This window comes from Rhinoderma darwinii, chromosome 9 (assembly GCF_050947455.1).
Source record: "Rhinoderma darwinii isolate aRhiDar2 chromosome 9, aRhiDar2.hap1, whole genome shotgun sequence".
Taxonomy (NCBI): domain Eukaryota; kingdom Metazoa; phylum Chordata; class Amphibia; order Anura; family Rhinodermatidae; genus Rhinoderma; species Rhinoderma darwinii.
In genome coordinates, this window is record NC_134695.1 from 28,841,499 (window position 1) to 28,913,587 (window position 72,089).

General features: G+C 43.0%; 1 protein-coding gene across 1 annotated transcript; it reads left to right on the forward strand.

Moving 5' to 3' along the window:
- Positions 1–33,533: 33,533 nt before the first annotated feature.
- On the forward strand, positions 33,534–42,783 carry LOC142660303 (chymotrypsinogen A-like). The gene is made up of 7 exons (XM_075836900.1): positions 33,534–33,585; positions 34,489–34,592; positions 38,469–38,548; positions 39,086–39,164; positions 39,274–39,454; positions 41,200–41,333; positions 42,622–42,783. The coding sequence occupies exons 1-7, from the start codon at positions 33,534–33,536 to the stop codon at positions 42,781–42,783; spliced, it is 792 nt and encodes a 263-aa protein (XP_075693015.1).
- The last annotated feature ends 29,306 nt before the right edge of the window (positions 42,784–72,089 follow it).

Genomic DNA, 72,089 nt, shown 5'->3' on the forward strand with positions numbered 1-72,089 from the left:
GAGGAAGAGCACCGTCCGTTCCCAACACGAACGGTGAAAATCACTCACATAGACCTTATCACCACAGCCACATAGATTATAATACAAGAGTAATAGTATACATAAACCAATAACGTACATGTGAATACATAGCCAGGCAATCCCCGCAAGAGAGAATGCAACAAAAGGTGGATGGGCAGTGGAGGAGGGCCACTGAGAATTAAAGTAGCCAACACAAGGATTAAAAAATGGCTAACATCCATGGGCATCATGCTGAGTGTAGAATGTGAAAATATAGTGACCAAGTGATGCTAGTTATGTTTATGAGTGAGTGGACAATAGGGCCCCCTAAAAACCAGGGGAACAAATAAGATCCACATAAAAGTGCCTATATATATATATATATATATATAGAGAGAGAGAGATATATATAAGTGCACAATAGTAAGTGAAAAATCAATAACCCGTAGTATTTACAAAAAATTTAGATCAGAACAGGTACAGTGAGAATGCAGAAAAACGTCAAAATGAAGCAGTCATATGTCCCTGTCCCCCAATCTACAAATTACATCATAAACTAATATATACATACAGTGGATATAAAAAGTCTACACATCCCTGTTAAAATTCCAGGTTTTTGACATGTTACAAAATCAGTCCAAGATGAATCATTTCAGAACTTTTTCCACCTTTAGTGGGAGTTCATACTGAGTTTTTTGACGCGGAAACCGTGCCGCAAAACGTGCCAAAAAACGTCCGAAAATGCCTCCCATTGATTTCAATGGGAGGCGGAGGTGTTTTTTTTCCACGAGCGGAAAAACTGGATCGCAGGAACAAGAAGGGACATGCCCTATCTTCGGACGTTTACGCCTCTGACCTCCCATTGACATCAATGGGAGGCAGAGAAAGCGTATTTCGTTGCGTTTTTGGCCGCGGGTGAAAAACGCCACGAAAATCAACGTGCAGGCAGAGCAAAATCTGCCTCAAAATTCCAAACGGGATTTTGAGGCAGATTTTCCTCCTGCAAAAAACTCAGTGTGAACCCAGCCTTTGACACTTTTTTGTATTATTTGTGTAAGTATTTATGTCTTGGCTTTTGAAGCTATGCTCAGGTTATATATATATATATATATATATATATATATATATATATATATATATATAGGTGTAAGATTTCTGGAGTGAGCCGCATGAAGGCATTAGGTCATTGACCCCAATACCGACATTGCCTACCTTTATAGAGACTTGCTTTTGACCCCTGTCAAGTTGGTAATTCTTACTCACAGGGACAATTTTTTGTCTTGTGGCAGAAAGGATATTTGTTTGTGTGAGTCTAACATAATTCCCAAAAATACTTTCTGTCGCTCTGGAATAATATTAGACTTTTCCCTGATGATGATCCAGCCTAAATCCTGGAGTGTTTGACAGATGAGATGTATGTGACCTATAAGTGTCTGCGAAGAAGTTGCTACTAGTAGAGGGTCATCCACATATGGGATGATGTTTATCCCTAAACTTCTAAAATAGGCCACCGCCATTACTTTGGTAAAAATTATTGGTGTAGAGGCGATTCCGAATAGGAGTACATTAAATTGGTAATGGTAAATTTTTTGACCATGTTGAAGTGCAAACCTCAGGAACTTTCTGTATACTGGATGTATTGGAATGTGGTAATATGCATCCTGAAGACCTATGGTTGCCATCATGAAGTCTTTCCCCACTAGAAGATTTATCGACTTTATTGACTCTATTTTGAACTTGTGGTATACCACAAATTCCTACAACGGTATGAGATTTTTATTTATCCTGTATTCTCCATTGGGTTTCTGGACCAAGAAAAGGCGTGAGTAGTGGCCGAGACCTCTCTTTCCCCGATGGGTACTGGAGATATTACCTTCATAGACAGCAATGTTTGTAGACCTTCTGACAGAGATGTCTAAAGAGTAAGAGATGTGTAGCGTCTATGGCCGCGGACCATCTGGATTACTCACCCGCCTGGCGGCCGCAGCCATGGTTCTGTGAACGCTGGCCCGCATCTCCTCCCCAGGAGACACCAGCGCTCACTTCCGCTGTGTCCCGTAGGGTATACGCGCACGCTTGTGCCCGACCTTAAAGGGCCAGCGCGCACACATGGGAATTATCATTAATTAGCCTGTGATCACCCTGGACTATAAGAAGGGCCCTGCCCCTTTTGCTCATTGCCTGAGCGTTGTTGTGTTTTCCTATGTTAGTCTTGCAAATGGTCGATTAGTGTTATCCTATTCCCGTTGTTCCTGTGCCCTGATACCTGTACCCTGAATCCCGTGCTATTTGGTTCTGTGCCTTAAAACTGTTGGAGTCGTGTTGTGCCACCGGTTCCACCTGCTGTGTTACACCACGTCTGGTGTCTGCTGTCAAGGTTCCATCTGTGCCTTTTCGTTGCTACTGTCTGAACCACTACAGGTACCCTTGTGCTTGGACTATTTATATATTGACTTGGTATCGTGTTGGCCAGCTGCAACAGAATACCCACAGATCGTGACGGTATGCTCAGGCCATGGATAACGCTGGTCAACCCAAGACTATGACGGCGTCACAAGCCATGCAGGCAGACCTGCGAGACATTCGGTCAAGACAAGACCAACTTCTCCTGGCAGTGGACTACATTGCACAGCGACTAGATGCGCAAGCTGAAGACATCAAGGCATCTGTTCCTGTTCCTCCGGCTGTTCCTCTTCTACTCCTCCTGGCAGAACCAGTATTGACTCTCGATTCTTGCTGCCACTACCTTCTCGCTTCAACGGAGATGCGAGTACCTGGAGGGGTTTTCTGAACCAGTTCCAGATCCACTTCAGCCTTCATGCCGAAGCATTTCCGTCTGGTGGCGCAAGAATCGCTTTCATCATCTCGCTCCTTACTGGCAAGGCCCTAGCATGGGCGAATCCTATCTGGGAACGTCAGGGACCAGAGACCCGTGACTTCCAGTGTTTCCTACGGACCTTCCGCTCGGTATTTGAGGAACTTGGGCGAGTCTCATCTGCTGCTGCATCTCTGCTGACCCTTCGCCAGGAAGACACCTCCATGGGCGAGTATGCCATTCAGTTTCGCACTCTGGCGGCAGAGCTGTCCTGGAACAACGAGGCCATGGTGGCTACATTCTAGCAAGAACTGTCTTCCGAGATTAAAGACGAGGTTGCTGCTCGTGATCTGCCACCCTTATCCTGGATGACCTCATTCTTCTCGCCACCTGGATTGACATGGGGATCCGGGAGCGATCCCAAGAGGTTCGTCGAGAGAGAAGACTTCCCAGGCTGGCACCTACTTTCCAGTAATCCCTGTTGCCCTCACCAGTTGTTCCACTAGAGGAGCCTACGCAGGTGGACCGGCTCAAATTATCACATTATGCCATGACTAAGGATTGATGATCTGTCAGAAACACGTAGGCTTATTGCTGATTCAACCACCCTTCCATCGAATTTTACCATTTGTACGTATAAAGTTGGAACATCGTTTCCTATTAAATCAACCAGCGCTGGATCAAATTTCTTCTGTTCTGGAAAAACCACGCTTTGATGTGAACAGACCTAAAAAATTATTGAGATCTATATCCAATTGAAGCCAATCTACATTCACAATCTGGCAAAATGACAAAAGTTTGCTCAAAATTTAAATCTCTACAGGTGATAAACTTTGTGTGGAAATATTTACCACTAGTTCATGTTCGGAGGCATCGTGTTCCCCATTGTTGACCCTGTCCTTGTTAGTTTCATGCTTCTCGTTTTTAAACCTCCTTTTATAATGTCTCCCTCCTCTCCTTGTGCGTCGCTGTTTACTCCTCGGTTTCCTCTGTTCCCCTAAAAAATCGTGACTTGAAGAATGACTGGTCTTATGATTTGGTTTCTTATGTGGAATGTCCTTTCGTGCAGGTCTCTTGTTATTGCTGATCCTGTTTCCGATTATATATCCTTCCATTCGCATATTTATCTCTATCACAAAACCATTTGTTGTGTTTTATTTCTTCTTGTTCACATTGCATTTTTTGAAGAATTGAGACAAATTTCTCATGATTTTTTGAAAATTCCTCATTGTCCATGAGTGTACGTAATTTCTCTTCTAGGTAAATTTTCTCTTTCCTACAACTTGCAATTTCTAATTGTAAAAATTCAATGTTGAGCAGGATGACATCCAATGCATATTTGTTGGATAATCCATCCAGTCTAGTGCAAAAATCGACATTGGTGGGAAATAAATTTGGTTTAAGAGGTGACCTCAAACCACGAGGTATAATCTGATGTCTGTAGTATTGACCCAGTAACGATAAGTGTAAATTTAAACTGATGATTCTTCTAGAGTCGTATTCGAAATTGCGTTTGATGTCCACCTTGGCTGGGACACCCAGAAAAGCCCCATCTCCCAAGACACAACTCAAAATTCTACTCACATCATCAAGAGGTAAAGGAGAAGGTGTTTGGTGAAATGTTTAATGTCTCTATGGACTCCATCATATCCACGTGCTAAGTCTCCAGGTCAGATACATATAATAACAACAGATGGTGGAGCAGCACAGTGAAAAATGCCAGAATCAGCCGGTGCTAAGCTTCTGAAAAGGAGTGACCTCTCCTCATACGATACAGAATCACAAAAATAGCAGCGAAGCAGAACTCAAAAATAAAGAGATTTATTCACCAGACATGGTCTGCAACGTTTCACATTCTCAATGAAGGCATTTTCATGCAGTTAGTGATAAGTACGGGTGAGTATATTTTTTAGGGGCATAGTTCAATCAATTAGTGTTACAATAAAATCACAATTATAAGAAAAATACAAATTGTACAGAATATAAATTATAAAATGACATAAAAAAACATTTAGTGTACTTATAAGTCCTTTTAATATAGAATTCAGGATCCACTTAAAAATGTGAAATTCTGCCTCCTACTTCCCTGGTGTCATTGTCTATGCTGATTGGGTTTGTTTTGGTTGAATAAAATGTTCCTTCCTCTTCCCTTTTCAGGTAGCTCCACCTGCCTGATTTACACTTGCCTCTATAAGTTTGTTGTTGTTTGCGAAAGGGACGAAAAAGACGTCTCTTTTTTGGAACCTTAAGTTCCGGAAGGGTTTTCTTTTTAGTCAGATGCCTTTTCTAAAATAATATCGAGTTCCGGACCGAAGACAAATTCTCCCTGAAAAGGTATGACACACAGTTTATTTTTTTATAATAGATCCCCATACCACATTTTTAGCCACAAGGCTCTTATTGTGGTGTTGGAGAGTACAATTTCTCTAGAAGCAATTTTTATGGATTCTACTGAGGCATCTGCCTAAAAACCTGTGGCTCTGGGGAGAAGGGGAATTGACACAATAATGTCTTCCCTTGAAGTGCCCTCTCTAAGGTGAACCTCAAGTTGGTCCAGCCATCTAAACATGGATGTGGCTACACAGGTGGCACCAATATTCATTTGCACTAGGACTGAGGTAGCCTCACAGAATTTTTTAAGGAGACTGTCAGCCTTCCTGTCTAGCGGTTCTTTTAACTGGGAAGAGACCTCAAATGGGAGAATGGTCTTTTTTTTCCCACCTTAGCTACCCGGATATCCATTTTTGTTTTTTCAGACCAGGATTTAATTTCTTCCTCGTCCAGGGGAAATCTTTCTCTAATTTCATGAGGTGTAGAGACCTTTTTTTTTGGAAAATTCCATTAAAGAGGCTCTGTCACCAGATTTTGCAACCCCTATCTGCTATTGCAGCAGATAGGCGCTGCAATGTAGATTACAGTAACGTTTTTATTTTAAAAAAACGGGCATTTTTGGCCAAGTTATGACCATTTTTTATTTATGTAAATGAGGCTTGCTAAAGTCCAACTGGGCGTGTTTAAAGTAAAAGTCCAACTGGGCGTGTATTATGTGTGTTACATCTGGGCGTTTTTACTTCTTTTACTAGCTGGGCGTTCTGACGAGAAGTATCATCCACTTCTCTTCAGAACGCCCAGCTTCTGGTAGTGCAGACACACAGCGTGTTCTCGAGAGATCACGCTGTGTCGTCACTCACTTCCTGCCCTAGGTCCTGCATCGTGTTGGACGAGCGAGGACATATCGGCACCAGAGGCTACAGTTGATTCTGCAGCAGCATCGGCGTTTGCAGGTAAGTCGATGTAGCTACTTACCTGCAAACGCTGATGCTGCTGCAGAATCAACTGTAGCCTCTGGTGCCGATGTGGCCGACACGATGCAGGACCTGGGGCAGGAAGTGAGTGACGTCACAGCGTGATCTCTCGAGAACACGCTGTGTGTCTGCACTGCCAGAAGCTGGGTGTTAACAAACAGAAGTGGATGATGCTGATTCGTCAGCATCATACACTCCCATTCCTAACGCCCAGCTAGTAAAAGAAGTAAAAACGCCCCGATGTACGGACATAATACACGCCCAGTTGTACTTTTACTGTAAACACGCCCAGTTGTACTTTAGCAAGCCTCATTTTCATAAATACAAAAATGGTCATAACTTGGCCAAAAATGCTCATTTTTTAAAAATAAAAACGTTACTGTAATCTACATTGCAGCGCCTATCTGCTGCAATAGCAGATAGGGGTTGCAAAATCTGGTGACAGAACCTCTTTAAGCCCTCAATAAGCCCTTTTGAGGTTCTTATGTATAGGAAATACTTTTTCTTTATCGTTTCTTAGACCCGCAAACATTTCATCCTCGACAGAACGTGATTCCTGAACTTCTTCAACCCCCGTTGTACTTCTCACTGCCCCTAGCATTTCGACCATAAATTCAGATGAGAAATAATATTTCTCTTCTTTTTGTGTAGGGAAGACAGATGCAATTTGTCCTTCCTCTAGTACACATGATACCGGGGGAATATAACTGCCACCTTCTGAACCTGAATCTTCTTCCACCATGATTTTGCATTTTTTAAGTAGGAGGGGGGTCAGCTGGGAAGTACACTTGACAAAAAGGATGTCAGAGAGGATTGTATCTACTGATTGACTTTCCCCTTAATTTCGTCCAGTAAAGATGGCTGCTCTTCCCTGATAACCTTTTCTATACATATTTGACATAAAACCTTCTTATTTGAAGATAACTTTTTAGTGCAAATAGAACATCTATAAACCTAGGCTTCTTTTTTAGTCTTTGAAGGAGGCTCCTTTTCCAATTACCCATAAAGATAGACAATGATAACAATAATAAGCCCACATAGTGTAAGAAGGATTACACCCGGCCCACTTGGAACAAACTTACAGGTCCACAGGCCACGCTAGACTCAGAAGAACCGGATTTAAGGGTCGGATTATCCATCCAAAGGGAAAACTCTTGACAATACCACAGAAGTTGTCAATAGCAGAGATCCCACCTGAGACTGAACCCTCTGTCCAGGAGACCTTAAACCAGGTGACCGGGATTAGCATGGAGAAATCTGCCAATCTCGAAAGAGGGAGATTTGATTGACCCTTTCACTATCCTGGGAAAAGAGATTCGATGTGGAACTACTGTTGACGCTAGCGGTGGGCACCGCCATGTATTTTGGAGCGTCGCCGCGAAACCGGAAGTGCGCCATGATGCCGACCGGAAGTGACGTTGCCGGCGTGCGTGACAGCGGAATGCACGCTAGCCCTGGAGGAGTGATTGCTACTTCCTACAATGGAAGTAGCATGGCTAGAAAACTCCATAAGAGGACCGCAGCCACTACCAACCTCCGCTTTAATGAGCAGCGCAGTAGAGGTCCCAGACCCAGAAGAGAATGGGAACAGCACAAGGGAGTAGGTAGGATCAACCCCCTACCTGGTGTTATTTCTAGCCATCCCTGCCACCAGCCCAGAAATGGTAGTATTCTCTTGTTGCCCAATAGGGACAGGAAAAACCACTCAGAGGGAATGGTGGGGAGGGGTTATTTAATCTCTTGTGCTTTTTCCTGTTCATATTAGAGGCGGGGTCCTACCTCCTGTGGTGCTGTCATGGAGGGTGCCTTGAGAAAAGCAGATTTGTCTAGCAATGCACACTTTTCCTTTCTGTATAAAATTCAGCATATATCTATTTCTTTTTACTTAAAACGTATCTCAAGTTAAAAATAAGTCACAGTTCTCTCAGCTCCTCCTGTGCAGTACATCTGTTTGTTTTACTAACAGGAAGTTGTCATCATTATCTGCCATGTCGCATATACAGTGGAGTGGAAGCCCAATCACTTCTCCAGGGCTCCTTCACACGTTGCGTAAATGTAACAGAATTGTTGTGCGGAAAGTCTGTAGTATATATGGACAGTGACGTAAGAAGCTCTCCCAGGGGTCAGAGAATCTACAGTGCTCTGCCCAGTGATTCCGGTGCTGTGGAAGCTCCTGACATGACTGTCCATATATGGACAGTGGCAACCGGAGTTTCCTATCACTTAGGTTCCCGAGCAGAGCATCTGCATCTAAAAATAGAAAAAACTTTGTCATTAAATCAGTCCTCAAATCCGAAATAGTCCAACAACCGAACCTGTAAAAAAAACATTAGTAACACATAAAAAAAAGCAATGCAAGTATAAGACTTACCTTTACTGGGTCCGGAGCCGCAATGTCAGCGAGCTACGATGGTTCTGTAACTTCGGAAGTTATAGGTGGCGGCAGCACTAAAAGTGCCTAGGGCAGCATCAACTCTAAGGGTATGTTCACACGGCCTATTTACGGACGTAAATCGGGCGTTTTTGCCCCGAATTACGCCCGAAAATAGCGCCTCAATAGCGCTGACAAACATCTGCCCATTGAAAGCAATGGGCAGACGTTTGTCTGTTCACACGAGGCGTATATTTACGCGCCGCTGTCAAATGACGGCGCGTAAATAGACGCCCGCGTAGAAGAAGTGACCTGTCACTTCTTTGGCCGTAATTGGAGCCGCTATTCATTGACTCCAATGAATAGCAGCGCTAATTACGGCCGTAAGTGACGCGGCGTTCAAGCGCCTGCACATGCCGGTACGGCTGAAATTACGGGGATGTTTTCAGGCTGAAACATCCCCGTAATTTCAGCCGTTACGGACCCCCGCCGTGTGAACATACCCTAAATATGGCCCGGGCAATACCCCATAAGTGGTCATAAACTGCTGTTTAGGTACATGGCGGGGCTCAGAAAGGAAGTAGCGCCGTTTAGCTTATGGAGGGCAGATTTTGCTTGAATGGTTTTTTGATGCCATGTCGCATTTGCAAAGCCCCTGAGGTACAAGTATACCAGCATAGTGGACACCCCCCAGGAGGTAACCCAATTTAGGAAACTACAACCCTGAAGTAATTCATCTAGGAGTGTAGCGAGCATGTACACATGTAGCCCACATGTACTGTAGAAGAAAAAGCACCTCGTTATTTGCTATGCAATTTCTCTTGAGTATGGCAATACCCCATATGTTGCTATAAACTTTTTAGGCCTCTTTCAGTCAAGCGTATTTTACATCAATATTCCATCCATTTTTTGCAGACCGTACTACATAGCTAATGTTAATCAATGAGGATATTTACATGGCTTATAAAATATTCGCGTATTTAAAAAAACTCAGCATGCACTACTTTTATCCGTATTGCAGATGGAAAATGCCTATTGAAGTCTATGAAAAAGACGGGAATGTATTTATTATTTTGGGTGTGCACAATTTTGTGCATGTGCCTTTTCCTCTCTCCCAGTATTGAAGTCTATGGGCAGTGATTAGAATACGGACGCATCCGTATTTGGTCTGTATGTGATCTGTATGTCGTCCGTATTGCATCTGTATTTCATCAAAGGGGATGTCTTATGTCATTAATTTTTCTCCCTAGAAGACAGACCATCAGTAATACGGATCTTTAATACTGATGCAATACTGATGAAATACTAACCAATTACTGATGCAATATCATCCATAATACATCCGTATTGCGGATCCATTTACGGATGTTTACAAATACTCTGGTCTGAAAGAGGTCTTATAAACATGGCAGGAATCAGAAGGGAAGGATCACCAATCGGCTTTTGGAGCGCAGATTTTGCTGGATCGTATTCTGGGCGTCATGTCACATTTGCAAAGCCCCTGAGGAACCAAGACAGTCGAATCCCCCCAAAAGTGACTACAATTGGGAAACTATACCCTTCAAGGAATTAATCTAGGGTTGTAGTGACCATTTGCACCCCACAGGATTTTGCTGAATTTATTAGACTTGGGCCGTGAAAAGGAAAAATTTTATTTTTTCCAATAAGCTGCCGTTTTAGCTCATAATTTCTTTTTTTTATAAGGAATACAGGAGAAAAGGCACACTTAAATTTGTTACACAATTTCTCACGAGTAATGCATTACCCTATATGTCGCCGTAAACTGCTGTTTGGACACACGGCAAGGCTCTAAAGGGAAGGAGTGCAATTTGGTTTTTGGAGCGCAGACTTTACAGAATTGATTTTTGGACGCTATGTTGCATTGCGCTGAGGTCAGGGCTGCACCATCCATGAGACAAGATGAGCTTCTCACCTTAGGTGGCGCCATGCTGCCTTTCTGAGGGGGCGGTGGCGCAACTGAAACCAGCAGCACCCTCCTACACTAATTGTACCTGTGTCTATAGGACGCAGATACATTTACATGCATAAGCGCTGAATGTCCGGGCACGTTTCGTGCCCGACCATTCAGCTCCTTACAATAACGCTGATTAGCAGGGCAGAATGACCTGCCCTGCCAATCAGCGCCTTTCAACAACGCTAGCGGCCTGATAACATAATCACACTGCTTCTGTTGTTGAAAGGCGCGTCTCTGCTTTGGGACTCCTACTTTGGGGAAGCCCCTGACATCACTGTTCATATATGGACAGTGAAGTCAGGGGCTCCGTCTATAAGCGGAATCCGAGGCAGAGCAACAGCAATGCTCTGGCCAGTGATTTCGCTGCAGGAGGTGCCTTGCCCTGACGTCACTGCCCCTATATGGACAGTGAAGTCAGGGTCTCCGAATTAGAGCGGACTCATCGGCCAGGGCAATGGCAATGCTCCAGGAGGAGTGAATGGCGAAGCAGGAAGCGGTCCTGAGGACGCAGATACAATTGAATGTAGCAGTTGCTGGGACAAGTCCCGATACAGTAATTTGCTGGGACTGTCTCTGTCAATTCGGGACAGTCCCGGCAAACTTGGGACTGTTGGCAAGTATGCATCATCCCTGTGTATTACCTCATCATCCCTGTGTATTACCTCATCAGCCCTGTCTATTACATCATCATCCCTGTATAAAACCCACATAATCCCTGTATATAGCCACATCATCCCTGTGTATTACCTCATCAGCCCTTTTGTATAACCCCCATCATCCCTGTGTATTACCTCCATCAAATCTGTATATAACTCCATCATACCTGAATATAACCCCATCATCCCTGTGTATAACCCTCATTATCCCTGTGTATTACCTCATCATCCCTGTATATAACCCCTATCATCCCTGTGTATAGCACCCATCATCCCGGTGTATTACCTCATCATCCCTGTATATAACCCCCATCATCCCTGTGTATTACCTCTATCATCCCTGTATATAACCCCCATCATCCCTGTATATAACCCCCATCATCCCTGTGTATTACCTCATCATCCCTGTATATAACCCCCATCATCCCTGTGTATTACCTCATCATCCCTGTGTATAACGCCCATCATCCCTGTGTATTACCCCATCATCCCTGTATATAACTGCCATCATCCCTGTGTATTGCCCCATTATATAACCCCCATCATCCCTGTGTATTACCTCATCATCCCTGTGTATAACCCCATCATCCCTGTGTATTACCTCATCATCCCTGTGTATAACACCGATCATCCCTGTGTATAACCCTGATCATCCCTGTGTATTACCTCATCATCCCTGTATATAACCCCCATCATCCCTATATATAACCCCCATCATCCCTGTGTATTACCTCCATCAAATCTGTATATAACTCCACCATCCCTGAATATAACCCCATCATCCCTGTGTATAAGCCCATCATTCCCATGCATAACCCAATCATCCCTGTGTTTTACCTCACCATCCCTGTATGTAACCCTCATCATCCCTGCGTATTACCTCATCATCCCCGTGTATAACCCCCATCATCCCTGTGTATTACCTCATCATCCCTTTTGTATAACCCCCCATCATCCCTGTATATAACCCCCATCATCCCTGTGCATTATCTCACTATCCCTGTATATAACCCCATCATCCCTGTATATAACTCCATCACCCCTGTGTATTACCTCATCATCCCTGTGTATAACCCCATCATACATGTGTATAACCCCATCATCCATGTGTATAACCCCCATCATCCCTGTGTATTTATACAGCGTTGATGGGCTAATACACAGGGATGATGGGGGTTATACACAGGGATGATGGGGGTTCTATACAGGGATGATGACCTATATTTATATAACCCCCATCATCCTTGTATTTATATAACCCCTGTAATAACTATATACCATCAGGGGGGGGTGCTGGTGAGGGTTCGTGGGCGATGAGAGGAGATGGGCAGGCGGTGTGGGAACTCCGAGAGAGAGAAGAGGAGGGGGCGTGTACTAGCAGAGACGACATGCCCTGTCTTTGCTCAGCCAGCACTTCCGGGAGACCTGAGACACAGCGTGTCATCAACTAGGTTTACAGGCCGTGGGCCGGGCGGATGTTTTATGTTTCATGAGCTCTTCAGAGCTCCGCCTCTGGTCCCACTGCCTGTAAACCTAGTTGAAGACGTGGCGTGCTTCAGCTCTGCCGAAAGTGCTGGCTGAGCAATGACACGGAACGTCAGAGCAAGTGAAAAATTTACTCTGGGTGCGGTCACGTGACCGCACATTAGAAGTAAGTAACGCCACAAGATATAAACATACATTATATTAGGAAGTTAATTGCACATGTCCCATTAAGTTGAAATAGAAATAAAATGTATTCCTGGACAACCCCTTTAAGCAGTTCAGGGTTTCAAACTTGGGGCTTTTCAGTTTAGAAAAAAGAGACGGCTTAGGGGTGATCTAGTTGCAGTACAGAGATCTTTCTAATGATTTTTTTACACTTTGGCCTATAACAAGGACAAGGGGGCATTCTCTACGTCTAGAGGAGAAAAAGTTTCACCATCATCACAGATGGGGATTCTTTACTGTGGGAGCAGTGAGACTATGGAACTCTGCCACAGGATGGTGTGATGGTTGATTCTTTTAACAAGTTCAAGAAGGGCCTTGATGCCTTTATTGAAAAATATAATATTACAGGTTATGAGTACTAGATTCTGGAGATGGGACATTGATTCAGGGATTTATTCTGATTGCCATATTTTGAATCAGGGAGGAATTTTTCCCCCAAAGAGGCAAATACCATCAACCTTATGGGTTTTTGCCTTCCTCTGGATTAACACGTTAGGATTATAGGTTGGACTTGATGGATATGTATCCTTTTTAAACCTTATCAACTATGTAACTCTGTAATAGGAATGAAGCTGAGTCAGGTGTGTGGTACAGAAGCAGTAGTCAGGAGGGTAGTCAGGCAATCCGTGGTTCCGTAAGGGTATATTCATACGGCTTATTTTCAGCCATTTTTTGGGCCGTAAACGCCCGTGAAAAATGGCTAAAAGTAGTTACAAAGGAAGGGTTGGGATCAGGTCACAACAATAAAGTTCAAGTTTAGGATAAAGCAAAACCAGGTTAGGTAACAAACACTTATAACTGGCACTGAGGCCAGCATGCAAAGTATTTCAATAGAGCGGGAAGCACTCTGACTGGTTGTGCGGCCACGCGCTCTGCACACACTGACCACATGACATCCCTGCCTGCCCCGCCAAGAGATTCCTTATTAACACATAATATCAATTAAAATATACACACACATTACAACTACTACATTTAAACATATATTAATAGACTACTATAATAATACTACTATGAGTGATAGAACTATACTCATCTATCCTTACTATCAACTTATCCTTTCTATCTTTATCGTGAACATACTCAGTCTGAATTTTTCTATACCTAACCGGCCATAGACGTATGAATTTTCATTAGATACAATCCAAAATGAGCCATAAAGGACTATGAGCCAAAAAATATACTATTTACGGGCCGGGTTTTAGCTTGCTGCCCGAGCAATCAGGCAGCTGAATGTCAGGTCTCCGGCAGTCCGTGGCTGCCGGGGACCCTGAGGAGAAGGGTATCTTAAAAGAAGGAAAGGTAGGATCCAGCAAGGTGTAGTGGTAAAAGGAAACTCAGTTTCCACTTTATTAAACGTGAGCGATAAAATAACGAACAATTATATTATTTATCTTCATGGGCTAGCCATGAATAAGAACACAGACCGTGTTCGAAACGCGTAGGCTCCCTCATTTTGCCATCTAGACCACCTTGTATTGCGTTCCTTCTCCAGTGTTCGTTATTTTATCGCTCACGTTTAATAAAGTGGAAACTGAGTTTCCTTTTACCACTACACCTTGCTGGATCCTACCTTTCCTTCTTTTATGCTGCTTGTCGTGTGCCGTCGCGGAGATCCGGGCGAGACCTGAACACAGAACGCAGAGCTGGTGAGCTGGAGGTTTCCTCCTACCCCTTCATTTCCTTAAAAGTATTTTCTGTACATGAGAAGGGTATCTTCTCTGATCTCTTCTACACAGTGCTCAATGAGCTCTGTGTGAGGCAGCGGCAGGTCACATGAATGCCAGGTGCCGTTAGTGACAGGCTGCTGTTGGGTATTACTAGACCCAGCAAAGCCCTATTAGTGACAATAGTGCAGCCCCAGTTACAGTGGAGAAACATGGTGTAAAAGAAGAAAGAAAAAAAATAAAGTCCCCCAAAGGTCTTTTCTGAACTTTGAGGGACAGACCATAATAATAAAAAAATAAAAGTAAAATAAAGTGCAAAAAAATTAATAATAAATACACATAAAACACCCACCCCCAAAAAAAACGTTCCCACGCCAATCATTGTCGTAACGCTAGCCCTGACCAACTACCCTAATATAGACATGTAATATAGTAAAATTTACGGTAGACAAGGACGGTCACAGATAAAAGGTCTATTTTAGGGTAAAACAATGTTATCAGAAAAAAATTGCTAAAATGTAAGAAAGCTTATTTTTTTTACTATTATTTTCAAACTTTAACCCGTTAGTGACCGGCCCATAGTCTTTTTACGTCGGTCACTAATGGGCCTTATTCCGATGCCATAGACTTTTTACGTCGCGGCATCGGAATAAGTGAACAGAGCAGGGAGCTGTCAAATCTCCCTGCTCTCAGCTGGCAGACATAGCTGAGGGCTGGGAGCGTCCCTGCTCTGCCGTGTGAGATCGATATTAGTATCGATCTCACTCGTTTAACCCCTCAGATGCGGTGCTCAATAGCGAGCACCGCATCTGAGTGGTTTTGGAGAGAGGGAGGGAGCTCCCTCTCCCACCAACACCCGGCGATACGATCGCCGAGTGTCTGTGTCTCTAATGGCAGCCGTGGGCCTAATAAAGGCCCCCAGGTCTGCCAGTAATGAATGCCTGCTAGATCATGCCGCAGGCATGACCTAGCAGATGCCTGTCCGTTTTAAACGGACAGGCAGTAATACACTGCAATACAAAAGTATTGCAGTGTATTATAAATTCGATCGCAGAATCGCATATTATAGTCCCCTAGTGGGACTAGTAAAAAAGTAAAAAAAATGTTTAATAAAGTTAATTAAAAAAAATTTTTGAAAAAAAATGAAAAACCCAGCTTTTCCCCTTACAAAATGCTTTACTATTAAAAAAACAAAATAAAGTTAAAAAGTTACACATATTTGGTATCGCCTCGTCCGTAACAACCCCAACTATAAATCTATTACATTACTTAACCCGCACGGTGAATGGCGTAAAAAATTTAATAAAAAACTATGGAAAAATTGCTGTTTTCTGTGAATCCTGACTTTAAAAAAATTTGATAAAAAGTGATCAAAAAGTCGCATCTACTCCAAAATAGTACCAATAAAAACTACAATTCTTCCCGCAAAAAAAAAGCCCTCATACAACCGCATCGGCGAAAAAATTAAAACGTTACGGCTCTTCAAATATGGAGACACAAAAACAAATAATTTTGAAAAAAAGCGTTTTTACTGTGTAAAAGTAGTAAAATATACAAAAACTATACAAATTTGGTATCGTTGCAATCGTAACAACCCGCTGAATAAAGTTATTGTGTTATTTATATCACACGGTAAACGGCGTCGATTTAAGACGCGAAAAAGAGTGGCGAAATTTCAGGTTTTTTTCTACTTCTCCCCCAAATAAAAGTTAATAAAAGTTAATCAATAAATAATAAGTCCCCCAAAATGGTGCTATTAAAAAACACAACTTCTCCCGCAAAAAACAAGACCTTATACAGCTATGTAGACGCAAAAATAAAAAGGTTATAGCTCTTGGAATGCGACGATGGAAAAACTTAAAAAATGGCTTGGTCATTAAAGGGGTATTCCGGAACTAAAAAATTACATTTATTTAAATAAAACAATGAAAAAGATATAACTTTCCAATGTACTTACGTTTCATCAGATGGCTGTAGCGTCGTATATCCTCCTCCGTCGCCGTCCCCTTAGCAATGCAAAATCTGCACTTCCTGTGCAGACCCGTCCATTTGGTCTTCTGCCTTGCTTCCGGTTTCCGGCTTACACACTGTACGGTTACGTCAAAAATGACGTAACCGTACCACGTGCTTCTTTATTGAATTAGAGCATGCGTGGTGAACACACTCCACCGCGCATGCTCTGTGAAATTATGTGGCTGCGTCTTCAGCGGCCGTGTATATTACACTGCGCATGCGCAAGGTTGAAGGTGTGTAGCGGTGTGTATACGAAGTTGCAGGAATAACGGCCGTTTCGGCCGTCTTCCCGACAGGTGCAGGAGCTGTGACAGCTGCTGTCTCGTACAGCAGCTGCCGCAGCTCCTACAGCGGGGACCGATCGCTGTGTCCCCGCTGTCTAACCCCTTAAAAGCCGCGTTCTATAGAGATCGCGGGTTTTTAGGGGTTAAGTTACCATCGCCGGCCTGCTACACGATAGCGGCCGGCGATGGTTACTATGGCAACCGGACACCAAACAAAGGCGTCCGGCTATGCCATCGACGGAAGCCTAGTGGGTCCTGACAAAGTCAGGACCCACTATGCTTGCTGTCAGTGAATAGCTGACAGTTCTAATACACTGCACTACGGATGTAGTGCAGTGTATTAGAATAGCGATCAGGGCCTCCTGCCCTCAAGTCCCCTAGTGGGACAAAGTAATAAAGTAAAAAAAAAGTTAAAAAAGATGTGTAAAAATAAGAAATTAAAAGTTAAAAAAATCCCCCTTTTTTTCCCTTATCAGTCCTTTTTTATTAATAAAAATATATAAATAAACGATACATAATTGGTATCGCCGCGTCCGTAACGGCCTGAACTACAAAATTATTTCGTTATTTATCCCGCGCGGTGAACGCCGTAAAAGAAAATAATAATAAACCGTACCACAATCACAATTGTTTGGTCACTTCACCTCCCAAAAAATGTATTAAAAATAGATCAAAAAGTTGCATTTACCGAAAAATGGTACTGATGGAAACTACAGTTCGTTACGCAAAAAATAAGTCCTCGCACGGCTTTATTGATGGAAAAATTATAAAGTTCTGGCTCTTAGAATAAGGTAACAAAAAGTGAATGATTTTTTACAAAACGTATTTTATTGTGCAAACGCCATAAGACAAAAGAACTATAAACATCTGGTGTCACCGTAAGGCCGAGTTTACACGAGCGTGTGCGTTTTGTGCAAGCAAAAAGCGCGGCGTTTTGCGTGCGCAAAAAGCACTTAACAGCTCCGTGTGTCAGCCCTTTATGATGCGCGGCTGCGTGCTTTTCGCGCAGCCGCCATCATTATGACACTCCGTTTGGATGTTTGTAAACAGAAAAGAACGTGGTGCTTTTCTGTTTTCATTCATCCTTTACAGTGCTGTTGCGTGAATCACGCGCGTCCCACGGAATTGCTTCCGTGCGACATGCGTGGTTTTCACACACCCATTGACTTCAATGGGTGCGTGATGCGCGAACAGCGCACAAATATAGGACGTCGTGCGTTTCACGCAGCGGACATACGCTGCGTGAAAATCACGTACCTGTCTGCACGGCCCCATAGAGTAACATAGGTCCCTGCGACGCGCGTTGCAAAAACGTATAATACGCTCGTGTAAATGAGCCCTAATCGTATCGCCCCATAGAATAAAGTGAATATGTCATTTATAGCGCACGGTGAACGCTGTAACAAAAATAGAATTAAAAAACAATAGAATTGCTGTTTATTAGTCACCGCGCCACTTAAAAATAGAATAAAAACTGATCAAAAAGCTGCATGCACCCCAAGAAAACTACAATGTATTCCTCAAGTGGTCTAGTTTCCAAAATGGGATCACCTTTTGGGGGTTTCCACTATTTTGGTACCACAAGACCTCTTCAAACCGGACATGGTGCCTAATAAAAAGGCGGCCTCAAAATCCACTAGGTGCTCCTTTGCTTCTGAGGCCGGTGCTTCAGTCCATTACCGCCCGAGGGCCACATGTGGGATATTTCTACTGCAGAATCTGGACAATAAGTATTGAGTTGCGTTTCTCTGGTAAAACATTTTGTGCATAAACTTTCTAAATGCTGTTGTGAATACTTTGAGGGGTCTAGTTTCTAAAATGTCGTGTTTCATAGGGGTGTCTAATATATAGGCCCCTCAAAGCCACTTCAGAACTGAACTGGAAGCCCAAAAAAAATAATTAGGCAATACTTCGCTTCTATACGAACTAGTTAGCGATTCACAGTGTGATGAAGTAAGGGGAAGCAGCGCTTATACGAGCGGTGCACCCCCTTCAAACAGCCGATGACTTTTCAGTTCACAGGTAGCAGAGTTACATGATGGGGAATTTGTTTTCCTGTTGTGTAACTCTGCTACCTGTCAATGGAAAAATCAGCTGCCAGAGTGAAAAATGTTTCCACACAGAGGAGTACCGCAAAGAAACACCTGGGCATCAGACATGATGGACTAACATTTTTCCCTGTGGTGGATGACTTTTCAGTTGACAGGTAGCAGAGTTACATGAAGGGGAATTATTTTTCATCGATGGCTAGTTAGGAGCGCTGCTTCCCTTTAGTTTTTTCTTGCTCACTGTGAATCTCCGACACAGGATGCAGCGGCGATCCACAGGTATTGCTCCTTTTATCCCAATTCACATGTTAGAATTCAATTTTTTTTATTTTATATATATATATAAAATACAGTATTTAAAACTAAGACTGTATAAACAGTTAATATACATTTAGAAAACTTATAATTATAAAGACCAAACTTTACGTATCATCATATAGGGTCAGTGTTGTTTAAAAACGCAGATATCCAGTGATTTCAGCTTGTGCTAGCAGTAATAGAATGAGAGCACCAAAATGAAGACTGGGATTGCAGAAGTTAGTAGAGCTGGGTGTAGTAGGCGGAGCAAGTGCACTGCTGCATTCACATTGCATGCTGGGACTAGAGCAGTGCATGCAGGGAGGAGAAACACAGGAAGAGAAGAGGAATGAACTTACTGAGCAAAACAAACCTCTCCAGGTAAACAATAGGGAGTAATGTTACTAAAACCATTTATTATCAAGAAAAAGCTAGACAGAGTGCACTAATATCTTAATAGAGGAACATTGCATTGATTTAAGAAATAAAAAAAAGTATTGGAAAACCCCTTTAAGGTTTAAAATAGGCTGGCTATTAAGGGGTTAAGCCTAAAAATTCTAAAATAGCAAAAATAGTGTGTATAAAAAAAGAAACCTGCATTGTCTACGGAAAAAACATCGCAAAAATCACATCGCTAGCTCAACAAATAAAAAAGTTATAGCCGTTTAACTAACGCGTGCTAAAAGTGGCTAAACGCTGTATGGTCCTGAAGGCTCAAAATAGCCCGGTCCTGAACCAGTTAATGTGTTTCCTAATGGAATTGTATTTATTTGTGTGTTTCTACTTTTGTTAGCATCTTTGTATGTGTTTCTGCACGACACATACACAGGTGCTATACAGCACACCTAGAGCATAGGAGACTAGGAATGGGGGCCGACCCAATCTCCTAAACTGGAGCCGTTCTAGCTGTGAATTGCCCATGCTCTGTGGCATGCGCAGTTGTCAGCGACCCTCGATTCAAGAGGGAAGGAGCACCATTTTTTTTGAAAGTTGGCAGCTCCTGTAGTCATCGCAGGAGCTGCCGCTAATCCAAATGAATTGCCGGGCCCCGCCTGCTGTGAATGCAGGACCGCCCCCCAATTTATTTGAATTGCCGCCCCCCACCTCTACCTAACAATTCAATGTGAACGAGGGTTACTAAAGGTTACATTGAAAGGAGGTGTGTGCCCCTTAGGATTGTATCAGCGGTTCACTTTATTACAGCCTTCACTCATTCAAGTGAATGGGAAAAGGCTGTAATACTATGAATCACCGATACAAGCATAACGGCGATTCACAGTACAAGCGGGGAATGAAGGGGCAGCAGCGTAAGAGCGCTGCTGCCCCTTTAAAACAGCTTATTGGTGGGTGTGCTGGGAGTCAGACTCCAACTGATCAGATATTGATGGCCTATTCTGAGGATAGTAATGGAGCGTTCAATGTGACCGGGGTTACTAGCGGTCACATTGAAAGTACTTTCAAAGTGACCGCTAGTAAAACCGGTCACATAGCTAATGCAGGGACTCTGTCGCTTTAGGAGTCCTTGCATTAGCTTTTTATGGCGCATGGGCTCTCCATGATGCGCCAGAATTATTCATAACTATTAATATTTCTGGCGCATCTCTAGGTCCCGTGCGCCACAATAGAAACTAGAGTTCATTCACGTCTAGTTTTTATTGCGGGGCAGGGGTGAAGACAGAAGTCTGCTGTATGTGAGTATAAGTTTTTTTATTTTTCATACTACTAACTTTATTTTTTTTTGTTTGGCAGGTTCCGCTGGATCGTTCGAACTACGTTGTAGATTCGTTGGACTACTTTGATGATCTACAGTTTTTTTTATATAAAATGAATGAGGGTTGTGTGGGGGAGTTTTTATTTCAATAAAAAAATATTTTCTTATGTCTCTGATATTTTTTTAATACTTTATTAGCGCCTTAGTAATGGCAGTTTTCTGTTTGACAACGTCCATTACTAAAATAAATGCGCCAAAAAATGTGTGTAAAATGCGACAAAAAATGGGTCAAATACATGGCGTGTGAACCTGTCAACTGAAAAGTCATCCAACACAGGGTTTTCCCTCTTGACTGTCATCATTCTGAGAACTTGTGGTGTGTCCTGTAGCTGCTGCTGCTGCTGTGATCAGCACGTCGTACTATTGTACTGTCACGAGTCAGGTTGCGTTGCCAGATTCACCTTGTTGTAATTATGGGAAGTGCTCCCTCTGTTGGCCAACATAGGAAAACATGTCAAATTATTATTACATTTTTAATACTTCCTATCTTGTGGAAGAAAAAAAACACCAAAAAAACATAATAAATATAAATAACTTCCAAAAAATTAAATTTTCATTTTTACATAGTTATATAGTACGGTTGAAAAAAGGGAAAAAGGGAAGGTATGAAACAAAAATTCTACACGTTCACATAGGAGCTGATATTTTTTCGTTCTAGGAAATTATCTAAGCCTTTTTTAAAGTCATCTACTGTAGCTACTGTGACCAGCTCCTGCGGTAGACTATTCCATAGATTCACAGTTCTCCCAGTAAAGAAGGCTTGTCACCTATGGAGATTGTACTTTTTTTTTTTCACCAGACGGAGGGAGTGCCCCCTTGTCTTTTGAGGGGGTTTTATATGTAACAGGTTTTCACTACATTTCTTGTATGGGCCATTCATATATTTATATAAGATAATCATGTCCCCCCTTAGTCATCTCTTTTCAAGGCTAAATAGGTTTCATTATTTTAATCTTCCTCATAACTTAGATTCTCCATGCCCCTTATTAGCTTCGTTGCTCTTCTTTATAATTTTTCCAACTCCAGGGCATCCTTTCTATGAACTGGAGCCCAGAATTGAACTGCATATTCTAGATGAGGCCACACTAATGCTTTGTAAAGTGGTAATATTATATCCCTGTCCTGCAAGTCCATGCCTCTTTTAACCCCTTGCGTCGCTGGCCGCTTATTGCAGCGTACCTTCGCCGTACTATTGCGGAGAAGGAACAAACTGTCACTATGGGAAATCACATAGTGATAGCGAAATGGCGGCAGCTGTCAGTGATAGCTGACCGCCTCTGTTGCCGGGCTGGAGACAGATCTGCATGCCCCGATGTCGGCGATTGCTGTGATTGGTCAGTCTTTAGAGACTGACCAATGACAGCTATCTATGACGTAGGAAACAGGAGAAAGCTCCTGTCAGCGTCTCTGATCGCCTCATTTCTGTGAGAACTGTGAGGAGATCGGAGAGTGAAAGAAATACAGCGTTTCTAGTGACAAATTTAGTGCCCATCTGCCCTTTATAGTGCCCATCTGCCCTTTATAGTGCCCATCATCCCTCAGAATATACCTAATAATATTCTTTAGTGCCCATTAGGGCCCAGCAGCCATCTTTAGTACCCACCAGCCATCTTTAATGCCCACCAGCCATCTTTAGTGCCCACCAGCTCCCTTTGGTGCTCATTATAGTGCCCATCAGCCCTCAGTAGTAACAATCAAACCTATATAATAATTTTCTTTAGTGCCCATCAGTATATTAGCCCCCTTTAGTGCCCATCAGCCCTCTTTACTGCCCATCCTTTACTACTATAGAGCCTACCAGCACCTTCCGACATCCCATTATGCCAGAACCCAATCTTGGCATCCAACCAATGCAAATGAAATTGCAACCTTCTGGGGGCTCTTGCTCCACATGGGCCTTATAAAAAAGCCAACCATCAAATCGTATTGGTCCACAGATATTTTGTATGATACACCTGTATTCCGTGCTGTGATGCCGCGAAAACGTTTTGAGGCCCTTTTAAAGTTTTTACACTTTGCTGACAATGAGCAGTGCCCACCCCCGGATCATCCAAATTTTGATAGGCTGTTCAAAATTAGGCCCATCATCACATATTTTAATTTGGTTTTTGCAGAAGTTTATGTTCCCGAAAAAACATAGCCATTGATGAATCATTAGTCCATTTCAAAGGAAGGCTTCATTTCCGACAATATTTGCCAAACAAAAGAGCCAGATATGGCATAAAAATATATAAACTGTCCGAGAGCCAGTCTGGATACACACACTCCTTTCGTGTGTACGAGGGAAAAGACAAACAGATTAGTCCCCCAGAGTGCCCCCTAGTTCTTGGCACAAGCGGTAAAATAGTGTGGGACCTGCTGCATCCTCTGATGGATAAGGGGTACCACCTATACCTCGACAACTTCTATACTAGCGTTCCGCTTTTTAAGTGCCTTGTTGAAAGGAAAACAATGGCCTGTGGCACTGCTCGCAGGAATCTAAAATACCTCCCAAAGCCTTTTCTTGCTGAGAAACTGTCAGTTGGCGAAACCAGGGCACGATATGATGAAAATGTGCTCCTGGTAAAATTCAGGGACAAAAAAGAGGTCCTCATGCTCTCCACAATCCATGGCAACACCACAAACCCAGTTTCAGTGCGTGGAACAAGCACCACTGTTTCAAAGCCTGTATGCATACAGGCCTACAACAAGCATATGGGAGGGGTGGATTTGGGAGATTAACTAATGAAGCCATACTGTGCCATGAGAAAGACAAAAGTATGGTACAAAAAACTGTCCGTATATTTAATTGAAATGGCCCTCCTCAATTCTTTTATTCTGTACCGAAGTGCTGGCAATCGTTCTAGGTACCTCGAGTACCTTGAAAAGGTAATTAAAAAATTAATTTTTAAAGACCAAGAGGAAGGAGCGAGTAGCAGGGCTTCAGGAAGTGAGGCAAATAGAATTGTCCCTGGCCAGCACTTCCCCAGTGAAGTACCCCCAACGGAAAAAAAGAGCCATCCACAAAAACGATGTCGCGTGTGCTCGAAGAGGGGTATCCGAAAGGATACGATATATCAATGCAGCACTTGCCCCTCCAAACCAGGGCTTTGCATGAAAGAATGTTTCAGAACTTACCATTCTTCAGTGGACTACTAATTTTTTTCATGCCATTTTCAGGATGTCCATATAAACTTCATCTTAAATTTTATGTCACCTTCATTTAAAAATTGTCCACTTGCGCACCAATTGGATATATAAAACAAAACAAAAAAATCATTATACCCCTAGATGAATACCACCATGGTGGCCCAAAATCACCCAAGCAAAAACTAGGCCTTGAAGAGCCTCATGGTACACCTTCACTTCCGGCTCCCACCGTGTGCCTCAATACAAAAAGGTCCTATATAGGGTATCAATGAACACAGGAAAAAAAAAAGAATGAATTGTGAGTTCTTTTTTTTCTCATTGGTGCTTGATACATCCCCAAAATGTTTCATCAAACTCACGCGTTTGTAAAATAAATAAAAAATAAAATTCTACCAATTTTGTTTTAATTCCTAATCTGAAAAGTAAAATTTCTCACTATACTCCTAGATGAATACAGTGTAGTTTTCTTTATTGGGTCACATCTTGTGAGTTTCCTCTATATTGGTACCTCATGGGCTCAAAAAACACAATATGATGCCTGAAAAATATTCCAGCAGAATCTGTGATCAAAAACCAAATGGTGCTCCCTCCTTTCTGACCCTTGCCATGTGTCCAAAATCCTCAATGGGTGTAGTTTCCAAAATGGGGTCACTTCTTGGGGGTTTCCACTGTACTAATACCTCAGGGGCTCTTCAAATGCAACATGGCGCCTTAAAACCATTCCAGCAAAATCTGCGCTCCAAAATTCAAATGGTGCTCCTTCCCTTCTGAGCAGAAGTTTATGACCACATATGGGGTATTTCCGTAATCAGGAGAAATTGCTTTTTCTCCTTTATTCCTTGTAAAAATGTGAAAATTCTATGTTTTTTCAGAAAAAAGTATATTTTCATCTTCACATACTAATTCCAATAAATGCAGCAAAAAAAACGGTGGGGTCAAAATGCTAACTATACCACTAGAAAAATTCCTTGAGGGGGTATAGTTTCCAAAATGGGGTCACTTTTTGGGGGTTTCCACTGTTTAGGTCTCTCCAGGGCGTTGCAAACGTGACACGGCACCGAAAACCATTCCAGTAAAATCAGCACTCCAAAATCCAAATGGCGTTCCTTTCCTTCTGAGCCCTGCTGTGGGTCCAAACCTCAGTTTATTACCACATATGGGGTATTGCCGTAATTGGGAGAAATTGCTTTACAAATGTTGGGGTGCTTTTTGTCCTTTATTCCTTGCAAAAATTCGAAATTTCTACGTTTTTCAGAAAAAAATGTATATTTTCATCTTCACAGACTAATTCCAATAAATTAAACCAAAAAAGAATACCTATAAATTCAAGGTCATATATCAATGAGTATAGTTGCATATATGGGACCCCATGCATAGAAACACCAAAAAGTTATCCCTACATGCTATAATAAGACCAAATCAAACGTATCTTAGAAAAATACAAAATGACTTTATTGGATGCAAACAACACAGTTGATCAAGACACTTTAAAAATTACCACCCATAAAAACAATGTACAGACAGTACAAAGAGAATAGACAGTGTTGAATATAAGGCAGGGCAAACAATGGTAGTACTATGCATACTATATCAAAGACTATAAAATATGTATCATGAGTATAAATGTACTGATATCAATCACCACAGCAAATGCCTGAAGTATGACCACAAAAAATGTATGGTAACAGTCATGGAAAAGAGAAATCACTAAGACCTCAAGATACGCATACCAAGAACCCACCATGAGCCATTCCACTGCCACAACACTGTCAGAACACCCCAACGAGCGTTTCGCACCTGGCTTCGTCAGGGGGTGCTGGAAGAGTGTGACCAGAGGATTTAAATAGGGGGTACACAGCTGAGCAGTGTACCACACTTACTTGTCCATAGGATGTTCAGCTTGCGCCTGCACGAGGAGAGGCGGCACCTCAATCACGCAGTACACGGGTCCGGAAGTGAGCAGTGCGCAACTGCACAGAGCCCAAGTCCATCTTGCGCCGTGAACTACGTCATGAACGGCCCCCGCCCCGTGCATGCTCACAACAACCACAGACCACCGCATACATCTCCTTCAAGATAAAGATACCAAATCCATCAAAGCTGAGTCATCCGGTGCCATTAGCTGTATTGACACATATGATGTCTGTTCCTCTCAGGTTATTGACATTTTAAAAAAGCATTGGTCAATACTTACCACCGATACAGATTTGAAAAATGTGATTTCAGCGGTCCCAAGTGTCACGTACCGCAGAGGGAAAAATCTGCGTGAACTTTTGGTACACAGCCACTATTCTACACAAAATACTTCACAACAGACCGGTTTAAAATCTCCAGTCAGGGGTTCTGACCCCTGTGGCCGCTGCTCGTTTTGCCCCCTTATGCCTGTGACAAAAATCTTCACTAATCCACCTGATGGTAAATCTTATACCATTAAGCAATTTATTAACTGCCACAGTAGTGGGGTGATATATATAGCCAAATGCCCCTGCCCCAAATTTTATGTGGGTAAGACTACACAGGAGTTAAGGAGGAGAATTTCCAAGCACCTCAGTACGATTAATCACAAAGAAGACACAACTCTGTCCAGACATATGCACCACGTACATGGAGGTAATACCAAACTGCTCCTTTTTTGGGGGGTTGCCCAGGTCAAATTGGGCCCCAGGGCTGGAGACTTAGACCGAAAACTGCTGCAGGAGGAAGCACGATGGATTCATCGTCTATACTCTCTTAGCCCCTCTGGTTTACCTTTGCGGCTTTTCTATAAGATAAATATTTAAAGTCATCATCATATCAATCAATTTCTATACTTGTATAGACTGGTTTATAACTATTCTCTGTCTATATATCTTCTATTCCTATCCAAAATATTATGACCAGGTAGGTCTACAGACACAATCCAATCATCTAGACATGATGGCCCTATTCTCTCTCTCTTTTCTTGTTTTCATTTTCCAATTGTTTGTATTAAGACGTATCGGTATCTTACGGGGTATCCCCTCTTCTATTTTTAAGGTTAAACTATATACTTTAGTTTCTACACTACCTACCTCATTTCTGACCCATATGAGATCGCGGATTTATTTCCTATGTGCCTAAAAAATACACAACGCGCATGCACACCGACAGTATCCATTGTATGGTTTTTAGACTAAGTCTGTGCAAAGACGCACTACTTATCTTATTACTGATTCCTGGAGACCCGAGTTTTGATTTTCTAAGTGCCGAATAAACACACAAGCGCATGCGTGTACCCTTATTTCCAGACAGCTGAGCTCTCCGTCATCTCATTGGCAGTTTCACCTGCCGCTCTAGTGAGGGAGGGCTAGCCCTGCCTGGCCCGATCTGATTGGCCCAGTGTAGATGCACACCTTCTGATACGTCATTGGAGATTCCCATAACAGAGAGAACTCTCCGGCGCGCCGTCATTAGCCCCGATAACCCCTGAGGACGCTACATCTGTAGTGAAACATGTCGGGCGGGGGCTTCTTTTACAATTTTAACACATGCTTGGACATTGGGCACAATACTAATCTACTTAGGAGGCTGCTGCTGATATTAGCGGTCTATGTGTCTAGATTGCACGTCTTGTTTGACAGGCGGCATATACACGTGCACACCGCAACAACTACTTATGTTCGTTGGCCCGGTTCATGCATTGAAAATTTTAACCCTTTATGTTTGGTTTGTCTGTTTTCTGAATACAGCACAATAAAGATTATAAAATAATTTCTAATGGTAGCTGGGAAATAGGGCTATCTTGCCTTTTGCCATTTGTTTGTTACTTACAGGGACTTGAACTCCTCTTTTCAACTCCGGCTTATTAGCTCCATTTATTTCACGAGCCACTTAGTCCACCATGCTCAATAAGAGCTTTACTATAAAGCACCTGGTGTCTTTGGCATCACTCAATCCGGTACGATACAATGAAACGATTTACTGTAAATTATTCGCAACATTTATTAGTTATTAAACTTCATTGATTATAAAGAGTTAGTTGCACCAAGTATTTGCCAATCTGGTGAATGATCATTTAATGTTTGGTACAATGAACATGCTGAAGCAGATATACACAAAATTGTTAAATGGTTATTTCTATCCAATCAAAAATGGATTTCCTACCCTAGTGATATGCTATATTTTCTTTAATTTGAAAAACTCTTTAAATTGATATGAGACACATAATCAAAACAATTCTAGAATGCAAATAACTGCTATGGTAATCTTTACTTCAAAAGTCCAACTAATCCCTCAAAGTAGGATGAGCTTTTTGCTTCTACTACAATCTGTTTGAAGCTATGGGTGCGTACTGCTACTAAATATACAGAAAATATTTTGTTTGAACTTTGCGACCAGCCGTCCTAAGACTCCATGCACATTAAAGCGATCCTCCAGCACAAATAAAAAATTTGTCTATAAATTGCAAATATATAGTCAACCTACCTGCTGGCCTGCTCCTGCACTTATATACCAAGGGGCTGCATCTGCTGCACTTGCAAATGCGGCACATGTGGCATTAAACTGTTAATTTCTCAGCCATTCAATTTGCATGACGATAGCTCCGGTATAGTTATGCTACACTCCCCACCCTGTATATAGCTCTGTCAGAAGTTTTAAAGCCTCAAAGCTGATGACATATTTCCTTTAACCCTTTGGCGACATGCAACGTAACTGTACGTGACAGCTGCCAAGAGGGGGTATAAGGCAGGCTCATGGGCTGAGCCCGCTCCATACACATATAACATACAGCCAACACTTCACTGAATCAGCCCGTGTAACCACTTACATCCAAGTATAGCCTGTCCCAAGCCTCTTTTAGCGTTTTCCAAACCCTCCTAGCACTACATTACTCGGAGGCGGAGGGCTCCCTCATAGATCTAACAGGCCCACTGGTCCCGATCATTGACAATCCAGCCCTTTTACTCAATTCCATTTCTCCTGACACGCAATCGGCGTAACAATCTACAGGTATGGGGGCTAGCTTAATTGGTTGCTTCCCCCCATCTACTTACTACGCTGACTTTTGGTCTGACCTCCCAACACACATATTGAAATACACCGGGCTGATCAGGCTTTATGACCACCTAGCCTGGATGACCAGCATCCAAGCCACATGGTTACGCCGCCAAAATTTACAAAACCTTGGCTGACCGTCCTTCACCCCTTTTACTCAATTAATTTAATTCAATTTCTCCTGACATGCTCTTCCTGCCTAGCGCCACCCGTGCGCATGTTGCGGACCTCGCCAAGCCAGGCAAGGACCCTCAACTTTGTGTCAGCTATTGGCCTATTTTCTTGCTCAATGTGGATCTCAAAATGTATGCCAAACTCCTGGCCAATAGACTTAATAAGCATCTGCCTGCCCTAATGCATCCTGACCAAGTGGGATTCATGTCTGGTCGGGAGGCCCATGACAACACGCTCAAAACTTTGGATATTAGACATCACTATCAAACTAACCAAGTTCCTCTCATGATCCAATTGTTAGATGCCGAAAAATGTGTGCAGCTGTCTACTATTTGCTCACAGCAAACCTATAGGTTAGAGCCCAGGCCTTTTACCCCCTTCCTCTCCTTTCTTCTGTGTTGTCTCTTTACCTCTATTATTTCAGGTGATGTCCCACATCTTGTGATTGCACCTGAATAACCACTGGAGTGTGCTCTGCCACGGTGCGGGCTCCTTGCCTTGTACATACTGCCACACAGAAATCACCCCTCCCTTTGTATATATTGCCACACAGCCCCCCTCCCCTTGTATATACTGCCACACAGAAATCACCCCTCCCCTTGTATATACTGCCACACAGCCCCCCTCCCCTTGTATACACTGCCACACAGCAATCCCACCTCCCCTTGTATATACTGCCACACTGCAATCCCCTCCCCATGTATATACTGCCACACATCAACTCCCCCTCCCCTTGTACATACTGCCACACAGCAATCCCCCCTCCCCTTGTATATACAGCCACACATCAATCCCCCTCCCCTTGTATATACTGCAACACAGCAATTCCCCCTCCCCTTGTACATACTGCCACACAGCAATCCCCCATCCCCTTGTATATACTGCCACACAGCAATCCCCCCTCCCCTTGTACATACTGCCACACATCAAACCCCCCTCCCCTTGTATATACTGCCACACATCAATCCCCCCTCCCCTTGTATAAACTGTCACACAGCAATCCCCCCTCCCCTTGTATATACTTCCATACAGCAATCCCCCTCCCCTTGTACATACTGCCATACAGCAATCCTCCCTCCCCATGTACATACTGCCACACAGCAATCCCCCCTCCCCTTGTATATACTGCCACACAGCAATCCCCCTCCCCTTGTATATACTGCCACACGGCAATCCCCCCATCCCCTTGTATATACTGCCACACAGCAATCCCCCTCCCCTTGTATATACTGCCACACAGCAATCTCCCCTCTCCTTGTACATACTGCTACACAGCAATCCCCCCTCCCCTACTATATATTGCCACGCAGCAATCCCCTCTCCTTGTATATACTGCCACACAGCAATCCCCCTCCCCTTGTGTATACTGCCACACAGCAATCCCCCTCCCCTTGTATATGCTGCCACACAGCAATCCTCCTCCCCTTGTATAGACTGTCACCCCTCCCCTTGTATATACTGCCACACAGCAATCCCTCCTCCTCTTGTATATACTGCCACAGAGCAATCCCCCCTCCCCTTGTATATACTGCCACACAGCAATCCGCCCCACCCCTGGTATATAGTGCTACACAGCAATCTCCCCTTGTATATAGTGCCACACAGCAATCTCCCCTCCCCTTGTATATACTGCCACACAGCAATCCCCCTCCCCTTGTATATGCTGCCACACAGCAATCCCTCTCCTCTGGTATAGACTGTCACACAGCAATCTCCCCTCCACTTGTATATACTGCCACACAGCAATCCCCCTCCCCTTGTATATACTGCCACACAGCAATCCCCCCTCCTCTTGTATATACTGCCACAGAACAATCCCACCTCCCCTTGTATATACTGCCACACAGCAATCCCCCTCCCCTTGTATATACTGCCACACAGCAATCCCCCCTCCTCTTGTATATACTGCCACAGAGCAATCCCCCCTCCCCTTGTATATACTGCCACACAGAAATCCCCCCTCCCCTTGTATATAGTGCTACACAGCAATCCCCCCCGTATATTACCACACAGCCCCCTAAAAAAAATAAATTCTACTCACGTTGTCCCGCTCTCGCGACGAACAGAGCGCTACACTGCCTCTCGAGCAGGACACATGCACAGACCAGCGTGATGTGACGTCATCACGCCAGCCTGCGCAGGGAGTCTTCCCAGCGCATTATAGACTGCAGGCCTGACGTGGCCTGCAGCCTATAGTATTCATTAGCATCTGCGTCCTGAGGACGCACAAACAAGCGAATGTGGCTGTCGCTATCACCGGAGCCCCCTCCAATGCTAGCGACGCCAGTGCAACCGCCCGCCGCCCGTGGCATTCCGCAGGCTTTAAACTTTAGTGAGCGGGTAGACTGTGGAAGGTGCGCAGCCGCGCACCTCATAGGGAACACTGGTTGTGACTCTCACCTTTCTGATGGGGGCCTATTTCTCTGTTGTTCTATTTTTGTCTTTCTCTCTATACGAGAATTGCTTGTGTGGTATTGTTTGTTTTCTGAAAATATAATAAAACTTAAAATTTTCAAAAAAAGAAGTCATATGTATCTAAAACGGTACCAACAAAAGCTACAGCTCACTCCACAGAAAACAAGCCCCCCCACTGCTTTTAAAAAAAAGTTATGGCTCTCAAAATATGGTGAGACAAAACAATTATTTTTTTTTAATAATGTTTTTTCCTTGTAAAAGTGGTAAAACATTTAAAAAAACTATATAAATTTGGTATCACCGTAATCATATAGATCCGCAGAATAAAATTAACCAATACTTTTTTCCGAATCGTGAATGCTGTTCAAACAAAACCCAAAATACAATGGAGGAATCACAGTTTTTTTTCCCATTCCACCCCACAAAGATATTTTTTTTCAGTTTCCATTTTTTTCCCCAGTATATTATATTGTACATTAAATGGTGTCAATATAATCTACAACTAGACCCGCAAAAAAACCGAAGCCTTATGTGGCTATCTTGACATAAAAATAAAAAGGTTATGACTTGGAATGTGGGATTCAAAAAATTTAATTTGGCTGTCTCCAAGTGTGAAAAGCAAAAAGAGGCAAAATAATAACTAAAAAGAGCATATTTTATATTAAAGGTAACCTGTTACCAGCATTTCACCTATTATACCAGCAAAACCGGTATGTGGGTGAATTTTTTTGGAATGTAACCTATAATTATCTTATAAGTAGGCTCTTTACTTTTAGTATTCCATTTGGTAGTGTTCCTGTGCCGTATGCTAATGAGCATAAAAGAGTAATATCTTCGTTCGAAAAGAGTCATATCTTCATTCCTCAAGCCTTTTTGAGTTAACCCCACCTCGTTTGATTGACAGCTTCTCGCCTCTCCCCAGCACACACGAAATCCCGCGCTTGTGCATCGATGTCCTGTTCCGGTGCGTGCGCACAATGGGACACCATAGCGGCGCATGCGGCGCAGGCCTGGACGAAGCAGGGAAGGGTGTCAGAGCATACATGATGTGCACATGCACACTATCTCAGATGATATTTTGGCATTCAAGGCAGGCCAGTTTTCGGCAGTGGGCGGGCATAAGAAAAGGAACGAACGAGACTGCCGGACTATTTACCATAAAAGGTGCGAAATGTTTGCAGACCGTTAGTTACAGTGGGAGGATGAGTTTAGGAGAGGCGATAATGGCAATGAACTTCTGAGAGCAGCGGCTAGCGAGGGGTGAGTAGAGTTCAATAGGTAAAAATCCAAAGCAAAGAAAGCATGTCGGCACTGATCTGGATTTCCGATCTGTGGAATCAAACAGGGACTTTGGAGAAACTGGTGGTGCTCAGTATAAAGTTGAATGGAGTTTCAAGAACCAGAAGATAGAAAAGAAATTGCGGCACACACCAGAAAGTTATTTACTGTGCCCTTTATGCAACACAGACAGGCATCCAAATAATGGGTTAGAACATGTGCAAAAGTGTATGTGACAGAGCAATAGCATATGAATCCCATGAAAAATGCATCTTTAATGTAAAGTATATATTCAATGCATAGTTTATCAACTATACTAAAGTAAATGCTAAATATATTTATCAAACTTAATACCGTCAATAGTATATAATGAAAACTATTTAATATGGTCATAATAAACTACCAGTTAGGTCACATGGAGGAAATCCGTTACGTTTCTTTTCTAACACCTGTTGTGTTCAACCACACATATTTTTCCCCAACTCCACCTGTTAAGATTTTCTATAATTGTTTCAAGGTTACCTGATAACATTATCTCATGTAGAACTATTTTAAATTGCTACTTGAGGGTATATAAACTGCTCAAAACCTATTCATGCTCCACTTATCACTATGGCATTTCTGTGGTTTCTTTCCTGCCTTGCCTTGCTAGGGGGTACCTATGGTATGTATAAGCATGTCAGTAGTATATATTTTTTTGCACAAGTAATGCTAACGTACTAGCAATATTCTAGCAGTGTCATTTGTTTCTTCCCAGCTCAGTTGCAGTTATACATTTTGAACCATTTCATTATGGGCAGCTGTGTCATGTGATCTCAGTCTGACCACCAGAATAGACCATGCTCTCATGTGTAGACAGGAGGTAATTTCTCCTGTGTGGCTGACTTCCTGTGTAATACAGGATTACATCATCACCAATCACATCCCTCCTGGCAGCTCTGAGACCCTTCCCCTCTTCACCCAGCTCCACTCTCCTTGCTCCTCTGTATGTCCCCCATGCTTCTGAAGAGATAATTTCTTACCTATCTAAGGGAGCTGGAGTGCAGTAATATAATAGGTGAGTCCATACAATAATTAGCTGCAGAGTTATAAAACTTCCCTGACTCAGACTGTCTATCTGTACTATCTGTGAGTGCTGTGTTTAGAGAGTCCAGTGTATTTCTATGAGATGCTGCTCCTCACTGTCTCCTGTGTAAAAACTACATTGAGATTCAGTAGTGTGAGGACAGTAGTTCTGTGTCACTGATCTATCACTTGCTGCACTTAGTTAGGACAGAGCAGAGTAAGTGCAGTGTCATGAGACTCTGCCCCCTCTGTCTCTGCAAAGCCAGAAGCATTACGGGAATTGTAGTTTGCATTAGGGGAACCATATCAGAGGGGAAAATGGAACCAAGATGGCAGACAACCCATAAATGGCACATCAACTAGAACAGGTATACACAAGGTATAAACAGGAGCCTTTACATTATTCTTTAAGATCAGCCTATGCTGCACTATATAGGCAAAACAAATAAAAATGGCTGGAGTGCTTCTTTAAATTTATATCTATTATACATTTATTCCTCAGGCTGTGGTGTGCCAAGCATCCAGCCAGTCCTTTCTGGTTATGCCAGGGTGGTGAATGGTGAGAATGCAGTTTCTGGTTCATGGCCATGGCAGGTGTCTTTGCAGGTACAGTACTATGATTTTATATACTGTATTGTTTATTTATTTTTAAAATCCATCATTTAAAAGTAATGCGGTGTAGGGAATTGGCATTTATGAACTCGCTACATCCTAAAACATTCCTAAAACTTGCTATGCCCCCCATTTATAACTGAAAATAGTTTGAGTTGAAGACTTAGGGCCTGTTCATATCAGTGTCGGGCTTCCGTTCATGTTTTCTGAGAAACAGGCTTGAGAAAGACCCTCCACTTGTCACGGGTCGAAACGTTGGCATTTTTTACTGGATGTTTGACCAATAAAAGAACATATTGATTGAAATTTGGGAGACGTGTGCTGCTGTTCAACCACGCTTTTTCTGAGGATTACATTACGTCAGACTGGGTTTGTGCTGCTTCAAATATTTTATTTTTTTAGTCAGTCATATAATGTCATATAGACATACAGTTTAAAAAAATTGCTCCCCTAATGAGACAATTTTTTTTTAAATTATTTAAATACATTTTATGATTAATAAAAATAATGATTCAATAGAAAAACATAATAAACATTGTTTGTTAAATAAATCATTTTTATTTTATTTTGTATAGTATTGTAGACAGCTTAATAAAAAGCTATAGCAGTTTTGCTTTTGTCATGCATTCTGCATTATACTTCATAAATTTAGCATTAACTTCTAAGTACCTCAAAATGATATGTAAAATATCTGCAATTGGTCCCACAAAAAAACAAAGACAAAAAAAATTAAAAAAATTGACTGTCAGAATATAAGGAGGCAAAAACAAAAAGAATCCTGTAGTCCATAAAGCGAAAATTGGCTTAGTGCTTAATTCCTTAATACCGAAGGTATTTTAAACCTTAATGACCAAGCAATTTTTTAAGTTTTTCCATCGTCGCATTCAAAGAGCTATAACTTTTTTATTTTTGCGTCGACATAGCTGTATAAGGACTTTTTTTTGCAGGACAAGTTGTATTTTATAATAGCACCATTTTGGGGTACATATAATTTATTGAATAACTATTTAATAACATTTTAGTGAGGTACTGTAAAAAAAAAACTGAAATGTAGCTTTTTTTTTTTTGCGTCTTAATTTTACACTGTTTACCGTGTGGTATAAAAAAAATAATAACTTTATTCAGCGGGCCATTACGATTACGGCGATACCAAATGTATATTGATTTTTTATGTTTTCCTACTTTTACAAAGTAAAAACACTTTTTTTTCAAAATTATTTGCTTTTGTGTCGCCATATTTTAAGAGCCATAACTTTTCTATTTTTCGACCGATGCAGCTGTTTGAGGGCTTTTTTTTGCGGGACGACTTGTAGTTTTTATTGGTACCATTTTGGTGTACATGCGACTGTTTCATCACTTTTTATCAAATTCTTTTGAAGGCAGGATGAACAGAAAACAGCAATTCTGGTGTTGTTTTTTATTTTATTTGTTACGGTGTTTACTATGTGGGTTAAATAATGTAATAGCTTTATAGTTGGGTTCGTTACGGACGCGGCGATACCAAATGTGAGTAACTTTTAAATTTTTTAATAATAAGGTATTTTGTAAGGGGAAAAAGTTGGTTTTTAATTTTTTTTTACTTGGGACATTTATTTATTTCTGTCAAACTCTATTTTACTTTTTTTTAAACTTTTTTTTTTTAGTCCCACTAGGGGACTTTACTGTGCAAACTTTTGATTGCTATTATAATACACTGCAATATTGTAGTACTATAGTGTAAAACTGACAGGCATCTGTTAGGCCATGCCTTTCTTAGGCCCCAGGCTGCCATAGAAACCATCGGCACCTCGCGATGAAGGCGGGGTGAGAGAGGGAGCCCCTCCCTCTAAAATCACTCAGATGCAGCGCTCGCTATTGAGTGCCGCATCTGAGGGGTTAAATATAATGCCCTGAAGCCCCCCGCATGAAGCGGGAAAATTTCTTCTGATGCGCCGACGTGAAAAGGCTGCACTTCAGAAGAACTACTCCGAATGACGTAAAAATGCAATACGCCGGTCGTTAAGGGGTTAAAGGTGTTATCCTCCTAGTACAACTTATCATCTATCAACAGGATAGGTTATCAAATCTGTATTTGTCTAGTGCTAACATTTTCCACAGCACTTTACAAGTCAGAGGGAACAAACAAAATCAGACATTACAGAGTGACAAGTAATCAACAATTCAAACAAGGGGAGTGAGGGCCCTGTTCGCAAGAGCTTACAATCTATGACAAAATAGGGGTCACACAAAATTTAAAAAGTGCTTATTTTGTTCATTGGTCCCTTAAGTTACAATGCCCTTACAATTAAAAACCAGTATTTATGAAGCGCATGCACTGATTGGTTGTCTAGTAGCGTCTCCCTACAGCACAGTAGTACATGCCCTGTACTGCTCTTTACATTTGCCAGGATGAGCTGCTTCTTTATTCACAAGGTTAGCGTATCCTCATTATATTTGTCTGGTACACTGTGTACAAGAGTCTGAAGAAACTCCTGTCCTCATCATAGAAAGGGATTTACAGCTTCCAACAGTTATTTCCGACTACGTAAACATAAAGCTTCATGAGTCTGTTACCCAGTCAGTATCTGTGCATGCGCAGATATAAAGTGCATTAGGATACATGTGTGGCAGATATTGATCAATGAAATGAAGGCATCGGGTCCTGATGAATAATGTAAGGGTGTTAAAAAGGAGAGTATTCAAATGAGGGAATGTGATAAGCCTTCCTAAAAAGATGTGTTTTCAGGGCTTGCTTAAAGCTGTAGATGTTGGGAATTCATCTGATTCTCCGGGATAACACATTCCAGAGCACTGGTGCAGCACGAGAAAAGCTTGAAGACGGGAGTGGAGATTTGGTTTATGGAGGATGTTAATCTTAAAGGGGTTGTTCGAGATTAAATGACTTTGTGTTAATGCTTGTAATTTATAAATGTAAATACATTTGTAATATACATACATTTTCCAAAGTGGCCCCGTTTCCAGATCTGCCGTGGTGTACTTGACGGTTGACGTCACTCTGCTGCACAGCCCGTAAAGCGCATGCGCTGTCACTGCTGTTGTTGCGGTCCCTGCTGTTCTCGAGATAACAGCAGAGGCCGCGCATGCACGTTACAAAAGAATAGCCCATACAGGGCACGTCACAAGTGACTTGCCGTATACCCGGAAAAGAATTGAAGATCAACACAGCGGCCAGAGCCAGTGCAGAGAGTGACGTCACCCGTCAAGTACCCCACGGCAGGATCTGGAAATGGGGCCACTTTGGAAAATGTAAGTATATTACAAATGTATTTACAGCGATAAATTACAAGCATTAACACAAAGTTATTTAATCTCAAACAACACCTTTAAATCGCTGGCAGAAGATACGTAGAGTACGGGCGGGGCGGTAGGCAGAGATGAGGGAGGAAATTTATGGAGGTGCAGCATTGTGGAGATCTTTGTAGACATGAGTTTTAAGTCTGAATTGAATTCTACAGGGAAAGGGCAACCAGTGCAGTGACTGGAACAGGGTATAGGCATTACTTTATCGGATGGACAGAAGGATAAAACTTGATACATTCAGGATTGATTGAAGAAGGAATAGTTTAGTAAGGGGAATATCAATTAGTAATGAGTTTCTATAGCCAAGGGGAGAAAAAAATCAGAGCAGCGATTAGAGTTTTGTCTGGTTCCACAGTGAGGAGAGGTCAAATTCTGAGATGTTTTTGAGGTGCAGGTGACATCAGCGTGTAAGTAATCAAGAAGTAAAGGACACATCTGAGTCAAAAATAATTGTATGACAATGGGTGAGCTGTCTAGGAATTATGGTAGTGCCACATACTGTAATAAAGATATCCGGTATATGTAGGTTAGTTTTACATTACGTTGATAGTTTTGTTTAAATATCTACAGGAGGTCACTGGATTCCACTTCTGTGGTGGTTCTCTGATCAACAGTCTTTGGGTTGTCACTGCTGCTCACTGTGGCGTCACGTAAGTCATGTATAAATTATTTAATTAAAAATAAAGCACTGGTTTTAACTATCTTCTGAAATGTCAATGAGCCATTAAGAAGACAGTTGATGGGCATTTGTGACCTGGGACCTCCACAAGTTGGTAGAATAATGGAGCCCACTGCATCCTCCAAGTGTCATGCTATTTTTCAGTACATTTTTCAGTAATTCCACTTTGTTTTATATTGATTCTTACTTCATGCAACCTATTAATGCACAGCATAGATCTGAATACGTATTACCGATTTTTAGAAGAGAACACTCATGGAAGATAAAACCACAGCAGAACAGCCACAGAAAATTTACTAACTTAACATGCCATATAATAATTATCATTCGGATGAAATGATTGTGAATGTTTCTAATAGTAATTGCCCTATGTAAATGAGGAAATGCTATGGCAATGCTAATGTCTATGCTAGTATCAGTGTTTAATAGTATAGTTCATGCAGTTTGACATTGGAGTATTGTGGATTTCATGAATGCCAAATAATTTTTGTTCCTGTTTTACACACAGAACCTCCCACCGTGTAATTTTGGGTGAATATGACCGTTCCTCCTCTGTTGAGGCTATTCAAACTAAAACCATTTCTAGAGTAAGCATAAGTACTGGAATCATGTACTTCAAGTCTGTTCATTTTGGCTCAGAAATAAGATTTTATAAATAGCCATTTCTAAGACTTTTTGTAATTTTTATTTTAACAGGTCTTCAGACATCCCAGCTATAGCTCCTTTACTATTTCTAATGACATCACCCTTCTGAAGCTCACCAGTGCTGCTACATTCAACACTCGTGTGTCACCTGTGTGCATTGGTGCCACTGCTGATGTATTCAATGGAGGAGAGAGATGTGTCACTACTGGATGGGGCTACGTAAATGCTGCAGGTAGGAAACTGCTGGACAGTAATTACAGATGTTAGACGTTATGATCCAGTAGATGTATGTAGGCTCTCATCTGGCATAATGTGCTACCCAATCTAGTGATACCTAGAGGACCTAAGTTTGATCTCCAGAACTTTGAGAAGTAATGTACAGTGAAGGAAATAAGTATTTGATCCCTTGCTGATTTTGTAAGTTTGCCCACATGTCAAAGACATGAACAGTCTAGAATTTTTAGGCTAGGTTAATTTTACCAGTGAGAGATAGATTATCTAAAAAAAAAAACAGAAAATCATATATTCAAAATTATATATATTTATTTGCATTGTGCACAGAGAAATAAGTATTTGATCCCTTTGGCAAACAAGACTTAATACTTGGTGGCAAAACCCTTGTTGGCAAGCACAGCAGTCAGACATTTTTTGTAGTTGATGATGAGGTTTGCACACATGTTAGATGGAATTTTGGCCCACTCCTCTTTACAGATTATCTGTAAATCATTAAGATTTCGTGGCTGACGCTTGGCAACTCGGATCTTCAGCTCCCTCCATAAGTTTTCGATGGGATTAAGGTCTGGAGACTGGCTAGGCCACTCCATGACCTTAATGTGCTTCTTTTTGAGCCACTCCTTTGTTGCCTTGGCTGTATGTTTCGGGTCATTGTCGTGCTGGAAGACCCAGCCACGAGCCATTTTTAATGTCCTGGTGGAGGGAAGGAGGTTGTCACTTGACGGTACATGGCTCCATCCATTCTCCCATTGATGCGGTGAAGTAGTCCTGTGTGTTTCCACCTCCATGCTTGACAGTGGGGACGGTGTTCTTTGGGTCATAGGCAGCATTTCTCTTCCACCAAACACGGCGAGTTGAGTTAATGCCAAAGAGCTCAATTTTAGTCTCATCTGACCACAGCACCTTCTCCCAATCACTCTCAGAATCATCCAGATGTTCATTTGCAAACTTCAGACGGGCCTGTACATGTGCCTTCTTGAGCAGGGGGACCTTGCGGGCACTGCAGGATTTTAATCCATTACGGCGTAATGTGTTACCAATGGTTTTCTGGGTGACTGTGGTCCCAGCTGCCTTGAGATCATTAACAAGTTCCCCCCGTGTAGTTTTCGGCTGAGCTCTCACTTTCCTCAGGAGCAAGGATACCCCACGAGGTGAGATTTTGCATGGAGCCCCAGATCGATGTCGATTGACAGTCATTTTGTATGTCTTCCATTTTCTTACTATTGCACCAACAGTTGTCTCCTTCTCATCCAGCATCTTACTTATGGTTTTGTAGCCCATTCCAGCCTTGTGCAGGTCTATGATCTTGTCCCTGACATCCTTAGAAAGCTCTTTGGTCTTGCCCATGTTGTAGAGGTTAGAGTCAGACTGATTAATTGAGTCTGTGGACAGGAGTCTTTTATACAGGTGACCATGTAAGACAGCTGTCTTTAATGCAGGCACCAAGTTGATTTGGAGCATGTAACTGGTCTGGAGGAGGCTGAACGCTTAATGGTTGGTAGGGGATCAAATACTTATTTCTCTGTGCACAATGCAAATAAATATATATAATTTTGACTATGTGATTTTCTTTTTTTTTTTTTTTTTTTTATATAATCTATCTCTCACTGGTAAAATTAACCTAGCCTAAAAATTCTAGACTGTTTATGTCTTTGACAGTGGGCAAACTTACAAAATCAGCAAGGGATCAAATATTTATTTCCTTCACTGTATATAGTGTTTGAATGTTCTTTTGTCTTCTAGCACAAGTTACACCAAGCAAACTGCAGCAGGTGGCTCTGCCTCTTCTGACCAATACTAACTGTCAGACTTACTGGGGAAGCAAAATCACAAGCACCATGATCTGTGCTGGAGCATCTGGTGCCTCCTCCTGCATGGTATATTATACATATTCATAGTCATGTTCTGTTTATTATCTTCTCGTCATTTGTGGGAAAATGTTTTGGTTATTACAGGCATATTTAAGAGACAACAATAACATTTAATCTAATCCTATTACCAACAGACCTTTTTGTTCACCACCCGACACAAGAAGTGATGGCATTCTAATAAAAGAAATCATTTATATTATTTCTGATAATTAAACCACCAACAGAATCCATTCTACTAAAAAGAGCACATAATTTTTATGGATCAGTTTGAGAAGATCTAAAGGGGGTTTTACACTGATTATCGGGTAGACAAGTGTTCTATGATAATTTCCGATAATTTCCCTGTGTAAACAGGGCAGCGATCAGCAGATTAAAGAGGCTCGTTTACCTGCTGATCGTATCGTTTTAAAAAAGTAAAATCTTATCGTTGTCGGAGGCTGTAAACAGGGAGGCGCGCTGTCGACATGATAATAATGTATTGGGACGAGCGATCGAAGTAACGACTGCTTGTCCCCATATATAGCTCCTTGTGACAGGAGTCAACGAGCGCTGATCAACGGTGTCTCGGCTGGTGTAATAGGGGCTTAAAGGGAACCTGTCACCAGCATTTCACCTTTTAAACCAGCAATACTTGGAGGTAGTGGGTGAAAAATCATTTCTATATATCCTATAATTATCATCTAAGTTGGCTCTGTACCTTTAGTATTCAGATTTTTAGTGTTCCAGCACCGTGTGAAGACTCATATCTTCGTTTGAAAAAAGTCATATCTTCATACCTCGAGCCTTTCAGAGTTAACCCGCCTCCTTACTTTTGAGTGAAAGCTTACTCTTGATTGAAGGGTGGGTCAGCTTTTGGCGATGGGCGGGCATAAGAATAGGAACTAATGAGACTGACGGATTATTACCATAAAAGGCGCGAAATGTTTGCAGACCATTATTTACAGTTGGAGGAGGAGTTTAGGAGAGGGGATAACGGCAATGAACTTTTGACAGCAGAGGCTAGCGAGGGGTGAGCAGAGTTCAATAGGTGAAATGCTGGTGACATGTTCCCTTTAAGAGTCATTAGATAGATTAAATCTCATCTGTTGGCCTCCTCTGTGTATATGCATTTATTGAACAAATTTAGATCTAGCTATTGAATCTGACTACCTGTGGAAAATAAATCATTACACATATCCCATTACACTAGTGCTCATGCAAAAAATCTATTGTTTGACAACCATAGGACCGAGAAACAAAATGTTCTTGTATTTGTATGCACATGCTTATTTCTTTTCTTCTACTTTATTTTCAGGGTGACTCTGGTGGACCTCTTGTGTGCCAGAGAAATGGAGCTTGGACCTTAGCTGGTATTGTGTCCTGGGGTAGTTCTTCTTGTTCTACATCTTCTCCTGGAGTTTATGCTAGAGTTACAGTCCTTAGATCCTGGCTGGATCAGACTGTTGCTGCTAACTAAAGGTCTAAATATTATATATGTATTGTTAATAATAAACTCTCTTTAATTTTAAATGACAACTCACCGCATTTTGGTTTAATTTGTACTGTCACATTTTATCTTGGGATTTTTAGCCTAGTTATTAAGAGTGACCCCATAGGCATTCCCATATGCTAACCAGTAACACCCAATATAAGTCAGTGCTTTGTAAGAAAATGTGTTAATTTTAGATGCATTATTATGAATTAATAACTATTAACCCCTTACCGACATTTGTCATAAGTATACGTCATGGAATGCTAGTGCTTCACACAAAAATGTTGTATACTTATGACACAAAGATGGTAGGGGCTCAGAAGCTGATCCCATGCCATCAGCCGCAGGTGTCAGCTGTATGTTACAGCTGACACCCTGCAGTAACAGCGGGGACCGAAGCTAGCTCCAATCCCCGCCATTAACTCCTCAGGTGCCGCGGTCAAAAGCGACCACGGCATCCAAGTTTTTTGTAGTTGATCGGCATCCCCACAACGCAATTGCGGGGGGGGGGGGGGGGTGGCTGCTATGGCAGCCAGAGGCCTAACAATGGCCTCCTGGTCTGCCAAGTATGGAAGCCTATTAGGACCTAATAGGCTGCCTGTCAGTGTGACACTGACTGTTCTAATGTATTGCACTAAGTAGGTAGTGCTATGTATTTCAATATCAACCAGAGAGTTGGACCTTCAAGTCCTCTAGTGAGATTGAGGGTATGTTCACACGCAGTGTTTTTAGGCGTATTTTGGGGCGTTTACGCCTCAAAAAATGCCTGAAAAAACGGAAGCTGAACGCCTGCAAACATCTGCCCATTGAAATCAATGGGAAAAACAGCATTTAGTTCATACGGGGCGTCTTTTTACGCCGCTGTTTTAAAAAACGCAGCGTAGAAAGACGCTCTGTAAAAAGAACTGCATGTCACTTCTTGGGGCGTTTTTTGAAGCTGATTTGCCATTGAAAACTATGAAAAATACCTCAAAAAACGCCTGAAAAGAAGCCTCAAAAGAAGCTCCAAATTAAAAGAAGCTAAATTTTCAGCTTCAAAAACGCCTGAAAATATGAGGTTGTTTTCTCTGAAAACACCTCTGTATTTTCAGACATTTTTTGTTAAGTGTGTGAACATACCCTAAGTGAAAAAAGTGAATTTTTTTTTTAAAAAGCTAAAAGTTTCAAGCAATAAAAGAAAAAAAAACCAACCTTTTTTCCTTATTAAGTGCTTTATTGTTGTTAAAAATTAAAATAAACTATACATAATTGGTATCGCTACTTCTGTAACCGCCTGAACTATAAAAATGTTATGATATTTATCCCGAGTGGTGAACGCCGTAAAAAAACAACAAAAAAAAACTATGCTAGAGTTGCTGTTTTTTGGTTACCTTGCCTTCCAAAAATTGGTATAAAAAGTGATCAAAAAGTCACATGTATCCAAAAATGGTACCAATAAAAACGACAACTTGTTGTGAAAAAAAACAAGCCCTCATACAGCTCCGTTGTTGTAAAAATTAAGTTATGGTTCTCAGAACATGGCAACAGAAAATATACATTATTTTTACAAAAAGTTATTTTATGGCGCAAAAAGTTGTAAAACATAAAAAAATATATAAATTTGGTATGCCCAGAATCATACTGACAAGCAAAAAAAGTTAACATGTCATTTATAATGCACAGTGAACGCTGTATAGAAAATAATGAAAAAAAACAAAACTATGTGGAATTACTGTTTTTGGTAAACTTGCCTTCCAAAAAATAGGATAAGAAGTGATTAAAAATATATAGCTCGTCCCGCAAAAACAATCCTCCTTGCAGCTCCGTAGACAGAAAAGCAAGAAAGTTATGGCTCTAAGGGTATGTGCACACGATGAGAGGCTTTTACGTCTGAAAAGACAGACTGTTTTCTGGAGAAAACAGCTGCCTCGTTTCAGCCGTAATTGCTCCTCCTCGCATTTTGCGAGGCTTCTCTGACAGCCGTAAATTTTGAGCTGTGCTTCATTGAGTTCAATGAAGAACGGCTCAAATTACGTCTCAAACGACGACGCTTAAATGACAGGTTGTCTGCACAGTACGTCGGCAAACCCATTCAAATGAATGGGCAGATGTTTGCCGACGTATTGTAGCCCTATTTTCTGACGTAAAAAGAGGCATGAAAATAGGTCGTGTGAACCCAGCCTTTGAATATGGCAAACCAAAAACATGATATCTTTTTTAATGTTTTATTGTGTAAAAGTAGGTCATAGATATAAAGGCCTAATATTTGAGAACCAGGAAGGGGATGTCTCAGACATATCTGCTGGAAGCGAGGGTGCCCGTGTTGTACCAGAACAAAACTTTCCTAGCAAAATTTCCCAAACTGCAAAGGTGCAGAGTGTGTACCAAAAGGGGGCTAAGAAAGGACAACATTTATCAGTGCGAACTGCCCTGTGCATAAAGGATTGCTTCAAAGCGTAACAAACATCCGTGGCAGTGGCGTAACTACCGCTATAGCAGCCGTAGCGACTGCTACGGGACCCGCAGCATTAGGGGCCCTGTGCCACCCGCTGGCACGGCCCCCCCATGGCCGAAGGCTCCGCTAGCAGCTGCTATGGCTGCTACAGCGCGACGCCACTGAAGGGGTTGTTCCTACAAAAGACATGCATCCCCTATCCACAGGATAGGGGATACATGTGTGATCGCTGGGACGCCCAGCGATAAGGAGAACGGGGGACAGAAAGTCCCCCGAAGTTCTCCATGACAAACCTCGGACTTCCGGGGCCTGTCGGCAGCTCCATAGAAATGACTTGTGCACCGGTCGCACTTGTGCGCATGCGTGACCAGCGCTCCTTTAATTTTTATTGAACTGCGCAGACGACGGAAGTCCGAGGTTTGTAATGGAGAACTTCGGGGAACTTTTGGTCCCCCGTTCTCCTTATCGCTGCCAGCGATCACACATGTATCCCCTATGCTGTGGATAGGGGATACATCTGTAAAGGATCTGCCAGGCACAGCTTCGGGGTTAACTCCCAGAACTAATCAGTCAGCACCTGAGAATACATCCCTGAGACTGACTCCTGCTTCCACCATTCAGGCTGGCAGGCTTAGGAGTGGGAGAGCCTATCGTAACCTGGCCAGACTCAGCTAGCTCCCGCCCTCGGTCTATTTAAGCCTGCACTTCCTGTCCCTCGGTGCTTGTTATTTATGTGTTTTCTCCTCCGACTCCCCCATGATGCCTCCCGAAGCTCCGTTGCTTCGTTCCTCCCCGAAAGATTCAGAGATACCTATGCAACTCGGGGCCTCCGTGTCCCCCCAACAACGTAGAGAATTCCGCAGGAAGAATGGTCTCTGCTTCTACTGTGGGGACGACAAGCATCAAGTGAACAACTGTCCTAAGCGTAAGATTGCAGCCAGAGAACTTCCGCGTCTAAGTGATCATCGGGGAGGTCACTTGGGCGCACAGGTATTTCCCGTAAATATGAAACGTACTAAGATCTTGCTTCCCTTTCAGGTCTCTTTTGGTGGTAGGTCTGCTACCGGCAGTGCCTTCGTGGATTCAGGGTCCTCTACTAATATCATGTCTGTGGAATTTGCTATGTCCCTTGCTATGCCTCTGATTGATTTGCCTAAACCTGTCCCGGTAGTGGGTATCGACTCCACTCCTCTTGCTAATGGTTATTTTACACAGCATACCCCTGTTTTTGAACTCCTTGTTGGCTCCATGCATTTGGAGCAATGCTCTGTACCGTTGATGCTGGGATTATCGTATGATTTGGTTCTAGGTCTTCCCTGGTTGCAGTTGCATAATCCTACGTTTGACTGGAATACTGGGGAGCTAACCAAATGGGGTAATGAATGTTGTACGTCATGTTTTTCTGTTAATTCTATTTCTCCCCCTAAGGAGGCGAATACGCTACCAGAGTTTGTTCAGGACTTCGCTGATGTTTTCTCTAGGGAGGCCTCCGAAGTGTCACCTCCTCATAGAGAATACGATTGCGCTATCGAATTGGTACCAGGAGCTAAGCTTCCTAAGGGTAGGATATTTAATCTTTCTTGTCCCGAACGTGAAGCTATGAGAGTGTATATCCAGGAATCCCTGGCCAAGGGTTACATTCGTCCCTCTTCTTCTCCGGTAGGTGCTGGCTTCTTCTTCGTGGGGAAGAAGGATGGTGGTCTTAGGCCATGCATTGACTACCGTAGCCTGAATAAGGTCACGGTAAGGAACCAGTATCCCCTTCCTTTGATTCCTGATCTCTTTAATCAGGTTCAGGGGGCCCAATGGTTTTCTAAATTGGATCTACGGGGGGCGTATAACCTTATTCGCATCAAAGAGGGGGATGAGTGGAAGACTGCGTTTAACACGCCCGAAGGCCATTTCGAATACCTCGTCATGCCCTTTGGGTTGTGTAATGCCCCTGCGGTCTTCCAGAATTTCATAAATGAGATTTTGAGAAATTACCTGGGGATTTTTCTGGTAGTGTACCTTGATGACATACTGGTGTTTTCCAAGGACTGGTCCTCCCACATTGAGCATGTCAGGAAGGTGCTCCAGGTCCTTCGGGAAAATAAACTGTTTGCCAAAACCGAAAAATGTGTGTTTGGGGTACAGGAGATTCCATTTTTGGGTCAAATCCTCACTCCTCATGAATTTCGCATGGACCCCGCCAAGGTTCAGGCTGTGGCGGAATGGGTCCAACCTGCCTCCCTGAAGGCGTTACAGTGTTTTTTGGGGTTCGCTAATTATTACAGGAGATTTATTGCTAACTTCTCGGTCATCGCTAAGCCCCTTACGGACCTCACTCGCAAAGGTGCTGATCTCCTCCACTGGCCTCCTGAGGCTGTCCAGGCTTTTGAGGTCCTTAAGAAGTGCTTTGTCTCGGCCCCGGTGCTGGTTCAGCCCAACCAAATGGAGCCATTTATCGTGGAAGTTGACGCATCTGAGGTGGGAGTGGGGGCTGTCTTGTCCTAGGGTACCAGGTCCCTCACCCATCTCCGCCCCTGTGCCTACTTCTCCAGGAAGTTTTCGCCAACTGAAAGTAACTATGATATTGGCAACCGCGAACTCTTAGCCATTAAATGGGCATTTGAAGAGTGGCGCCACTTCCTGGAGGGGGCTAGGCACCAGGTAACGGTCCTTACCGACCACAAGAATCTGGTTTTCCTAGAATCTGCCCGGAGGCTAAACCCGAGACAAGCTCGATGGGCGTTATTTTTTACCAGATTCAATTTTTTGGTTACCTATAGGGCTGGGTTTAAAAATATTAAGGCTGATGCACTGTCGCGTAGCTTCATGGCCAGCCCTCCTTCGGAGGAAGATCCTGCTTGTATTTTGCCTCCAGGTATAATCATTTCCTCGATCGATTCTGATTTAGTCTCTGATATTGCTGCTGATCAAGGTGCAGCTCCCGGGAACCTTCCTGAGAACAAGCTGTTTGTTCCCCTGCAATTCCGGCTAAGGTTACTTAGGGAAAATCATGACTCCGCACTATCTGGCCATCCAGGCACCCTGGGTACCAAACACCTCATTACCAGAAATTATTGGTGGCCTGGGTTGCCTAAAGACGTTAAGGCCTACGTCGCCGCTTGTGAGGTTTGTGCTAGGTCCAACACTCCCAGGTCCCGACCAGCGGGCTTACTGCGTTCGTTGCCCATTCCCCAGAGACCTTGGACACATATCTCCATGGATTTTATCACCGATTTGCCTCCATCCCAAGGCAAGTCGGTGGTGTGGGTGGTGGTGGACCGCTTCAGTAAGATGTGCCACTTTGTGCCCCTCAAGAAACTACCCAACGCCAAAACGTTGGCTACCTTGTTTGTCAAACACATCCTGCGTCTCCATGGGGTCCCTGTCAATATTGTTTCGGACAGAGGGGTACAATTTGTTTCATTGTTTTGGAGAGCCTTCTGTATGAAGTTGGGGATTGATCTGTCCTTCTCCTCTGCCTTCCATCCTGAAACCAATGGCCAAACGGAGAGGACTAATCAATCTCTAGAACAATACTTAAGGTGTTTTGTCTCTGACTGTCAATTCGATTGGGTCTCTTTCATTCCCCTCGCCGAATTTTCCCTTAATAACCGGGTCAGTAACTCGTCAGGGGTCTCTCCTTTTTTTTGTAATTTTGGGTTTAATCCACGGTTCTCCTCCGTTTCACCTGGTAGTTCCAACAATCCCGAGGTAGAGGTCGTTCATCGGGAACTGTGCACAGTCTGGGCCCAGGTTCAGAAAAACCTAGAGGTGTCCCAGAGCGTACAAAAAACTCAGGCTGATAAAAAACGTTCTGCTAACCCCCTGTTTATGGTCGGGGATCTGGTGTGGTTGTCGTCTAGGAACTTGCGTCTCAAGGTTCCGTCCAAGAAGTTTGCTCCCCGGTTTATTGGGCCATATAAGGTCATTGAGGTCCTCAATCCTGTCTCCTTCCGGCTGGAGTTACCCCCGTCTTTTCGGATACACGACGTGTTTCATGCCTCCCTCCTCAAACGCTGCTCCCCGTCCTTGGCTCCCTCGAGGAGACCTCCTGTTCCCATCCTCACCCCGGAGGGGGTGGAATTCGAGGTGGCCAGGATTGTGGACAGCAAGATGGTCCAAGGCTCCCTCCAGTACCTGGTCCATTGGAGAGGATACGGGCCCGAGGAGAGGACTTGGGTACCCGCCCGGGATGTTCACGCTGGGGTATTGGTCAGGAGGTTCCACCTGCGTTTCCCCAGTAAGCCAGGTCCACTTATAAAGGGTCCGGTGGCCCCTCATAAAAGGGGGGGTACTGTAAAGGATCTGCCAGGCACAGCTTCGGGGTTAACTCCCAGAACTAATCAGTCAGCACCTGAGAATACATCCCTGAGACTGACTCCTGCTTCCACCATTCAGGCTGGCAGGCTTAGGAGTGGGAGAGCCTATCGTAACCTGGCCAGACTCAGCTAGCTCCCGCCCTCGGTCTATTTAAGCCTGCACTTCCTGTCCCTCGGTGCTTGTTATTGCTTGTGTTTCCCTCCTTGTGGTTTCCTGGCCCAGCTACAGCTCCTGCTATTTTTGATCCTGCTCCATACAGACCCTGGCTTACCGACTACTCTTCTGCTTTTCGTTTTGTACCTCGCACACTCCTGGCTTGACTCGACTCGTTCACCACTCTGGTTGCTCACGGTGTTGCCGTGGGCAACGGCCCCTTTTCCTTGCTTGTGTTCCTTTGTATGTTTGTCGTGTTTGTCGTGCACTTACTGAGCGCAGGGACCGCCGCCCAGTTGTACCCCGTCGCCTAGGGCGGGTCGTTGCAAGTAGGCAGGGTCAGAGTGGCGGGTAGATTAGGGCTCACTTGTCCGTCTCCCTACCCCCTGCCATTACAACATCTCTTTTGTAGGACAAACTATAGGCCGTTTTTTTTGTGGGGCGGCCTATATGGCGTTATCTACAGGGGGGGTCTGTATGGCATTATGTACAGGGGGGGTCTGTATGGCATTATCTACAGGGCGGTCTGTATGGCGTTATCTACAGGGGGGTTCTGTATGGTGTTATCTACAGGGGGGTCTGTATGGCGTTATCTACAGGGGAGGGCTATATGCCGTTATCTACAGGGGGGGCTGTAAGACGTTATCTACAGGGGGATGTATGGCGTTATCTACAGGGGGCTGTATGGCGTTATTTACAGGGAGGCTCTATGGCGTTATCTACAGGGAGGCTGTATGGCGTTATCTACAGGGGAGGCTGTATGGCGTTATCTGCAGGGGGGCTGTATGGTGTTATCTACAGGGGGGCTGTATGGCATTATCTACAGGGGGCTGTATGGCGTTGTCTACAGGGGGGCTGTATGGCGTTATCTACAGGGGGCTGTATGGCATTATCTACAGGGGGGCTGTATGGCGTTATCTCCAGGGGGGCTGTAAGGCGTTATCTACAGGGGGATTAGGGGCTGTAAGACGTTATTTACAGAGGGGCTGTATGGTGTGATCTACAGGGAGGCTGTATGGCGTTATCTACAGGGGGGCTGTATGGCGTTATCTACAGGGGGCTGTATGGCGTTATCTACTTGGGGGCAATATGGCGTTATCTACAGGGGGGCTGTATGGCGTTATCTACAGGGGGGCTGTAAGGCGTTATCTACAGGGGGCTCTGTATGGTGCTATCTATAGGGGGCGCTGTGTGGTGGAATCTATAGGGAGGCACTATCTACAAGGGGGGTTGTGTGATACCCAGCAGAGGGGGGGCCCCAGTCAAAAGTTTGCTATGGGGCCCAGTCTTTCCTAGTTACGCCCCTGATCCGTGGATATTTTATTTTTTTACCTCAATATTATACCACCATATTATGCCCTGATGTACTCTGCCCAGCTTACCTATGCCCCCACATTACAAACTAAAAAAACTGTAAAGCTCCACTATACAAAACTACTGCCAAACAAAATCTGTGCTCCAAAAGCCAAATGGCGCTCCCCCCCTTCTGAGCCCTACACTGTGCACAAACAGCAGTTTACTTTCACATATATGGCATCGCTATACCCAGGAAAACCCTTTTAACAATTTGTGGGGTGTGTGCCTCCAGTGGCAAAAGATGGGCACAACATATTTGCCACTGAAATGGCATATCTGGAGAAAAATTGCAATTTTTCCACAGCACATTCGTTTCTGGAAAGCACCTATGGGATCAAAATGCTCACTACACCCCTTAAAGGGGTTTTCCATTTTCTGACAACTGATGACCTATCCACCGGATAGGTCATCAGTATATCATCGGTATCATCAGTATACTATCGGTGCGGGTCTGACACCCGTACCCCGCATCGATCAGCCTCTCTGGTGGCCTGCGGGCAACAGATGTTGTGACACATAATGCTATGTACGGAGCCAGAAGCAGTTTAGTCCGTACATAGAATAGCAGCCGTGCTGCAGCTCGGCTGCCATTCTGTGGCCGGAGCCAACTGCTTCCGGCTTGTACGTCAGGTGCACGGAAGCACCAGACGAGCTGATCTGTGCGGGGTATGGTTGTCAGACCCCCACATATCATGTACTGATGAACTATCCGTTGGATTGGTCATCAGTTGTCAGAAGGTGGAAAACACCTTTAATAAATGCCTTGAGTGTAATGACGGGGTAGGGAGACAGACAGGTGAGCCTTAATCTACCCGCCACTCAGTCCCTGCCTACTTGCAACGGCCCGTCCTAGGCGACGGCGTACAACTGGGCGACGGTCCCTACGCTCAATAAGTGCAAGACAGACAAACAGACAAGGGTACACAGAAGTTAAGGGAAATGGGGCAGTTGCCCACGGCAACACAGTGAGCAACAAGAGTAGTGAACGAGCCGAGTTAAACCAGGAGTGCACGAGGTACAAATCACAGAGCAGGAGCGTAGTCAGTAAAGCCAGGGTCAAAAAATGAAGCAAGGTCAATAATCATAGCAAGAGCAGCAGAGCCAGGAAACAGAAAAGAATCACAGGCAAAGGAGGAGCAGGAAATGCAGGTATAAATAGACAGAGGGCGGGAGCTAGCTCCGTCTGGCCAGGCTGTGATAGGCTCTCCCACTCCTTAGCCTCCCAGCCTGACCGGTAGAAGATCGTGTCACTCTCTCAGACTTAGGAGCAGGTGCAGACTGATTACCCACGGGCGGCGACACAGAAGCTGTGTCTGGCAGATCCCTTACAGTACCCCCCCTTTTGAGGGGCCACTGGACCCTTTCTAGGTGGACCTGGCTTATTGGGGAAGCGAAGATGGAACCTCCTGAGCAACACCCCAGCGTGAACATCCCGGGCGGGTACCCAAGTCCTCTCCTCAGGCCCGTATCCTCTCCAATGGACCAGGTACTGGAGGGAGCCTTGGACCATCCTGCTGTCCACAATCTTGGCCACCTCGAATTCTACCCCTTCAGTGGTGAGAACAGGGACCGGAGGTTTCCTCGAGGGAGCCAAGGACGGGGAGCAGCGTTTAAGGAGGGAGGCATGAAACATGTTGTGTACTCGAAAAGACGGGGGTAACTCCAGTCGGAAGGAGACAGGGTTAAGGACTTCAATGACCTTGTACGGCCCTATATATCGGGGAGCAAATTTTTTGGACGGGACTTTAAGGCGCACATTTTTAGAAGATAGCCACACCAGATCCCCGACCACAAACAAGGGGTTAGCAGAACGTCTTCTATCTGCCTGAGTCTTTTGTATGCTCTGGGACGCCTCTAGGTTCTTCTGAACCTGGGCCCAGACTGTGCATAGTTCCTGATGAACGACATCTACCTCGGGATTGTTGGAACTACCAGGGGAAACGGAGGAGAACCATGGATTAAACCCAAAATTACAGAAAAAGGGGGAGACCCCTGACGAGTTACTGACCCGGTTATTAAGGGAAAATTCGGCGAGGGGAATGAAGGAGACCCAATCATATTGACTGTCAGAGATAAAACACCTTAAATATTGTTTTAGAGACTGATTAGTCCTCTCAGTTTGGCCATTAGTTTCAGGATGGAAGGCTGAGGAGAAGGACAGATCAATCTCCAACTTTTTACAGAAGGCTCTCCAAAACAATGAAACAAATTGTACCCCTCTGTCAGAAACAATATTGACAGGAACCCCATAGAGACGCAGGATGTGTTTGAAAAACAAGGTAGCTAACGTCTTAGCATTGGGTAGTTTCTTGAGGGGCACAAAGTGGCACATCTTACTGAAACGGTCTACTACAACCCACACCACCGACTTGCCTTGAGATGGAGGCAAATCGGTGATAAAATCAATGGAGATATGGGTCCAAGGTCTCTGGGGAGTGGGCAAAGAACATAGTAAGCCCGCTGGTCGGGACCTGGGAGTCTTGGACCTAGCACAAATTTCACAAGCGGCGACGTAGGCCTTAACGTCTTTAAGCAACCCAGACCACCAATAGTTTCTGGCAATGAGATGCTTGGTACCCAGGATGCCTGGATGGCCAGATAGTGCAGAGTCATGATTTTCCTTGAGTACCCTTAGCCGGAATTGCAGGGGAACAAACAGCTTGTTCTCAGGAAGGTTCCCGTGAGCTGAACCTTGATCAGCCGCAATTTCGGAGACTAAGTCAGAATCAACAGAGGAAATGATTATACCTGGAGGCAAAACACATGCAGGATCTTCCTCCGAAGGAGGACTGGCCATGAAGCTACGCGACAGTGCATCAGCCTTAATATTTTTAGACCCAGCCCTATAGGTGACCAAAAAGTTGAATCTAGTAAAAAATAACGCCCATCGAGTTTGTGTCCGGTTTAGCCTCCGGGCAGATTCTAAGAAAACCAGATTCTTGTGGTCGGTAAGGACCGTTACCTGGTGCCTAGCCCCCTCCAGGAAGTGACGCCCCTCTTCAAATGCCCATTTAATGGCTAAGAATTCGCGGTTGCCAATATCATAGTTACTCTCAGTGGGCGAGAACTTCCTGGAGAAGTAGGCACAGGGACGGAGATGGGTGAGGGACCTGGTACCCTGGGACAAGACAGCACCCACTCCCACCTCGGAGGCGTCAACCTCCACGATGAATGGCTCCATTTGGTTAGGCTGAATCAGCACAGTGGCCGAGATAAAGCACTTCTTAAGGACCTCAAAAGCCTGGACCGCCTCTGGAGGCCAGTGGAGGAGGTCAGCACCTTTGCGCGTAAGATCCGTAAGAGGCTTAGCGATGACCGGGAAGTTAGCAATAAATCTCCTGTAATAATTAGCAAACCCCAGGAAGCACTGTAACGCCTTCAGGGAGGCAGGTTGGACCCATTCAGCCACAGCCTGAACCTTGGCAGGGTCCATGCGGAATTCATGAGGAGTGAGGATTTGACCCAAAAATGGTATCTCCTGCACCCCAAACACACATTTTTCGGTTTTAGCAAACAGTTTTTTTCCCGAAGGGCCTGGAGCACCTTCCTGACATGCTCAATGTGGGAGGACCAGTCCTTGGAAAATACAAGTATGTCATCAAGGTACACTACAAGAAATACCCCCAGGTAGTCTCTTAAAATCTCATTTATGAAATTCTGGAAGACCGCGGGAGCATTACACAACCCAAAGGGCATGACGAGGTATTCAAAATGACCTTCGGGCGTGTTAAACGCAGTCTTCCACTCATCCCCCTCTTTGATGCGGATAAGGTTATAAGCCCCCCGTAGATCAAACTTAGAGAACCATTGGGCCCCCTGAACCTGATTGAAGAGATCAGGAATCAAAGGAAGGGGATACTGGTTCCTTACAGTGACCTTATTCAAGTTTCGGTAGTCAATGCACGGCCTAAGACCACCATCCTTCTTCCCTACGAAGAAGAAGCCAGCACCTACCGGAGAAGTAGAGGGGCGAATGTAACCCTTAGCCAGGCATTCCTGGATATACTCTCTCATGGCTTCATGTTCGGGACAAGAGAGATTAAATATCCTACACTTAGGGAGCTTAGCTCCTGGTACCAAATCGATTGCGCAATCGAATTCTCTATGAGGAGGTAACACTTCGGAGGCCTTTTTAGAAAAAACATCAGCGAAGTCCTGAATGAACTCAGGTAGAGTGTTCACCTCCTCAGGGAGAGAGATAAAATTAACAGAAAAACATGACATCATGCATTCATTACCCCATTTGGTAAGATCCCCAGTATTCCAGTTAAACGTGGGATTATGCATCTGCAACCAGGGAAGGCCTAAAACCAAATCGGACGATAATCCCTGCATCACCAGTACAGCGCACTGCTCCAAATGCATGGAGCCAACAAGGAGTTTAAAAACATGGTTATGCTGTGTAAAGTAACCATTAGCAAGAGGAGTGGAGTCGATACCCACTACCGGGACAGGTTTAGGCAAGTCAATCAATGGCATAGCTAGAGACATAGCAAATTCCACAGACATAATATTAGCAGAAGACCCTGAATCCACGAAGGCACGGCCGGTGGCAGACCTACCCTCAAAAGAGACCTGAAAGGGAAGCAAGATCTTATTAGGTTTCATATATACGGGAAATACCTGTGCGCCCAAATGACCTCCCCGATGGTCACTTAGGCGCGGAAGTTCTTTCGGCTGCTTATTCTTACGCCTAGGACAGTTGTTCACTTGATGCTTGTCATCCCCACAGTAGAAGCAGAGACCATTCTTCCTGCGGAACTCTCTACGTTGTTGGGGAGAGACGGAGGCCCCGAGTTGCATAGGTTCATCCGAGTTTTCCGTGGAAGTACGAAGCAACGGAACCTCGGGAGCCATCATGGGGGGGGGGGGGTCAGAGGGGAAGGCACAAAAACGTTCCAGTCGTCGTTCCCTGAGACGTCGGTCAAGACGTACCGCTAAAGCCATAACCTGATCTAGGGAGTCAGAAGAGGGATAGCTAACTAACAGGTCTTTCAGGGCGTTCAACAGACCCAATCTAAACTGGCACCTCAAGGCAGGGTCATTCCACCGAGAAGCTACACACCACTTCCTAAAGTCAGAAAAGTACTCCTCAACGGGTCTCTTACCCTGACGTAAGGTCACCAGCTGACTCTCGGCAAAGGCAGTCTTGTCAGTCTCGTCATATATGAGCCCGAGAGCGGGAAAAAAAAGATCAACAGAGGAAAGTTCAGGGGCGTCAGGAGCCAAGGAGAGGGCCCATTCTTGGGGCCTGTCCTGGAGCCGGGACATAATTATACCCACTCGCTGGCTCTCAGAACCTGAGGAGTGGGGCTTTAAACATAAATAGAGCCTACAACTCTCCCGAAAGGAGAAAAAAGTCTTCCGGTCCCCTGAGAACCGGTAACTTGAGGTGGGGTTCAAGAGGTGAGGTGGGGGGCACTACCAGGGTAGCATCATGCTGGTTGCCCTTCTGAGCCAGTGCTTGGACCTGTAGGGAGAGGCCTTGCATTTGCTGAGCCAGGGTCTCAAGGGGGTCCATAGTTGTGTCAGGGACCAGGGTAGAAAAGGTATATGGGCCTGTGATTATGTCATGACGGGGTAGGGAGACAGACAGGTGAGCCCTAATCTACCCGCCACTCAGTCCCTGCCTACTTGCAACGGCCCGTCCTAGGCGACGGCGTACAACTGTGCGACGGTCCCTACGCTCAATAAGTGCACGACAGACAAACAGACAAGGGTACACAGAAGCTAAGGGAAATGGGGCAGTTGCCCACGGCAACACAGTGAGCAACAAGAGTAGTGAACGAGCCGAGTCAAACCAGTAGTGCACAAGGTACAAATCGCAGAGCAGGAGCGTAGTCAGTAAAGCCAGGGTCAAAAAATGAAGCAAGGTCAATAATCATAGCAGGAGCAGCAGAGCCAGGCAACAGAAAAGAATCACAGGCAAAGGAGGAGCAGGAAATGCAGGTATAAATAGACAGAGGGCGGGAGCTAGCTCCGTCTGGCCAGGCTGTGATAGGCTCTCCCACTCCTCAGCCTCCCAGCCTGACCGGTAGAAGATCGTGTCACTCTCTCAGACTTAGGAGCAGGTGCAGACTGATTACCCACGGGCGTCGACACAGAAGCTGTGTCTGGCAGATCCTTTACATTGAGAGGTGTAGTTTCCAAAATTTTCTTTTATTATTTCAAATCAGAGACCTGCAATTGTGAACCAATACTATGTAAATCGCCAAAGTAGGCATCAAATTCGCAAGGTACTCTATCACTCCTGAGTCCTGTCGTATGTCCAGGCATAAGATTAGGGCCACATGTTGGATGTTTCTAAAACCGGGAAACACAGCATGATAATTAAAGACACAAGCTAGGCACAGCATATTAAACAATGTAATGGCATATCTATGGAAATATTGCCATTTTTATCTGCAACATCCACTGCACACTAATTTCTGGAAAACACCTGTGGGGTTAACATGCTCACTACACACTTAGGTAAATGCCTTGATAGGTGTAGTGTCCAAAATGAGGTCACTTCTTTGGGGTTTCCAATATTTTGGTCCCACTGGTGTATTGCAAATGAGACATGGCTCCCAGAAACCAATCCAGCAAAATCTGCTCTCCATAAGCCAAATGTCGCAGCTTCCCTTCTGAGCCATACCATGTGCTCAAACAGAAGTTTATGACCACATATCGGGTATACTCGGGAGAAATTGCTTCACAAATTTCGGGGTGCTTTTTCTCCTTTATTTCTTGTGAATTTTTCTTATCTTAAGCTACTTCTTATTGGAAAAAAATGCAATTTCTAATTTTCATGGCCCCACTCTAATAAATTCACTAAAAACATGCGGGGTCAAAATGCTCACTATACCCCTAGATAAATTCCTTGTGGGGTGCAGTTTCCAAATGGATCACTTTTTGGGAGCTTCCACTGTACTAGGAGCTTTGCAAATGCGACATAGTTCGAAAAACGAATCCAGCAAAATCTGTGTTTTAAAAGCCAATTCTGACAGCGTATGGGGTATTTCTATACTCTGGAGAAGTTTCTTTACAAATGTTGGGGTACATTTTCTCCTTTATTTGTTGCGAATATTAAATATTTTGACATAAATCTTAGGCTTATTGGCAAAAAATATACATTTTTATTTCCACTACCCAATTCTAATAAAATCTATGAAACAGCTGTGTGGTTTCAAAGCTCATTACATTCCTGTACAAATTCCTCAAGGGGTGTAGTTTCCCAAATGGAGTGCCTATTGGGGAGTTTAAACTGTACTGGTACTTAGGGCTGGGTGATTATGACCTAAATCAAAATCACGATTAATTAAACATGTAATATCGATTACGATTATTGAATGATTATTTAGACCACACCCCTTTTTGCATGCCTCACCCCCTATTTGAATGCTACGCCATTGAATTAATATTTATCCTGAGCCTCCTGTATACTACTGTATATAATATACCCCCTGATACTGCCCCACACATTATAATGCCCCTATAACTGCCTCCACACAGTATAAAGCCCTTATAGTTGCCCTTCACACAGTATAATGCCCCCCATAGCTGCCCCATACAGTATAATGCCCCCCATAGCTGCCGCCACGATGTTTAATGCCCGCACTGCTGCCCCCAATAGTGCCTGATAAAAAAAATAATATACATACTCACCTAACCCCATTCCAACGACAAGTGGGGGAGATCCCTCTGGTCTGTGTAGCTCGGCGCAATGACGTCACTTCCTCGCATCTAGCGATACATAGTGAATGGTGGAGCAGGGACCTTACGGTCCTCTGCTCTACCATCGGATTCAACTGTATCTGTGTCCTGAAGATGCAGATACAGTTTAAACCAAGAGAAAATAATTGATAAAACCGAAATTCACAAGATGACGTTGATTAATTGCGATGAATTTAGATTTAGATTATTTTTCGATTAATTGCCTAGCCCTACTGGTACTTTAGGGTCTTTAATCTGAAGTTCAAAAGCCAAATGGCACTCCTTCCCTTCTGACCCCTGCCGTGTGCCCAAACAGCAGTTTATGACCACCTATGGGATATTTCTGTACTCGGAAGTAATTGCTTTACAAATTTTGGGTGTTTCCTCCTTTATTCCTCGGAAAATTTTTATTTTTTTCCTAAAACAACATCTTATTGAAAAAAATATATTTTTCATTTTCCCAGTCAAATTCTAAATTCTAATAAAATCTATGAAATACCTGTTTGGTCAAAATGCTCACTACACCACTATATTAATTCCTTGTTGGGTGTCGTTTCCAAAATGGGGTATTTTTTGGGGTGTTTCCAGGGTTTTAGCACCACAAGACGTCTTCAAACCTGACATGGTGCCTAAAATATAATAATAAGGCGGCCCCATAATCCACAAGGTGCTCCTTTGTTTCTAAGGCCTGTGCTTCCGTCTATTAGCACACTATGGCCACTTGTGGGATATTTCTAAAAATTGCAAAATCTGGGCAAAAATATTGAGTTTTATTTCTCTGGTAAAACATTCCGTGTTACAGAAAAAAATTGTATTAAATCGGAATTTCTGCAAAAAAAATGAAAATTTTTAAATTTCCCTGCCACTTGCTTTAATTCCTGTGAAATGCCTAAAGGGTTAAGAAACTGTGTAAATGCTGTTTTGAATACTTTGAGGAGTGCAGTTTTTAAAATGGGGCAATTTATTGGGGTTTCCAATATCTGAGCCTCTCAAAACCACTTCAGAACTGAACTGGACCCTAAAAAAAAAGCTTTAAAAATTTCTTGAAAATGTAAGAAATTTCTGCTAAACTTATAAGCTTTCTAAGGTCTTAGATAAATAAAAGGATGGGGAGCAGGGTGGCACTGTATACAAGGGGGGAGCAGAGTGGCACTATATACAAGGGGAGAGCAGGGTGGCTCTATATACAGGGGGGGGGGTAGGGTGACACTATATAATAGGGGGAGCAGGGTGGCACTACATACAAGGGGGAGCCGGGTGGCACTATATGCAAGGGGTCAGGGTGGCACTATATACAAGGGGGAGCAGGGTGGCACTATATACAAGGGGGTAACAGGGTGGCACTATATACAAGGAGGGGGAGCAGGGTGGCACTATATACAAGGGGGGGAGCAGGGTGGCAATATATACAAGGGGGAGCAGGGTGGCACTATATGCAAGGGGGAGCAGGGTGGCACTATATTCAAGGGGGGCTGTGTGGCACAATCTGTAGTGATGGTCGGGCACTGGGGCGGCCGCAGGCTGGTGTTATTAGGCTGGGAAGGGCCAAACACAGTGGCCCTTCCCACCCTGGTAATGTCAGGCTGCTGCTGCTGCTGTGTTGTATCTGGCTGGTTATTGAAAATGGGGGGGACCCCGCGTCATTTTTAAAAATGGAAAGAACGATGTGGGGATCCCCCTCTTCACGTCTAACATTAAGCTTCGCCTTAGTAATGCATTTTGTCAATCAGCCAGCGGCCATTACTAAGGCGGTAGTAATAAAGTTTAGTAAAATACAAAGAGATAGAAAAAATATTTTATTGAAATAAAAATCCCACATAATCCTCGTTATCCATTTTATTGAGAATAAAAAAAACGCCGTTATTGAAGTAGTCCTCGAATCCGAAGTAGTCCAATAACCGAACCTGTAAAAAAACACAAATACACAAAAATAATTAGTAACACATAAAAAAGCAAAACAATTATTATTCTTACCTTTCCTGGGTCCAGCGCTGGAGCCGCAATGTCAGCGAGCTGAGACATATATCTAAGCCTATCATGTGTGATACTGTCTGCTGAGCCACTGTATCTAATCCTATCCATAGCTATAGGGTCATAGTGCTATAGTTATGCTGTCTCCTATATACACATACACGCACACACATTTTTTTGGGGGTATATATGTATTGGGGCTATTTCCCCTGGCGTTTCAAGACCTTAGTGATGCCCCTGGCTGCTAGTGCTGCATTGTTGGGTCACTTAGGAGACCCAGCAATGCAGCTGAAAGCTGCGGGTCGTCGGCCATGAGAATTTGAGGGGGCTGAAGAAGAACCTTTGCATCGGGGCCCATGAGCCTTTAGCTATGCCCCTATGTGGTGGTATTATTCAGTTACAGTATGGGGGGTATTATTCAGTCACTATGTGGTTATGGTGTGGCAGCATTATTCAGTAACAGTATGGGGGTATTATTCAGTCACTATGTGGTTATGGTGTGGCGGTATTATTCAGCAACAGTATGGGGGTATTATTCAGTCACTATGTGGTTATGGTGTGGTGGTATTATTCAGTAACAGTATGGGGGTATTATTCAGTAACATTATAGGGGTATTATTCAGTCACTATGTGGTTATGGTGTGGTGGTATTATACAGTAACAGGATGGGGGTATTATTCAGTCACTATGTGGTTACGGTGTGGTGGTATTATACAGTAACAGCATGGGGTATTATTCAGTCACTATGTGGTAATGGTGTAATGGTATTATTCAGTAACAGTATAGGGGTATTAGAAAGAATTGTATTCGGCACACTCTTGGAATGTTAATGTAAATTTATTTCGATTTTTTTTAATTTTTTCGTAATGCCAGTGCTTACATGTGCAACGTTTCCGTCGTGAGACCTTCGTCGGGCACTAAAGAAACATATATAGGTGATTATAGTATACTATACAGATTCCATAAGTAAATACAGGATGTATGATATGCAGATTTACAGTGAAATGCATTTAAGAAAATATATACAAAGGGGATGAGTACAACATTGGGTAATAAAAAAGGAAGGAACAGTGTCAAGCATCATGAGACAGTGAAGCGCATCAAGTGGCGTGGAGGTCTCCTTATAGAAAAATAATTTATTTTGTATGTATAACTGTACATATATGTGTGTGTGTGTGTGTGTGTGTGTGCGTGCGTGTGTGTGTGTTCCAATAGCAGTAAACGATATGTATCTGGACAGTCTACAGGTGGTAGTTAGAGGAAACAAGTGTGCCTGTCTAGAATCCGTAGGCAAGGAGTGTCAATCTATCTATTGGTTGCACACAATGAAGATTCATGGAATGGGTGTTAAGAAGCAGTTGAGGAAGTAGGTGTACACTTTAGATTAAAAAAAATGTATGCACATATGTGAGATACATAGGGGGTGTTCTTGGTTACAAGGCAGTACAGGCATGAGCACAGAAGCAAAATACATGCATAGGGAAACGTTAAATGAATAAGTACATAGGAGAAGTGAAAAATAAAAGTAGAACAACAAGGTAAACAGATAATAAACCTGAGCCGTACTGGGGACTGGTTTAGCGATATGGCTGGTGCTTAATCTGTAATGGCGGCTTACCGCTCTTAGTGGCGCTAGTAGTCCCTGGTAATGTCCTACTTTATATATCCGGAAAGCAGAGACTATGGTGCTCAGGAGTATGAGGACGTCATAGCGGGCGTCGGCGCATGCGCAATGGAACACACGGCAAGATGGCTGTGCGTTTCACTGCAGTGATTCAGTAGGAGGTGTGGAACGCATGGGGGCGCACGGAGCATCGTCAGAGGCGACGTTGTCTAGGTGATGTGTGATGCAGTCCAAGGCATCGCCGTTCAAGTGAAGAGATGGCAATGAAGAGAAAGAAGAACTTGGTAATGTAAATTTGTAGGGAATATCATGGATATTAATATTATTGCGATAAAAAATAGAGGAACTGGCATGAATAGGGTAATATGGTGTCATGATGCTAGACACTGTTCCTTCCTTTTTTATTACCCAATGTTGTACTCATCCCCTTTGTATATATTTTCTTGAATGCATTTCAATGTAAATCTGCATATCATACATCCTGTATTTACTTATGGAATCTGTATAGTATACTATAATCACCTATATATGTTTCCTTAGCGCCTGACGAAGGTCTCACGACTGACATGTAGCCACTGGCATTACGAAAAATTGAAAAAAATTGAAATAAATTTATGGTACCATTCCAAGAGTGTGCCGAATACAATTCTTTCTATCTTCAACTGGGTTAGGACCCTATTCCGAGCACCTGAGAAAAACTAGTGCTATCTGAACAACACCACAAGTATGGGGGTATTATTCAGTTACTGTGTTGTCATAATGTGGTGTTATTATTCAGTAACAGTATGGGGGTATTATTCAGTCACTATGTGGTTATGGTGTGGAGGTATTATTCAGTAACAGTATAGAGGTATTATTCAGTCACTATGTGGTTATTGTGTGACGGTATTATTCAGTAACAGTATGGGGGCATTCAGTCACCCTGTGGTTATTGTGTGGCGGTATTATTCAGTAACAGTATGGGGGTATTCAGTCACTATGTGGTTATGATGTGGCGGTATTATTCAGTAACAGTATGGTGGTATTATTCAGTCACTATGTGGTTATGATGTGGCGGTATTATCCAGTAGCAGTATGGTGGTAGTATTCATTCACTATGTGGTTATGGAGCTGCGGTATTATTCAGTTACTATGTGGTTATGGTGTGGCGGTATTATTTGGACCTTATAATGTATTATTATTGGTAATATTGGTCTTATTATAGTGAGTTGTGTTCAGTAACAGTATGGGGTTATTAGTCAGTAACTATATGGTTATGTTTTGGCGGTATTATTCAGTAACAGTATGTAGATAATATTTCATCTGGTATAATGGTATGATTTAATAACTGTATATGTATATAGATAATTGTTTTATGTGAGGGGGGACATATGATTTGGGGCTTACAACACTCCGCTAGAAGTCAGTGATGCAGTTCTCTGCACATCGCCTTCTGAATTGACTGCATTATTGATACACTAAGATGGTGAGGATCCTGATTGACATTTATCCATGTATTCATGCATTGATATTACTCCCGAATAAATACAGCTACATCATTCATTAAATTAAATAGTGATGCACATGGAATCACCACCTTTGTGGTATCTGCCAGCACTAAATTCAGTACATGAACATAGCACCAGACATGGATTTGGCCTGGTGGCTCTGCTGACATCCACACAGAAAACCCTCTATATTGTCCTTGCAAGTTTGCAGCTCCATCTGTAGAATTGGCAATAAAATGTTTTATGTCTATTTTGCATGGCTGGAGAACTCCTAGGAATTTTTCCGACAATTTCTCCAGCAATGGAAGAATTGAGCAAACACTTGCTCAAATTTGATGAAAGAGCCACAACTGACAAAAAGCTTATAATTGTTCTTCTTGGTGTGGTTTACATGCATTAATTTATCATTTATGTTTTAATAAATGATTCTGGTTTTTTTAAGGGGTTATCCAGTACTTTAAAATTGATGGCCTGTTCTTATGATAGGCCATCAATAACAGATCGGTGGGGGTCCAACTCTTGGCTCCCCTGCCGATCAGCTGTTTGAAGGTGCCTATATTGTTTATCAGGCACAGATCTGTAGTTTTAGTATAGTAGCAGCTGTACCTGGTCTTACATCTCAGAGCAGCTCAGTCCCAGTTAAGTCAATCCAAACCTTCTCATAACCTGCAAGCTGACAAACATATTTCACATTCACCACATCGCAAGTGGGCCTGTGTTCTATCAAATGCCAGGGCTGAATTTCAGTCCCAGTCCGGCCCTGGGTGCTTATATAGTGGTAGTGTACTGTTGTTCCTGATTGAAAAGCAATGCCTGTCCATGACCGTGAGATTAGGTGTTTCTATGTTCCACTTTTATTTTTCTTCTTGTATTAATGCTGTGATTTACATATTTAAGGGAGTGGCATGGGGCATTACCAATTAAAGCTAAACTTGCGTTGCTTGCTGCTGTTTTTTTTTACTCCCGTCCCTGTAGATGTAAATCCTGGACCCGCTAATAATTGGAGACACACGCTTCCTTTCTGTATTGTCTATACAGAGAGTGCAGAAGAGTGTATGTGCTTTATGGCAACTGAAAAAAAAAAACTGGAAGTCAAATTACACAGAAATGTCATAGATTATTATTACAGTCTCCAGGAAGTGATGTAGCACAGTCTTCTTCCCGGGAAACCAGGGAGTTAGGTTTCATTCACATCTGCGCTACGGCTCCGTTCCAACGTTCTATCTAAGCTTTCCATCGGAACGGAGCCCTGACAGACATAAATGGAAACCATAGGTTTCCATTTCCATCACCATTGATTTCAATGGTGACGAATCCGGTGCCAATAATTTCCATTTGTCTCCATTGTGCAAGGTTTCCGTCGTATTGACGGAATCAATAGCGTGCTCTACTACGGTATTGACGATGGAATCCTTGCACAACGGAGAAAAACGGAAACCATTGGCACCGGATCCGTCACCATTGAAATCAATGGTGATGGAAACGGAAAACGATGTTTTCCGTTTGTGTCTGTTAGGGCTCCGTTCCGACGGAAGTGATGTCTGGTCATACTTGCGTCGCTTGTGTGAAGGAACTATGGGAGTAAGTGACAGCACAGTGTGATCTCGCGAGAGGCGATGTCTGGTCATAATCGCGTCGCTTGTGTGAAGGAACTAAGGGAGTAAGTGACAGCACAGCGTGATCTCGCTAAATCACGCTGTGCTGTTGATTAAGCTGGACATGAATGAAGAGAAGTGTATGACGGTGATTGGTCAGCGTCATACACTTCTCTTTACTATGCCCACTTGGTCAAGAGTAAAAAAAACGCCCACTTGGGCATTAGGAACAAATCTGCATAACACTTAAAATGCTCATAACGTTGTCAAAAATAAACGTGTTTTTAAAAAAAATAAAATATTACTTATCTACATTTAAGCACCTATTAGATTAGGTGGAAGATAGGGCAGTTAAAAACTGGTGACAGAGCCACTTTAAATATGATATTCAAATGATGATGTCGCCAGGACCACAGGTAAGAACACACCGTCAACATATGTCGGTCATCCTAAATTCCCTATTTAGACCTTTTGGTTCTAACTTCTAATGTATCCAACTCAAAGATCCATTTGAGTTCCAGTTATGTAAGGGCTTTAACTCTATCTCCACCTTTTCTCATAGGGGGCACTCCATCTATAATCCTAAAGCACAATTGTGAAACATTATGTTTAGACTTGATAAAGTGGCTTGGGATTGGCAAATCGTCCTTAAGACTCCTTATCATATATATTTATGTTGGTTCACCTGAGACCTACACTCTTGCGTTGTCTCTCCAATATAGCAAGCCACAAGGGCATTGGATGATGTAGACAACGTAACTCGACTGACAGGTATAATAATGCTTGATTTTATACGATCTACCTGCTCTAGGGTGTAAAAAGGTGTCACCTTTACTCAGGCTATTACAATGACAGCATTCCAGAGACGGGTAGCTTCCTTTTCTATGTATTTGTAGAGGAATGATCGAGGCACTCACCGGAGCTGGCAAACAATTTCTTTATTACAAAAAGATCTTGGTCAGGATGTGGAATTGCCTACGGCCGTTTCACGTGCGTACACGCTTTCTCAAGGCCCTGGCGTCACTTCCTTCACCTGCCCTTTTATTGACAAATTAGTGCACATTGTTACATAACAAAAAATTAAAAAAAACAGGGAAATGCACAGTATACTTTGGTGATTCATGCAACTGATACATTCTAATCTTGAAATATCAATATTTCAGTATCAAATTATCTAAAAACAAATAAGGTTCATGTTAAAAACGAACTCAGATCATTCCGATCATTGAGACCGAGCGGTCCTAGCGCACCTGTCAGAGAAATAATCTCTGCCTCTCTCTGCAACAGAGATTTGTGTCTGTCTCCTCCTAACGCCAATGGCTGAATGTGAACAATACCCACAAATCGCATACGTCGAGCGTTATTTTCATGTTTCTCCTGCATGTGTTGTATCAACCTAGGGCATCCCTCACATATGATTAATGATCTTATATGTTCACGAAATCTTACATACATAGGTCGTATAGTTTTTCCTATATAAAATCTACCACAGTCACAGATCACTGCATATACAACGTATTGGGTCCTACAGGTTATTAATCCATTAATTTCAAACGTAATGCCCCCTAAATTCAGGTTCCTTGTACGTATTATGGAATTGCAGAGAGAGGCAGAGATTATTTCTCTGACAGGTGCGCTAGGACCGCTCGGTCTCAATGATCGGAATGATCTGAGTTCGTTTTTAACATGAACCTTATTTGTTTTTAGATAATTTGATACTGAAATATTGATATTTCAAGATTAGAATGTATCAGTTGCATGAATCACCAAAGTATACTGTGCATTTCCCTGTCTTTTTTAATTTTTTGTTATGTAACAATGTGCACTAATTTGTCAATAAAAGGGCAGGTGAAGGAAGTGACGCCAGGGCCTTGAGAAAGCGTGTACGCACGTGAAACGGCCGTAGGCAATTCCACATCCTGACCAAGATCTTTTTGTAATAAAGAAATTGTTTGCCAGCTCCGGTGAGTGCCTCGATCATTCCTCTACAAATATATTCAGCCGATTGTGCTACTCTTTCGATGAGCAACTCCGTGGCAATTTACCTGCAATTATCCAACAGTAAGCAAGCCATATTTCAACTCCCATTCCGATTAGGCGGTTTTGGCAGTGCCAGCCTCTTTCCTTCTTCCCATTGATTGCATACAGTGTATTTTGGGCTAGAGCACGCTGAAAGAACCAGGCATGGAAAATAACCCAGTGGACCATGTGGAGCCCTTGGCTACTTTGGATTCAGCAGCGCTGATCGCAGGTCGTATGGATGTGGATGCGTTTTTTGCACAATGCAATCTCCAGGATGAGTTGCAGGTGATGGGCACAAAAGCTCTTGAGAATAAGGTCATGTTCCTGTCCGAAAAAGAAGTTAAAATTGTTTTGGACTGTTAACTCCCTACAATCTTACAAAGACTGCAACAGATCACCTAGAGGCCTGCGTATATACAAGGAAATCTCGCAGTATCATGATGATATGGAATTTGCTGCACGGTGGAAACAACTGCATGTACAACATTCACTCAACTTAACTGAGTTAATACTGACCCGCACTGAAAAAGAATATACATCTATAAAGGAACAACTTGGAAAAGCCAAAATGGAATTAAAAACGAGATTAACTGAAATAAAATTCCAAATGTTTATTAAAAGAGTTGATAAGAAGGTTATTCCTATTCAGTCGGAAATAAAAGAAAGAAAGAAAGATAAATTCATCCGAGATAAAGGTGATTTTGATACCGGTCATATCTTCAGTTGGGGTAATCGGAGGATACGAAAATTTAGACGTCAAAGGATCCAGCACAAATCAACTGATTACTGGACTACTGATTCAGGATCGGATTCTAGCCATGGAGAAGAAGTGACCAGGCATGGTCCGTTGATGGACATTTCTACTAGTCCTGCAACTGAGGGGAACAATAACCCTTTAGGAGGAGCATCAGAAGGGGTCGTCAAAGGCAGAAGAGGCAACTACGCAGGAGTCAAGCGAAAGCAGGTCTCTTGGAGACAGTAAGAGACTGTTCTTCTAATAATGTAATGTCTATATCTGGTTTAGATGTACCTGTTTCTACCAATGTAATAACTGTGATTAATCTGTCCGATCTTATTTTGACTCCAGATTGCCTCTCTCTGCTTTCAAAAGGTTTCAACTATTGTATAAATTCTGAATTTGATTATACTAAATTTGAAATAGATCTTCATAAATCAATACGTAAGATGAATTTGCATCGGGTTTTTTCTGGTAATGTTTCTACAAAAATGCCTCCTATTGGGGAAAGGAAAGTTACTGTGGGTACTCTTGGCTTTAGCTTAAATGATAATTTTTCTGCTGAAGATAGAAAAATGTTACATATTCTAATGGATGTCCCTATTGAAGAAGTGGATTGTGAACCACAATCGTACAATATTGAAAAGTTTCAGGGTGGGAAACCATCCACCTTCAACCCTCCTTTACCTGCCGGTTCACAATTGGATTTATTTCAAAAAGAGGTTTTACGTGATGTAAAATGCCTCATTTATCCATCAGCCACTCCCAATCTATCAGTAGAGGAAAGAAAGGCATTGAAATGGTTAAGTTCTAACAAAAATGTTATTTTAAAACCGGCAGATAAAGGAGGGAATATAGTATTACTGTGAAAAGAATATTATATTCAGGAGGCCCATCGTCAGTTAGATGATAATTTGGTCTATGAAATCCTTAAACAGGAACCAACTTCATTATACCTGAGGTTATTGAGATCATTATTGAGAAAAGGGGTTGAGGGTGGTTTCTTTTCTGAAAAATTTGGAGAGAAATTAATTATACCATTCCCCAATAGACCATATTGGTATTTCATCCCAAAGGTACATAAATCAATGGAATCCCCCCGGGCCGTCCTATTATAGCGGGAATTGGATTAGTTACTGAGCCACTTTCACGCTATCTGGATTGGGTCATGCGCCCATTATTAAAGAATATTCCTTCCTATTAACAGGATACACAAGATTTCTTGTCAATAATTATGGATTTTGGTTGGCAAAAAGGATTTAAATTGGCCAGTATTGACGTCGAAAGCCTATACACCCGTATCCCTCAGGATGCCGGTGTACAGGCTGTTAGACGTCAATTGCAGTATACCAAAAGTGATCATGCGTTTATTGACTTCATATGTGAGGCATTACAGTATGTGTTGAGTCACAATTCCTTTCAATTTGATGACATCTGGTATCGACAAAAGTCGGGAACGGCTATGGGTACCCCCGTAGCTCCGACTTTTGCGAACTTATTTTTAGCGGATTTTGAAGAACAAATGATATACAATCTTTCTAATCCCTATGCCAAATACCTACAGTTATACCTGCGTTATATAGACGACATTTTTGTAGTGTGGTCTGGTACACAGCAAGAGTTCCTAGATTTTGTAAAATACCTAAATGCAAATTCATCCAATATGAGTTTTACACATAAATTTGGTAATCAAGAAATTGAGTTTTTGGATGTATACGTAACAATAGAGGGGGGAGCAATTCAGACTAAAGGTTACCGAAAACCTACAGCTACCAATACATTGTTGCGGTATGATAGCTATCACCCTAGACATATAACTAAATCTTTACCTTATGCTCAATTTTTACGTCTAAGACGAATCAATAGTAGTGATTTGACATTTTATGAACAGGCAGATGAGATGAGTCAAAAATTGGAAGCAAGAGGTTATCCAGTACAATTGGTAAAAGAAGCTTTAAATAGAGCTAGTGAGATTAAACAGACATCGTTATTCCATCATAAAAAACAGAGTCGAAAAACTCCTATCAAAAAAGATCAGAGATTTGTTCTATCCTTCGGTTATAGCCCAATGAGTGATGTTATTCGAAAAAGTATTCGAAAAAACTGGCACCTAATTGAGAATGATCCATTACTTATGGAAGTCGCAATTAGGAAACCAATAGTATCCTTTCGTAGATGTAAAAATTGAAAAGACATATTAGTCAGGGGACGTTTTTCCCAAAAAGAGAAGTGCAAAGAGAACTGGTTGACAGCTAATAGTCCAAAGGGTAACCATAGATGTGGACAATGCAATTATTGCAATACCATAATACGTACAAGGAACCTGAATTTAGGGGGCATTACGTTTGAAATTAATGGATTAATAACCTGTAGGACCCAATACGTTGTATATGCAGTGATCTGTGACTGTGGTAGATTTTATATAGGAAAAACTATACGACCTATGTATGTAAGATTTCGTGAACATATAAGATCATTAATCACATGTGAGGGATGCCCTAGGTTGATACAACACATGCAGGAGAAACATGAAAATAACGCTCGACGTATGCGATTTGTGGGTATTGTTCACATTCAGCCATTGGCGTTAGGAAGAAACAGACACAAATCTCTGTTGCAGAGAGAGGCAGAGATTATTTCTCTGACAGGTGTGCTAGGACCGCTCGGTCTCAATGATCGGAATGATCTGAGTTCGTTTTTATATATAGCAAGCCACAAGGGCATTGGATGATGTAGACAACGTAACTCGACTGACAGGTATAATAATGCTTGATTTTATACGATCTACCTGCTCTAGGGTGTAAAAAGGTGTCACCTTTACTCAGGCTATTACAATGACAGCATTCCAGAGACGGGTAGCTTCCTTTTCTATGTATTTGTAGAGGAATGATCGAGGCACTCACCGGAGCTGGCAAACAATTTCTTTATTACAAAAAGATCTTGGTCAGGATGTGGAATTGCCTACGGCCGTTTCACGTGCGTACACGCTTTCTCAAGGCCCTGGCGTCGCTTCCTTCACCTGCCCTTTTATTGACAAATTAGTGCACATTGTTACATAACAAAAAATTAAAAAAGACAGGGAAATGCACAGTATACTTTGGTGATTCATGCAACTGATACATTCTAATCTTGAAATATCAATATTTCAGTATCAAATTATCTAAAAACAAATAAGGTTCATGTTAAAAACGAACTCAGATCATTCCGATCATTGAGACCGAGCGGTCCTAGCGCACCTGTCAGAGAAATAATCTCTGCCTCTCTCTGCAACAGAGATTTGTGTCTGTCTCCTCCTAACGCCAATGGCTGAATGTGAACAATACCCACAAATCGAATACGTCGAGCGTTATTTTCATGTTTCTCCTGCATGTGTTGTATCAACCTAGGGCATCCCTCACATATGATTAATGATCTTATATGTTCACGAAATCTTACATACATAGGTCGTATAGTTTTTCCTATATAAAATCTACCACAGTCACAGATCACTGCATATACAACGTATTGGGTCCTACAGGTTATTAATCCATTAATTTCAAACGTAATGCCCCCTAAATTCAGGTTCCTTGTACGTATTATGGAATTGCAGAGAGAGGCAGAGATTATTTCTCTGACAGGTGCGCTAGGACCGCTCGGTCTCAATGATCGGAATGATCTGAGTTCGTTTTTAACATGAACCTTATTTGTTTTTAGATAATTTGATACTGAAATATTGATATTTCAAGATTAGAATGTATCAGTTGCATGAATCACCAAAGTATACTGTGCATTTCCCTGTCTTTTTTAATTTTTTGTTATGTAACAATGTGCACTAATTTGTCAATAAAAGGGCAGGTGAAGGAAGTGACGCCAGGGCCTTGAGAAAGCGTGTACGCACGTGAAACGGCCGTAGGCAATTCCACATCCT

Coding starts and splice junctions, on each gene's coding strand:
- LOC142660303 (XM_075836900.1), top strand. CDS start 33,534: ATGGCATTTCTGTGGTTTCTTTCCTGCCTTGCCTTGCTAGGGGGTACC. Junction 39,165..39,273: donor AAACTAAAACCATTTCTAGA/GTAAGCATAAGT, acceptor TTATTTTAACAG/GTCTTCAGACATCCCAGCTA. Junction 41,334..42,621: donor CTGGTGCCTCCTCCTGCATG/GTATATTATACA, acceptor CTTTATTTTCAG/GGTGACTCTGGTGGACCTCT.